The 65822-nt window shown below is 55.4% G+C and overlaps 9 protein-coding genes across 10 annotated transcripts in view; 4 read left to right on the top strand and 5 right to left on the bottom strand.

Annotated features, from left to right (window-relative positions):
* Positions 1-6604: 6604 nt before the first annotated feature.
* On the bottom strand, positions 6605-7356 carry LOC130596108 (oxysterol-binding protein 2-like). Its single transcript, XM_057403396.1, has 2 exons — positions 7246-7356; positions 6605-6815 (listed from the first exon to the last, which is right to left on the bottom strand). Exons 1-2 carry the CDS (start codon positions 7344-7346, stop codon positions 6620-6622), a joined length of 297 nt encoding a protein of 98 aa, XP_057259379.1. The 5' UTR covers positions 7347-7356; the 3' UTR covers positions 6605-6619.
* A 4578-nt stretch (positions 7357-11934) lies between these two features.
* Positions 11935-13086, bottom strand: TRNP1 (TMF1 regulated nuclear protein 1). The gene is made up of 2 exons (XM_057403404.1): positions 12734-13086; positions 11935-12337 (listed from the first exon to the last, which is right to left on the bottom strand). Exons 1-2 carry the CDS (start codon positions 13084-13086, stop codon positions 11935-11937), a joined length of 756 nt encoding a protein of 251 aa, XP_057259387.1.
* Positions 13087-19679: 6593 nt separating this feature from the next.
* Positions 19680-27060, top strand: KDF1 (keratinocyte differentiation factor 1). The gene is made up of 4 exons (XM_057403578.1): positions 19680-19779; positions 21765-22878; positions 24116-24190; positions 24847-27060. The coding sequence occupies exons 2-4, from the start codon at positions 21783-21785 to the stop codon at positions 24927-24929; spliced, it is 1254 nt and encodes a 417-aa protein (XP_057259561.1). The 5' UTR covers positions 19680-19779; positions 21765-21782; the 3' UTR covers positions 24930-27060.
* Positions 27061-31031: 3971 nt separating this feature from the next.
* On the bottom strand, positions 31032-39827 carry NUDC (nuclear distribution C, dynein complex regulator). The gene is made up of 9 exons (XM_057403577.1): positions 39673-39827; positions 38137-38214; positions 36119-36319; positions 35658-35741; positions 35390-35503; positions 34744-34938; positions 34105-34188; positions 33576-33694; positions 31032-31891 (listed from the first exon to the last, which is right to left on the bottom strand). Exons 1-9 carry the CDS (start codon positions 39766-39768, stop codon positions 31840-31842), a joined length of 1023 nt encoding a protein of 340 aa, XP_057259560.1. The 5' UTR covers positions 39769-39827; the 3' UTR covers positions 31032-31839.
* Positions 39828-41207: 1380 nt separating this feature from the next.
* NR0B2 (nuclear receptor subfamily 0 group B member 2) lies at positions 41208-42801 on the top strand. Its single transcript, XM_057403576.1, has 2 exons — positions 41208-41914; positions 42327-42801. The coding sequence occupies exons 1-2, from the start codon at positions 41386-41388 to the stop codon at positions 42596-42598; spliced, it is 801 nt and encodes a 266-aa protein (XP_057259559.1). The 5' UTR covers positions 41208-41385; the 3' UTR covers positions 42599-42801.
* A 1498-nt stretch (positions 42802-44299) lies between these two features.
* Positions 44300-48844, top strand: GPATCH3 (G-patch domain containing 3). The gene is made up of 7 exons (XM_057403575.1): positions 44300-44659; positions 44924-45342; positions 46632-46806; positions 47172-47231; positions 47512-47633; positions 47804-47931; positions 48499-48844. Exons 1-7 carry the CDS (start codon positions 44320-44322, stop codon positions 48716-48718), a joined length of 1464 nt encoding a protein of 487 aa, XP_057259558.1. The 5' UTR covers positions 44300-44319; the 3' UTR covers positions 48719-48844.
* Positions 48845-50265: 1421 nt separating this feature from the next.
* On the top strand, positions 50266-54583 carry GPN2 (GPN-loop GTPase 2). The gene is made up of 5 exons (XM_057403574.1): positions 50266-50770; positions 52590-52746; positions 52909-53069; positions 53669-53799; positions 54310-54583. The coding sequence occupies exons 1-5, from the start codon at positions 50354-50356 to the stop codon at positions 54380-54382; spliced, it is 939 nt and encodes a 312-aa protein (XP_057259557.1). The 5' UTR covers positions 50266-50353; the 3' UTR covers positions 54383-54583.
* Positions 54584-59752: 5169 nt separating this feature from the next.
* SFN (stratifin) lies at positions 59753-60768 on the bottom strand. Its single transcript, XM_057403395.1, has one exon. It carries the CDS (start codon positions 60544-60546, stop codon positions 59806-59808), a length of 741 nt encoding a protein of 246 aa, XP_057259378.1. The 5' UTR covers positions 60547-60768; the 3' UTR covers positions 59753-59805.
* A 3060-nt stretch (positions 60769-63828) lies between these two features.
* The window catches only part of ZDHHC18 (zinc finger DHHC-type palmitoyltransferase 18), a 13024-nt gene continuing 11030 nt past the window's right edge, over positions 63829-65822 (bottom strand). The window contains exons 9-10 of one of the 2 annotated variants that reach the window (XM_057403571.1): positions 64645-64735; positions 63829-63876 (exon numbers count right to left, since the gene is read on the bottom strand). In XM_057403571.1, coding sequence (XP_057259554.1) covers positions 64694-64735 — 42 coding nt within the window. In that variant the 3' untranslated portion in view covers positions 63829-63876; positions 64645-64693. Of the gene's footprint in view, positions 63877-64644; positions 64736-65688 lie in introns of those variants that run through there. The other variant, XM_057403572.1, reaches the window with a different exon arrangement.

Genomic DNA, 65822 nt, shown 5'->3' with positions numbered 1-65822 from the left:
TCTTATTTCTTATTATTGCTAATTACTGGCTGAAGCTCGGTGCTGGGGAACCTACAGTAATACCTCCATCAGTGCTCCAGATGATGCTGTATACTGGGAGAGGCCTTGTCAGAGCTCATCAGGTTTTGCAGATGACTGCTTCCACAGCAGCCAGCGGTGAGTGGCAATAGCACAGACAGGCAGGGAAATCTTCTTGCAGACTAATCCCCCTCCATCGTTTCGTTTGCATTCGTGACCTCTTTTATTCATGACTCTTGGGTAGCAAAACACTTCCTCCCAAATAAACACTTGTGAAAACCAAACATGGCCTAATTACTCGTGCAAATATTCGCCTCTGAATATGCATGCAAATGGATTTACCCCAACCTCCATGAATATGTATTTTCATGAGAAAACACGGAAAGTGGAAAAACCCGAGTGTGTTTGGTTGGCTTAGTAAGGGAGCAGAAAGGGAGCTGTGCGTTTCCTCTGGCTGCTGCTAAGGCTGGGTTCACAAGTACTCAGTTGAAAGTATTCAATCCAATTACAAACACTGCATCCTACAAACCTTAAATTCAGTCTGACAAAGTGAGTGGGCACATCTGGAGTGAAATCTGTGCGGACTTTTACTTGGGAAAATAGGAGGATGATATTAGTTATTCACAGTGAAATCATCCCAAATCCGTTTTCAGGGCTAGAGGGAGTAGTGCACCCATCCCAGCCATGAGCAGGCAGGTTCTCCAGGAGAATGATGTGGCAAATGGTGCCAAAGTCCAGGTAGAAACCATCCACAGCCCTTCCCTCAGCCAGGTCTTCGCTTTTGTTCAAGTCACCTTTGAAAACCTATTTGAGTTTCTCTCAGTTTTCATTTGGAGATCATGGGTGTGTTTGTCCAAACATCTGTGGGAGCTGGTTAACAGGATCAGGCTAGCATTAGACTAGTCCAGACGAGGAGAGGATAATCTTTTCCAGCCAAACAATAGCAATAAGATTAATGCATAAAGGCATAAATCCTCCTGTTCAACTCCATTAATCACCCAGATGTGCTACTTCCCCAAAGCCAGGCAGTTGCACTGTCACTATTGGCTTTTTCTCTGCTGAAAACAGAGCCCCACAGCGTTAGCTGCGGAAAGCTGATCATCTCATGGAAGGGAATGGTTAAAGTTACTCAGTTCCCGTGCCACTGAGGAAATGCAGGAGTTAGACACATCCAGATTCATTTGCAGTTGCTGTTTGGGGCACAGTAACACAGGAGATCCTGGGTGTGCCATCAAGCTAAGACAGGACAGAGCAGAGCTGAGTTCTGTGACTCTCTGGTTCTAGTCAAACAGTATTCGCCTGCTTCTTCAGCAAAGAAAGGTGTTTGCCATAATCTCTTGTCAGGTACTGAGTTACCATCTCTAACTTGAAAGGCAGAAGAATTGCATATGTTTTGGACCTTCATTTCTCTATGTAAAAAGCCAAAAGCTTCCAATGTTATATGAAGACAAGAGACAGAGACACAATGGGATCTTCTCTTTGGGACATCAGGGTTATTTTTCCAGCGGCAAAAATAAGATAAACCCACAATTTATGTTGCTGAGTCTGTATTTCATCTCTTAAAGTGTCAGCCCTTCACTTTCCCAGCTCAAGAACCAGGACCTGTTGACAATGAAGCCCTCATGAGCAGCACCAAAGGGAGAATTGCCTCTGAGTTCCTGGGGATCATTGAGGTGCTGTATCCAGACTGCAGCTTGCTCAGGCCTTCCTGCCCATTTGAAATTGCTGGTTTGGGCTTTAAAAGGAGGAAACAGGCTGGAATGCTTTGATTTTTCTCCTCTAGGCTGCAAACCACATTGTGCACTAAGTCATTTTCGCAATAGATCAGACTGGGGGGTATTTTCCAAACCCTCTGACAAGGCCAGCTTTAAAAAGCAAGCAAATGACGTCCCCACAGATGGACTGAGGATAAAGTCACCACCAGTCACCACCCCCCGATGATAACACAGCGGTGATCAGAGCTCTCAGAGGCAGCCGTGGGCAAACGGTGACTCTTTAATGACGAGCATCCATTGAATTTGATAGCTGGGAATAATTGAGTGTTCCGGGCTCGGCTCATTGCAGGGGTTTGAGCAGACCTAATTGAAAGGGATATGTGTTCTTTCCTTCGTACTCTGCAGCTCCTGATCAGCCTCCCGGCTCCAGCATTTGAACGTGGGGCTGGCTCTTGGGGAGGACAGACCCCGACCCAAGCGGTGATGGAGCTCAGGCTCAGCGAGAGCCCAAGGGGATGCGGAGCGCAGCGCTCGGCTGCTGATGCGAAGGGGCACAGCGACATCCCGCGTCCTTTGGAGGGAGGAAAGGCTCACGCTGAGCCTCACCCGCCTGCGGGAGGAGGTGTGGATGGCTCCATCCCGGTTTATGCGTGACTTCGTTGTGATCAGATGTTTATCACTGGCTGCTCCGGCTTCACGTCCTCCCGCGACGGGTTCTTGCCGATAGATCCCAACGGGGTTTCTGAGCTCTGCTGCCGACCGTGGTGAGATGCCCCATGCGACCTAGGCATGGTTATAGTCAGCCTGCAGGAGGTTCTATAGAGAACCTATAGCTCGCCAGATAAGACCCATGAAGACAAGAGATGGGGCTGGGCACTGAGGATGGCAGGCTTGAACCCCATTAGTGTCTGTGTTGCTTTTCCGCGGTGCTTTAAGATACTTTGCCCTGTCTGAACACTTCCTTCTCCTCCTGATATCCACACTCCACTATTTCTGTTCATCTGATGGGTGGAATTCAGGCCATCTACAGCAGGACAGTGCACGTTGCAATCTGCATTTCCAAAACCACCTGGGGACTGATGTTTGCCTGGAAATGGGAAGAGCGTGTCTGAAGTGGAACATCCACGAGGAAATGTATATTGCTCCCCCCCAAAATCCCTCCATCATCCTGTTCTGCTGACAGGCAGGGTACACCACAAAACAACCACACACTGGCTGTATAACATGCACAGTTTATTAAACAAGCACACTAAAGCAAATAAGCTCACTGGCACAAATCAGGTGTATATCTCTATGTATATAGTAAATAAGTACAATAAAGCAAATCTGATATATATATATATAAGTACAGAGGAAAATTAGCGATGTATCACATCATTACTGCATAGACAGAACAGAGATTAAGAAGAAATACATCACCAGCCACCACCGAATCATCCTCCAGGCCCACACTTGAGCTGGGAAGCCCCATTGCAGCCAGTGCTGGGAGTCTCAGTTTTGGATTTGGCTGCAAGAGGCTCCTGCTTTTATACCCTTAGAAACACAACGGGCTTTATGCCAGCTCTGTCATTGTTTGCTCATGTGGACGTGCAGTTTCTCATGATCTCAGTGTTGCCCATCCCGAGAGCACTGGCCAGGCGCCCTGGTGCAGCCAAGTAGAAAGGTCATAAAATAGCTGCACCCGTTTTCCTGCCTCATTCCCGTAAACAGGCACCATGACCATACACATGCGTACTCTACCGAATACACTGCGACAAAACCATACTGTGTTATGTGTCTCAGGCATGAGAGGGAATCAGCTCTCAGGCAGGTTCCCATCCATTACCCATCCTCATCTTTGTTACCCTTTAAGAAAGCAAAGCAAGGACTGGGCAAGCCTCAATGAATATAAAGCAATGCTGTTATAATAAGAAAGCTGGTTAAGAGCCTTTCAACATCAGAGACTATCTGCTGTGGACATTTCCATGTGTTAAAGGTTGAAAAATTAGGGAATTAAATAGAATTAAATCTGTAAATATGTAAATCTGTAAAATTAAGTCGTGAAAGGCTTGGTCAGTTAAGAAAAGCAGGTGGAAAATAACATTACAAAGCATTCAGAATCCAGTGGTAACCAGTTTGCATTTTGCCATGCCTATGCATTGTGCGAGCTGAAGCCAATATTCATTCCCATTTATCAGTAATTACCAAATGCAGCTTCTCCAAAGGTAATGCTCGCATCAGCATTGCAAAGAAAGTTGTATTTTCTAAGCTGAAGACTTCCGCTCCTTCTCCTGCATTGCACATCCTCCATTTCCCTACACACCTGATGTCCCCCCGTTTCTATCTTACAAGTAAGCAGCAGGAGATGGGTAAATTTTGCTTCTCAGCTATGCAATAAGAAACCGTTTCAAACATTTGGGCATTTCCATGCTTTGAGGAATCAGCGGTTCTGAGTGAAAACAGCCTTTGGAATGAAAGCCTCACTTTCCCAATGAACAAAGCACTTAGTACACTGCTCAGCGCAAGGATCTGCTCCTCTAGTTGCCAGTCACAGAGACATTTAACTCCGTCAGTCTACCGATGAAGTCCTCCATGTCCTTTATACTGTCTGCCTTGAGGTAGTACGTCACCTTATCGTTAGACAAACACAGCTTCTTCCTTCTGGTTCTCTGTGCTTTGGCATTGAGGAGATTCATGCTGCCCTCTATAAACATGCCAACATCCCCTGCGTCCCTGCAGAGCAAAGGGGAGAGTGAGGAAGCTCCGGAAGCAAAACCATTGCTGCCTAAAGAAGTTCAGGCTGTTGCTGGGTGGGGTTTTGAACACGTTCTTTGCTCTCCTGATGGCCACAGAGAGGTGGGGAGGGTAAAAGGGACCCGAGTGCCCCGTGGCCCCCAGCTTTCCCCACCACCTCCTTCCCTGCTCAGCTCCAACCCCACATTCGTGCAACCGATGGGATCTGTGGGAAGCCTCGTGAGGAGCAGCACCGGAGCTTCCCCACCTCCATCTGCCCCCGGTGCCAGAACCAACCCGTTAAAACCCCTGTTAGCATCCAAGGTGGCTGCTCCGCGGCCTTTGCAATCACAAGAGCCAAGTGACAAACAACGTCCCCTTTGGTGGGACCTGCCTGGCCGGGGACTCACCGGTAACACTGAAGCCACGTGTCCTGGATTTCAAAGCAGCGATACTCATACCAAGATATCCAACTGATCCATTTCTTGAAGTGGAAGATCTGCACGTCCATTGCGAGACAGGGAGGACTGAAAGAAGCCTGAAAGTGACCCGAAGAGGACAGAAAACAAAAGCAGAAACCGAAAGTGAAAGCAGTATTTTCTTAAAGGGCCCTCCCAGAAAGGGATGTGGTGGCACAGATGGGGTTTTAGATGGCAAAGTGAGGGTGGGTTGCCGTGTTGGTGGCACTGTTGCGGAGCTCCCCATGTGTAGGTGATGCCTAGCACCAGCTTTCTGTCCCGGCACCTCAGGCTTAGGAGCAGGGGCTGGATGTCTGCACTTTGGGAGCCGGTTACTGGGGAGCCTGAGAGCACTGTTTGAACATGCAGAACGCGATGAGGTTTTAGGTGTCAAAGGGAGGATGTCAAGGGGGGATCTGTGCAGGCCTGGGGTGACCGAAGAGAAAAGAGGGGATTTATCGGTGTTTCTCAGCACATCCGAACTGGAGCTTGAAGCACAAGGGTGCCCACTCTGGAGCGGGGATGGGGAGGAAGATGAAAACACCCATGGGTGCAAAAGGAGCCAAAACCATGCTCAGGTGAGTTCCCAGACCTGGAGGAGGAAACATCCCTAATGCAGCACATGGTTTTCCCTCAACTACGTATTGCCACTGGGCTAAAATACAATTGAATTAGAACAGGCTTTGATGCATCCCATTAAATGTGTCTTACTGTGATGTTATGTTTCACAACGGCCTTATTCTCCAGCTAATCCATAAAACTCCGCGCTACAGGTGGGTTCATGTCTGATTTCTACCTTGGTGTTAGTGGAACCACCACTGAGCAGGTTCACATGCCTGCTTAGTGAGTGTTATTTCCACTGCTCGCTGAGATAAGAACGGACACAAGAAGGTCCCTGGGTAAATGGAAATGGGGAAACCAGGAGCCTGAAGTGGAACATACACAAGGGGAAGTATGTCGGTGCCCAAAACCTCCTCCATCAACCCGTTCTGCTGTCAGGCAGGCTACACCACACAAGGATCACACACTGGCTGTATAACATGAACAGTTTACTAAACCAAGCACACTAAAGCAAATAAGCTCACTGGCACAAATCAGGTATATATCACTTTATATATAGTAAATAAGTACAATAAAGCAAATCAGTTCTATATATATATAAGTAAAGTGAAGAGAAAAAATAGCAATTTATCACATCATTACTGCATAGAGAGAACAGAGATTGAGAGATACATCACCAATCACCAATATTCGCATAATGTTGTAGTGTGAAAAACTGATATTACAAAGCATTCAGAATCCAGCGGTAACCAGTTTGCATTTTGCCATGCCTATGCATTGTGCGAGCTGAAGCCAATATTCATTCCCATTTATCAGTAATTACCAAATGCAGCTTCTCCAAAGGTAATGCTCGCATCAGCATTGCAAAGAACGTTGTATTTTCTAAGCTGAAGACTTCTGCTCCTTCTCCTGCATTGCACATCCTCCATTTCCCTACACACCTGATGTCCCCCCGTTTCTATCTTACAAGTAAGCAGCAGGAGATGGGTAAATTTTGCTTCTCAGCTATGCAATAAGAAACCGTTTCAAACATTTGGGCATTTCCATGCTTTGAGGAATCAGCGGTTCTGAGTGAAAACAGCCTTTGGAATGAAAGCCTCACTTTCCCAATGAACAAAGCACTTAGTACACTGCTCAGCGCAAGGATCTGCTCCTCTAGTTGCCAGTCACAGAGACATTTAACTCCGTCAGTCTACCGATGAAGTCCTCCATGTCCTTTATACTGTCTGCCTTGAGGTAGTACGTCACCTTATCGTTAAACAAACACAGGGTCTTCGAGTCGATTCTCTGTGCTGTGGCGCTGCTGAGATTGATGCTGCCACGGATAAGCTTGCCGATGTCATCTTTGTCCCTGCAGAGCAAAGGGGAGAGTGAAGAAGCTCCGGAAGCGAAGCCATTGCTGCCTACAGAAGTGCAGGCTGTTGCTGGGTGGGGTTTTGAACACGTTCTTTGCTCTTCTGATGGCCACAGAGAGGTGGGGAGGGTAAAAGGGACCTGAGTGCCCCATGGCCCCCAGCTTTCCCCACCACCTCCTTCCCTGCTCAGCTCCAACCCCACATTCATGCAACCGATGGGATCTGTGGGAAGCGTTGTCAGAGCTTCCCCACCTCCATCTGCCGCCTGGTGTCAAAAGCTATGAACAAAACCAACCTGCAGGTGCCTGTTAAAACCCCTGTTATCATGCAAGATGTCTGCCTGGCTGCTCTGGAGGCTTTGCAACCACAAGACCCAAGCAAGAAGTAACGTCCCCTTTGGTGGGAACTGCCTGGCTGGTCACTTACCAGTAATAGTTAAGCCACGTGTCCTGAAATTCAAAACAGCGATTCTGGTACCAAAAGATCCAATTTGTCCATTTCCTGAAGTGGAAGATCTCCCCGTCCATTGCAAGACACGGTGGGGAGGGGGACGGAAAGCGAACTAAACTGATAGCTAGAACCAAAAGTGAAAGCAGCATTTTCTTAAAGGGCCCGGCCCGGATGGCGTGAGGTCTTGCATGTCTGAGGTGCTGAGTTATGCAGCCAGGACATCAGCATCCCCCAGGTACTCACGGAGGGATGCTGAGCGTGGCCACGGAGCCACAGGCGAGGTTGGATCCGCTCCAGAACGGAGCCATTCAGGGTCGCGGAAGGCAGCGCCCTCTTGCGGCACCGACCAGGAAAGGCCGGCGGTCCCCTCCGGGGAGCCGGCTTGGGACCTTCCTCGGGAGGTAGCGCTGTCCTTGCCATCCCCAGGGCTCTGGCACCACCCCCTTCTGACCCTCTCCGTCACCCCATCCCTTCCTCCCATTCCCCCATCCCGCTCACCCTGTCCCTGTCCTCCCTCCATCACCCTCACCCCAGAATTCTTCCCTGGGAGGGTGCTGAGGCGCTGGCACAGGGTGCCCAGAGAAGCTGTGGCTGCCCCATCCCTGGCAGTGTTCAAGGCCAGGTTGGACACAGGGGCTTGGAGCAAGCTGCTCCAGTGGAAGGTGTCCCTGCCCGTGGCAAGGGGTTGGAGCTGGATAAGCTGGATCATTCTATGCCCCCACTCCATCACTCAGAGGCATTTCAGCTCTGGGGAGTTTCTGTCCCTGCCTGTGCCCCAGGCACCCACCTCACACCAATAGGATTCATCTGGAATAGCCTGAAGGAATTAATGGTGGAAAGGAGAGAAGCTGGGCTTAGGTATTAACGTGCAACATCACTTTTCCCAGAAAGTCTGTAACAAAATAATCCCATAAACCCAACAAGTCTTGGTGCTATTTATGTAATGTCATTGCTGGCTGGAGGGCACAAATGCAAGTGGGTTTACGTAAAGCCCTGTGCTCCTGGGGCAGGGGATGCTCCCGAAGGCACCAAAGGATGAGGCTTTTCCTCTGCAACTTCCCTCTGAGCTTGTGCTGGAATTTGGGGTGGGTTTTCTCCCCCATATCCATGCCTGAAATAGGTCAAGGACCCTCCAGCAGGACTTTGCTGCTGGCCCCGTAGTGTGTGAGCAGCCTGGTGACAGCACTCACTGGAGCTTTCTGGGGGTGACACAGGGCTCCTGTGCTGTGTGGGGCATAGTGGGGCCCACCAAACTAAAGCAGGATGCACAGCTGGTGTTGCAAAGGGTCCTGGCTGGTGGCTGGACCAGCCTTGTCCATCCGGTTTGAATCTGGAAGTGTGGGTACCAGCACTGCCACATCTGCAGCCCGGGGCACGGGGATGGGCTCACTGCACGCGGCAGAGCAGCGCTGGGGAGTGGGAGCATCCTGTAGGAGCTGCCACAGGAGCCACCAGGTGACACGTTCCCTGCAGGGACATTGCCCAAAACCACAGCACAGGGGTTTGTGAGGATGCAGGAGGGGATGGATGGATGGATGGATGGATGGATGGATGGATGGATGGATGGATGGATGGATGGATGGATTCTCACACCCAGCAGAGGCAGCCCCATAAGTGTGTTACCCTGGCCATGAGCAGCCACCATGGCACAGGACTCGGGGACCAGCTTTTATTCTCCTTCTTAATTCTTTCTCCTGAAACAGGCACCACTTCTCATCCCAGCCCAGTCTCAGGAGCTGCTCTTATTCCTCAGGCCTCAGATGCACCCTCCCTTTGCACAGTTTAACTGCTCTCACTGCTCTTCCTGCTCAAGAGGGGGGTGTCTCCCACCCTGGTTGATGGAGGGGACCCCAACTGCCTTTCCCCCATCCAGAGTGTGATGTTCCCTGGGCACAAGGAGTATCCTGATTGCAGCTCAGTGTGCACTCATCTGCAGGGTGGAGCTCTGAGACCTGGGATCTCGCCCTTGCTCTTCCACCAACTGCATCAGCCTTCCCCATCGGGCAGGAAAAAGGGGAACAAGCATGTGAATTGTCACGAATGTTGTGTTCCAGCTAAAGATCCTGCAGGAACACAAAGCGTGATGAGACTGAGACCAAAGGGTGGGGAGGAGCCGTTGCATTGGAGTATCCTGAATCATTTTGGTCTTACCGGTTTAATGGAGTTGATTATGACTTGTTTTAAGGTCTTTCCCTGCAGTTTCTGCTCTAATCAGGTCAAAAGCTGATTTGCAAATAATCACCAGGAAAGGGGGGGGGAAATCGAGGGATTTAAACCCAAGCTGTGCATTTTATACTATTAATTGAAAGCCTGTGAGAGATAATGTGTCCCTTGTCCTGGCTGAGACCTGTAAGCTGCTATTAGCAGCAAACTCCCCACCCGGCTTGGGAATCACCTCCTGGTTGGGATTAGGGCTGTGCACGCATGGGAAAACCCCCAGCAGGCAGCAACTTAGTGAAAGGGCAGAAATTAGGGAGCATCAAGGAGATACAGGGCTGTCCGAGCATCCATGAACTCCACATCGGGTAGCACGAACCCCAGAGTAACTGTTTGAAAGCAGGAATTAATAAGTGAAGTCATGCTGGTAACTGAAATATTTCTCTGCCAGAGAGAAATGTGCAAGTTGGACTTTATTGTGTGTGTCTGGCACACTGCTGCAGGCAGCTCCCAACGCACTTTCCACGTCCCTGGAAAGAGGGAACAGGTTGATAATCAGAGAAATCCACTCCGGTATTAATTACACGATATTACCAGGGCTTATTGGCTAAGCCCCATTCTAATCACCCTCTCTGTTGTATTTCAGGCAGCACCTAAGGACACTGCGTGTAGTGAATAAACCAGCTCTCAAAGTTGACTTGGGCACAGGCAGCGCGGTGCAGGCACAGCAGCAGCACCAGTGGGCACAAGAGGCGAGAAGCGAGGATCAGCACAACAGACCTGCTGTCTCCCACCAAGGTAGTGGCAGAACATTCATGAGTCAGTGAAATCCCCCCAACCCCAGCCCGAATCCAGTGGGGTTTTCCATTATAAATAAATAAGGGGGGGGTGAGTTATGGTTTTGCAGCAGGAGGGAGGGATTCATGCAGCCTCCAGGGAAAAGTCACTGCGGAAGCTCAGCGCAGCAAAGCGAGATCCCGTTCTGGTGGCTCGGCTGAGGGATGCTGCTAGCCCTGGCAGGGTGAACGCTGCGGCTGCGTTCGGTGAGGAGCAGGCTCATAGAGGCCTTTGCCAGCTGAACCACTGCAGTTCCCAGTCAGGAAGATGCTGTCAGGTCTGAGCTCTCCATCCTGAGGCCGGCTCAGGGCTGGTGGGACAGCGATGGGGACAGCAATGCCAGGACCCCACACAAGCCTTCTGCCCGGAGGGGGATGCTTCATCCTGAGTCCACCTCATCATGCCTTCATAGCCCTCTGGAGCCGACAGTGACAGGCTCCGCTGGAGTGTGACATTGAAGGTGCCCAAGGACTCTTGCTGGAAGCACGGGGAGGCTTCAAGCATCACCGGCTGGATCGGTTGTCAAAGCAGCCCCAAAAATCCAGCTTGGTGGGAGGCAGACGGTGCTGGTGCCATCATGAGGACCAGTCCCCTTCTGTTGTCTGCCCCAAGAAGGGTGCAGTCTGGAGCCAGCATCAGTGTCCAGGGACGGTGAAAGCGGGATGACTCCAAGCCTGCGTGATTCCCCCATGGAAGTCTGCACAGGGGCACATGAAGGCTGCACCCAAGTCCCAGCGTGAGGCACAGTCCCACCAGTGTCCTGCTGCCACAGCATCCTGGCGACCCCTCCTGGCAGCGAGGCTTGGACGGGGAAGGGGCCCTGCCCCATGGAGGCTGCCCTGAACCTGCTGCCTTCGGGAGGGAGGTGACCCCAGGCTGGGCTGGGGCTGCTGACAGCAGATTCCCCTACAAACACCCCCAGACCTGGAAAGATCCTCCAGGGACCCCAGACCCTGCTGGGTCCCTCAACCTCAGTGTCCCCCACGACCTCCCAGCTCATTGCACACCCCTGGACCCCTGACCCTGCAGGACCCTTCAAGCACACGAAACCCCCAGCAACAACACCCCCCAGATTCATCAGGGCACCCCAAAGTCCCCAGACCCTGCTGGGTCCCCTGGAGTGCCTCAATCACATGGGGTCCCTTAAGGAACCCCACACCCCCCAGGGTCTCCCCGCATCAGACACCTCAGGACATTGCTGAGGTCCCCTGACCCTGCTGAGACCCCCAAACCCATTGGGTCCCAGCCCGTCAGATTTCCCAGACCCTGCTGGGTCCCCCCGGACCCCCAAAACCCAGAGGTCCCCAACTCATCAGATTCCCCAAGACCCCCTAAAGGACCCCAGACCCTGCTGGGTCCCCCATACCCCTCCATCCTGCAGGATCCCCCTGGGACCCCCAAACCCATTGGGTCCCAGCCCATCAGATTGCCCAGACCCCGCTGGGTTCCCACACCCCCCGGCGTCCCCCAGATCCTGTAGGGTCCCCCTGAGATCCCCCAACCCCAGAGGTCCCTGTGTCATCAGACTGCCCAGGACCCTCTAAAGCAGCCCAGACCCCGCTGGGCTCCCCCTGGGACGCCCCAAACCCGGAGGTCCCCAACTCATCGCACTCCCCACGCCTCTCTAAAGGACCCTCTGGGTGCCCCCCCACCCCAGAGCACCCCTGTCCCCTAGGCGGGGCTGCGGGGCGCGGCGGGCAGGCGGCGGGCGGCAGCGGGCGGAGCGGCGGCCCCGCGGGCGCGGGCGGGGGCCCAGGGCACGCAGCTGCGGAGGGCGCGGGCGGCCGCCAGGAGCGCACCGGGCCGGGGCCGGGGTCGGCGGCGGAGCCCCTTCTGCAGGCGCTGCGTGTGCGCAGCCAGAGCCAGCTGAGCCTGGGCCACGCCGGCTCCGAGCCGGCCCAGAGCCTCCGCGCGGGCGGCCAGGCGCAGCTCCGCGTGCCGCAGGGCGCAGTGCACCTGCAGCACCCGGCCCTCCAGCTCCGCCGCCGCCCGCCGCCGTCCCTCCGCCGCCACCAGCCGCCGCCGCGCCGCCGCCAGCTCCACCGACCCGGGGCTGCTCTTGCTGCTGCTGCTGCTGCCGGTGGTGGTGGTGGTGGTACTGCTGCTGCTGCCGGTGGTGGTACTGCTGCTGCTGCCGGTGGTGCTGCTGCCGGTGGTGGTACTGCTGCCGGTGGTGCTGCTGCTGCCGGTGGTGGTGGTGGTGGTACTGCTGCTGCTGCCGGTGGTGGTACTGCTGCTGCTGCCGGTGGTGCTGCTGCCGGTGGTGGTACTGCTGCCGGTGGTGCTGCTGCTGCCGGTGGTGGTGGTGGTGGTGGTACTGCTGCTGCTGCCGCCGGTACCGCCGCGGTCGGGGCGCTGCTCGCTGCCCGCAGTCGGACTCGCAGCCGGCCCCGGGCTCTGCTCCGCCGCTGCCGCCGCCGCCATGGGAACGGGATGGGGAGAAGGGCAGCGCCGCGGTGATGATATATACCCGGGGGCGGCGCCGGCTACGGGCGGCTCGGCCCCAACGGGGCGGCTCCGGCACCGGCACGGGAAGGGGGGGACGACGGGGACACGACCCCGAGCCGGTGCGGTTCGGTACAGGGGATGCTCGGGATACGCATGGCCTGGCACGGCACCGGACTGGGTATGGCTCGGTACGGTACTGGCACTGTCACGGGCCTGTTCTCGGTACAGCTCGTACAACGGCACGGTACTGGCACCATCACAGCCCTGGGCTCTATATGGCTCAGTACAGAACTGGAGCGCCGTCGGTACGGACTGGCAGTGGCATGGCTGCGGGCTTCTTGCGGCCCAATACAACACCAGAACCAGCACCATCATGGATTCGGGCTCGGTATGACTCAGTACAGCACCGGCCCTGAGCTCGGTATAGCCCGGTATGGCACAGCTCGGGTATTGACACCATCGCAGCACTAGGCTCAGTATAGCCTTGTATAGGACCATCCCGGTGGCCCCAGGAAACTGCCCTCCCTTAGGGGCATCACTGGGAAAGGCTGAGAGGGTTATTGGGGGGTCACTGGGAAAGGCAGGGCTGGGAAGGCTTAAGCTGGAGAGGCTTAGTGGGAAAGGCTGGGCGAGGAAGGGATACTGGAGAGATTTACTGGGAAAGGTTGGGAGAGAGGCTGGACTGGGATGAGTTACTGGTTTCAAGCCTGCAGCCCCTGGGAGAAGCAGCTGAAGAAGCTCCTTGTGCTGGCTGGGGGATGCAAGGGCAGCCCCTGTCCCCTCCCCAGCTGTGGCTGGGATGTCCCAGTGCTTGAGGCTCAGGAGACGTAGCACCAGGACAGCATGTCCTTGGTTGCATGGCTGTCACAGCAACGCCGTTGCCGATGTCTATCATTTAAGACAGGGTTAATAGAGCTGAGAGTGGGAGGGAGGTGCAGCAGGAGAGTGCTGCTGCCACTTTGCTTCCCTGAGGAGCCTGGTTTTCAGGGTTCCTCCTGTGGGGATGTCACGCTCAGTGGCTGCGTATTCACATAGGTGCGTGGGGTAACGTCTGCTTGTACCCGCATCAGAGCGGCAGAGAGGATAAAAGAGATGATGGGAACCAGGTGCCAAAGTCTCATCCCACCCCCAGACAGAAGGAAAAGCAAAAAACCCACCCCAGCCTAAAGCTGTTCCTGGCAGAGCCATGTCCAGGCCTGCGATGGATGAACACCTCCATCCCACGTGGACTGATGGCAGCTTTGTTTCCCTTACCTTATGAGGGGGAAAAAAAAAACATCCCTTGTGCTTTGTGTTGCATTCGTGCTCTTGCCAGCGCTGCCACACGTCTGCCAGACACCAGAGCAGCGTCAGAGGCTGCTGCGTCACTGCTCCCGGCCCCCGCTGCCAGCTTGTCCCTTCCCTGCTTGTCCACCACCTCCCACCGCATCTCCCCTGCTCCACGGCCATGACATTTGCTGTTCAGGCTGCACTTCAGGCTGTAAGAAAGCTGAAGTCCAGGCTGAACCATGTTCATGTATCCAATGCTATAAAGTGAGGTTTGATGCTGCATCATCATAGGTTCAGGATCAAAGCTCTGCTCTTGCTCCCCCTGCCTCCAACCCAAAGAAACTGTGGGGACAGGCAGGTACTAAAGAGAACATTCTCCTCTCTGATTTTCTCCTCTGTTTCAGTAGAACCCGGACCCCCAAGAGCACCCCAAGGGGGGAAAGGGCTGGGGTCTGTCTTGCAGTGAACTTCTCCCACTCCCCCAAAGCGAAATCTGAGAATCGCTGAGCTTGGAGGGACCTCATCACCTTCCCAGCTCCTGTCCCTGGTCCAGAGTGAGAAAAGGAAATGGTGATAGGGAGCAGTTATGCCTGGGAATGAATTTCAGAGATCAGACGAGGCCAGATGGGCTGGGGATGCTGGGCAGGAAGGCTGGGGTGTTGCTGAGGCCCCCACAACGACTGTGTCTCCAGGCTGTCAATAGCACATCCTGCTCCATGAACAGACAAGAAGACAGTAAAGGCAAATCATAGAGAAATGCCCGTGCCCTCCAGAGTAAGTCACAACCCAAGTCCTTCCCGTGCTGCTGCCTGAGCTGACGAGCTATTAATGATTTAGCAACGGAGTCTGAAATTAGCAGTGCTCAGAATAAACCTCTTTGATGCAAAGCTCGGTTGAGAGCATTGTTCTCTCTCCCCTAGCAGCGACCCTGCGCTCCCTGCAGCTGCATGTGGAGGCACTGACAACAGGGATGGGGCACCAAGCTGCACCCCACAGCCAGCCCAGCACCAGTTGCCGTTCCTCTGGGGTCCATGAGGAGAAGGACTTGAAGCCCTGAGGAGAAGCAAATGAATCCAGAGGAGGCCACGAGGATGCTGTGAGGGCTGGAGCAGCTCTGCTCTGGAGCCAGGCTGAGAGAGCTGGGCTGGGGCAGCCTGGAGAAGAGAAGGCTCCTGAAGGGGAGACCTGAGAGCAGCTCCAGTGCCTGAAGGGGCTGCAGGAAAGCTGGAGAGGGGCTTTGGGCAAGGGATGGAGGGACAGGCCAAGGGGAATGGCTTTAACCTGCCCGAGGGGAGACTGAGATGAGCTCTTAGGCAGAAGCTCTTCCCTGGGAGGGTGCTGAGGCGCTGGCACAGGGTGCCCAGAGAAGCTGTGGCTGCCCCATCCCTGGCAGTGTTCAAGGCCAGGTTGGACACAGGGCTTGGAGCAAGCTGCCCTAGTGGAAGGGGTCCCTGCCCGTGGCAAGAGGTTGGAACTGGATGAGCTTTAAGGTCCCTTCCAACCCAAACCATTCTACGAATTCCCCAGGGATGTGGAGCCAGCCCCTCATTGGTTGTGCTCTGCCTCAGGTTAGGGCAGCCCTGCAGGAGGATGTAGTTGAGGGCTGTGCAATAGCATCTGATTTTGGGCCTCTTTAAAACCCTGCATTGGGATCTGCTCCAGAAAAGCAAAGCCTTATTAAAGGCAGTAAATCATTAATGTTAGTGCCATCTCTCCCAGTGTCTCTGCAAGCTTTCCCTCAGGTGTCCCAGTTCCCAGGCAGGGGGGATCCAGGCACTGCTCTCTCATCCTGGCCCAGTTTAAGGGAAGGAATCCTGCATCAGGTTTTCAGGTTTAAGCCCCAGGACTTCTGAGTTGATCCAGCTCCATCCTGGTCCCAGCAGTGCGCTCTGGAACGCAGCAGCAGCTCAGCTGGGAGGTGACACAGGAGCTGAGGGGCATTAAGCAGCATGGTGCTGGGCTCAGGGGGACACGTTGTGTTGCCCAGCTCATCCTGGATGTGCCAAGCACTATGGGGCAGCGCCGGGAGAGGTTTCACGGCTGGGATCTGTGCTCAAGGCACCTGGCAGAGGAGATGATGGATTTCCAAGCAGTGCTTTGAGTTGTACACAGATGAAAGCCTGGCCATGGAAATGACACCAGCTGCATGTAAGTACAGTGCTCCTGTGCCAGAGGCTTAAGTACATAAATGTGGTCTTCCTGCCGTTCAGAGAAGGAACGAGCTGCTTGGCACTGGCACCATCCCTCAAACAGATTTCTCTCTCTCCTCTTTCCTCTTGGAAACTGGCTGATGCTTCTGAGCCCAGCGCCTCTGCTCCGGCTGCAGCCTCCGTGCTGAGCTGCGTTCTTCCAGGCTCCTTCCCTGCCTGCTTCCCCTCCTGGTTTCTTTCCTTTCCTCCAACCCTTCAGGGAAGGATCCGACCCCCTCCAAGAGTGAGTCATCAGCTCTGTGGTGAGAACCACTGAGTCACCAAGCTGCAGCAAACAGGACGGGCTGAGCTCCCGGGGAGCACTGGGCATCACTGCAGCTTGTACATCCCTTATGCCACTGCTGTCCTCAGGGGAACTTCTCCCAGCAGGAGAAGGGATGGTTGATGTTGCTTTGCGGGATGCTGAGCATGGAGGATGAAATCACCCCAGATGAGGGGTGCAGGCCCCTCCATGGCTGTGGCCAGGCTGGAGAGCAAGGCTGGGGGGGGGGCAGGAGGGGTGGCCCAAAGGCTTTAGGGGTGTCAATGCACTTGAGCATGTCCTGGATGAAGCTTCATCTGGGATGGACATGCTCCAGAGAGGCACCCAAACCTGCAGGCAGCACCCAGGGAGGCACAGGTGAGATGCTCTCCATAGGGCAGAGGTCCCATGGGACACTGGGGGAGGGATGTGGCCACCCCATGCCTGTCACTGCGTATCCCTTGGCAGGGATGTGCTGCCTGGTGCAGGCAACACAGGGAGGGAGTTAAAATGCTGAGGAACAATGCAGGGCAGAGTGGGGGGGATCCTGGGGATTGGGACCCTTGGGGACAGGGATCCTTTGGGACAAGATCCTCAGGGACAAGTGTTCTTTGGGATAGGATCCTTGGTGATGACAATCCATTGGGACAGGAATCTTTCCCAGGCATCCTTGGGGAGTGAGACCCTTGGGGATGAAGTCTTTAAGGGTGGAGACCTTGGGAACAGGAATCCTTGGGGAAGGCGATCCAAGGGATCCTGGGGGATGAGGACCCTCGGACAAGGGGACCGTTTGGGACACAGACAGTTGAGGATGAGGATCCTTGGGCAGTGGGATGCTTTGAGACAGAGTCCACGGTGACAGGGCTCCGTGGGGACAGGGCTCCGTGGGGACAGGGCTCTACAGGGACATGGATCTATGGGGACAGGACTTTATGGGGACAGAGCTCTATGGGAACAGGGCTCTATGGGAACAGGGCTCTATGGGGACAGGGCTCTATGGGGACAGGGCTCTATGCGGACAGGACTTTATGGGGACAGGACTCTATGGGGACAGGACTCTATGGGGACAGGGCTTTATGGGGACAGGACTTTATGGGGACAGGACTCTATGGGGACAGGACTTTATGGGGACAGGGCTCCATGGGGACAGGGCTCTATGGGGACAGGGCTCTATGGGGACAGGACTTTATGGGGACAGGACTTTATGGGGACAGGGCTCCATGGGGACAGGGCTCTATGGGGACAGGGCTCTATGGGGACAGGGCTCTATGGGGACAGGACTTTATGGGGACAGGACTCCATGGGGACAGGGCTCCATGGGGACAGGACTTTATGGGGACAGGACTCTATGGGGACAGGACTCTATGGGGACAGGGCTCTATGGGGACAGGACTTTATGGGGACAGGACTCTATGGGGACAGGACTCTATGGGGACAGGGCTCCGTGGGGACAGGGCTCTATGGGGACAGGACTTTATGGGGACAGGACTCTATGGGGACAGGGCTCTATGGGGACAGGGCTCTATGGGGACAGGACTTTATGGGGACAGGACTCCATGGGGACAGGGCTCCATGGGGACAGGACTTTATGGGGACAGGACTCTATGGGGACAGGACTCTATGGGGACAGGGCTCTATGGGGACAGGACTCTATGGGGACAGGACTCTATGGGGACAGGACTCTATGGGGACAGGGCTCTATGGGGACAGGACTTTATGGGGACAGGACTCTATGGGGACAGGACTTTATGGGGACAGGGCTCCATGGGGACAGGGCTCTATGGGGACAGGGCTCTATGGGGACAGGACTTTATGGGGACAGGACTCTATGGGGACAGGACTTTATGGGGACAGGGCTCCATGGGGACAGGGCTCTATGGGGACAGGGCTCTATGGGGACAGGACTTTATGGGGACAGGGCTCCGTGGGGACAGGACTTTATGGGGACAGGGCTCCGTGGGGACCGTGGTCCCACCGCTGGAGCCCCTTGCTGCGCGGACCGGGTCGGCTTCGCCGTCCGCGCTCTGCTGTCCCTCGCGGCGGCCCGTCGGGCCGGGTCACGTGGCTCACCTGGCCCAGGTGAGGCGGGGCCGGGCGCCGTTCGCTCGCTCGCAGGTAACAGCGGGGGGGGGGGGAGCCGGGCCCCGGCCGCGACCCCAACCGGGACCCCAAACCCGGCCCCGGCCCCAACCCCAACCCCAACCCCGGCCCCGCCGCCGCTCGGCGCTTCCCCCGGCGGGGCCGCCCGCCCTGGGCCCGGGGGCAGCAGCAGGAGGCCGCGGCCGGGAGGGGCGAGCACCCCCGTGGCCTCCCCCTCCGCCAAGAGCCGGGTTCTCCGTCTCCGTGCGCCCCGGGCCGGGGAGGCTGGCGGCTGAGGGACAGCCCCCCCAGCGCCCCGGTGCTGTCGTTGTTCCCCCCCCCTCCCGGCTCTGATCCCCTCCCTGCTCTGGGGCCTTCCCGGCCCTCGCCCTGCGAGGCTGGTGTCGGTAGGAGCTCTGCCGGGGGGTGCTGGGTCTCTCTGGTCCCTCCTGGGGTCGGCTTGGCGTTGGAGAGCCGATACCTTGATGGGGAGCGCGGCGGGGACGGGAGGCTCCCCCCCCCCCCCCAGCCGCTGTTCTCTGCTGCCGGCTTCTCCTCTCCCCAAAATCCACCGTCTGGAGGATGTCGGGGACGCAGAGAGGGCAGAGCAGCCTCTGCTTGGGGGCCCAGGCGGGGCTACCCCTCCCCGCAGCGCTCCCTTAGTGAGGAGGAAGGGGCAGCACCGAAGTGGAGTCCTGTAGTCAGCTGGAACAGGAGGTGCTTTGGGCAGGGGGTGCCGGGGAGCGTTTGGCGAGAGGCAGTTCCTTGTCTGGGCTGTTTGTATCCTAGGTAGGCTCAGCTGAGAGGGTGCAGCAGCACAGCGAAGAAGCCAGCTCCGTGTTCCTCGAGGCCAGGGTCTCTATTGCTGCCCCCTGCCAGGGGTCTGAGAGCTTTATGGGGTGGCTTTTGGCATCTGGCAAGGCTGTTTAGAAACCACTTCTTGATGCTTCCATCTACTTATGATAAACTGGGTCGTATATCCTGCATTTAGGTACCTCAGTTACTGTTCTTGCTTCCCTAGTCCCTAACAACAACGGCAGTGTGGCTATTGGCAAACCGATGTGACCTTGTTAAGTAGATTCACTACTTAATTTAGCTTTTTCCAAACTCTCAAAGGAAACCCTGAACAATGAAGATCTTAGACCCCGGCTAACTCATAGATGCACAAACTCCTCGTTCTTCTGAAGCAGATGCTCAAGTTCTTTAGGAGGATCTTCACTCTTCACACCTGGTACCTGCGTGAGACCAGACAAAGCTCCCACCCGTCTTGTGAGTATCAGCTCGGCCGTGGGTTTCAGTCAGAGCTTTTCTTTAGGGCTGTGTTAGGCAGCTGGCTCCAGGTTTCAGACCAGTCCCTTGCCGCTGGATCGAGGTGCTGTGTCTTGTCTGTGCTCCTGGGGAGCTCCTCCAAGGTGTGAGCTGGTGGTCACAGCAGCCTGAGATGAGAAGGGGAGGGAACGGGGCGAGCTCAGTGCTCAGGGCCAGAGGCGTCTCTGATGCCTGATGCCACCGGGGGTTTGTGCAATGGCAGGCAAGAGGTTTAATCTCTGTGCCTGCAGGTGTCTTTCTGCAGAGCTGCGATAATGCTCCTCCCTGTGTCAGAGATGCTCTGAAACGTCAGAATGTTATATATGGTTATATAAATGGTTGTTACTGTGCAGTGCATGCATTAAAATCTGATGAGGCCATGGTATTAAGAGCGTTTTAAACTGCATTACAGTACTGATGAAGCTGAGGTAAAAGCCATGTTCCTAAGTGAAAGCAATCAAAACTCTCCACTGATGCTCAGTCGGGGGAGCTCTGCCTGCTCAGCACTGAAATTGGAGTGTCTGGGGCTTTTATATTTAACATATTGACCAGGAATGTGCAGAAGGAGCTCCTGGGACATGCATTGCTTATGGATTTTTGTAAGATAATGGAGCCAAAGCATTCCTGGAAAGCAGTGGTGTGCTGTAACTGCCCGACTTTCACTCTGGGCCTGCTTCTTTGTGTGGAAAACACGACTATTTGTTTTTAAGAAGGGCAAAGGAGGCAGTACTCTAACAGGATAGGATAGAGGTATATATTCATGCTTAGGATGCCCTAAGAAAGTGCATAGTAGAACAGCAGGGAAAGTCCAAAACTGCTTAAGCTATGGCTGGGCTTTCACTGCTTATTAATTAGCCTAATTAGGATTTAAAAGGATCTCTTGGGGGTGAAAGCAGTGTTAGCCAAGAGGCTTAGAAACCGTGGGCAGTTTAGGGCCCCACCACAGTCTGGGCTAAAAGCAGCTGCAATAGGAGTAGTGGAGGGTGACAGCCTTGATGTGACTTTCCTCTCCACCACCCAGTGCTGAGCTTCCTTCATAAAGGGAGATAAAATGTGCCATGCTCTGCTTGATGGATGTGTGGAGCTCAAGTGTGACAGTGTGCAAACACAGTTTACTCCTGTGTGCAGAGCTGGGGCTGTTGTGTTAGTCAGTGAGAATGGTTGAGCACGTAGGCTGCTGGTAGGGTTTCTGTAGTAGGGCTTTGTGAAGGTTTTGCTCCTGTGAGGCTTGATTTGAGAGTGACTTGATGACAAGATTTTCTCTTTAATCCAGAAGAAGACAGTTTTCATAGGAAAGCCTTTGGCATAACTTGGCCTTAGCATGACTAGCAAAAATCATTAGTGTTAGTAACGCTGCTATTGCTAAACCCTCTAAATAGCATTGAATAATTTGGAGTCTGAATTGGCAGCTTGCATAATAATTGATTGCTTGTCATCTCCTCCTGGGCATGGTGTGTTTTGAAATGGATAGGCACTGTCAGGGCCCAGCTTAATCCTAAAGAATGCAAGACAAAGGGGAAGTTGTTTAAAAGAAGATACTTTCCCTCTGGAGCCTGTCAACTGGCTCCACCTATGGCTGTGATACTCATTTATTGCTTTGGAGCCTGAGTCTTCCAGCTGCGTGGAGGAAACCTCTTCTGAAGGATACAGGGATTTTGATGTCTTAAAAACAGTCCTTTTAAAACAGCTCTTTTGATTGAAGCATCTCCTGAAAGGAAGCAGCAAAGTTGAATGGTTGGAGAACCCTGAAACACAGGCTGGATCCCCTCCCTGTGCAAGTGAGAGCAGTGTGAATCCTAGTGCAAAATGCTTGTGCAAATAATGGGACTATCAAATTGGGAAATCACTGAATCTAAATGTTGGGTTCTTCTCTGTTGATCAGCAGCTTGCTAAGGTGAAACTGGTGATGAATCCTTTGTTTGACTTGAGACCTCCTTGTTCTGCAGGTGCCTGAGCAGTGAGCCATGCTGGGCCGGAAAACAGGACTCCCCCACGAGCTGAACAGCCACCGCCAGCTGAACCAGTCCTACCAGGAGGCTGTGCCCCTGCGGACCAGGGCATCCAAGGAGGCAGATGTCAGTTTGGAGGTGTTCAGTGGCTCTACACCTGAAATCAAACAGGGCCGCAGCAGAGCCCAGCAGATGCGGGATAGGAAAGGTCGCAAAGCTGATCTCAAAGACTCCAATGGGAGAGAGGCAGAAACGATTACCTTTATTTCTGGTACAGCAGAGGCTCCCCCAAACCAGAGCTTTTGCTGTTCCTCTCTGTCTCAGGCCTGGAACACATACAAGGCTGTTTTCTGTTGTATAGTGACCTGTGGGGGCTGCTTTCAGGACTGCAGTGTCTGTATCCCCTATCCAGGGCCCACTGAGACCTCCACTGATGATGGAAAGAATGGAGATTATAATGGGCGATTGCCAAACAGCCCTGCCAACGTCTCTCCCACTGAGAAAAATGGGAACCAGATCAAAAAGTCCAGCATGGGTAGCAGTTTCAGTTACCCAGATGTGAAACTGAAGGGCATTCCTGTCTATCAAAACAGGAGCCCCAGCCACCACCTGGAATCAGATTCGTGCTGTAAAGAGCTGCTGCCAGAGAAGCCCTTCAGGAACAGCATAGAAAAGCCACCCCTCCCCAGCAGCCACCGGAGTTCAGAGGAGTACTATTCCTTCCACGAGTCTGACCTGGACATCAGCGAGCTGAATGGCTCCATGTCCAGCAGGGAGATTGATGTCCTGATCTTCAAGAAGCTGACGGAGCTCTTCAGCGTCCACCAGATCGATGAGCTGGCCAAATGCACATCAGACACTGTCTTCCTGGAGAAGACCAACAAGATCTCAGACCTCATCAATAGCATAACTCAGGACTACAACCTGGATGAGCAGGATGCTGAATGCAGGCTGGTCCGAGGCATCATTCGCATCAGCACCCGGAAAAGCAGAGTCCGGCCCCATATCTCTATCCCAGCCAGCCAGAGCCATGAGGAGAAGTCCAGCAGAGGCAACGCACCAGACAGCGGGAATGAAACCATGCTGGAGTCCATGGTCATCAGCCAGGATGGTATGTGTGGCTTTCCTGGTGCTGCTGCTTCAGAACAAGAGGGTTATTTATATGGAATCACAGAGTAGTTTGGGCTGGAAGGGACCTTAAAGCTCCTCCAGCTCCAACCCCTGCCATGGGCAGGGACACCTTCCACTAGAGCAGCTTGCTCCAAGCCCCTGTGTCCAACCTGGCCTTGAACACTGCCAGGGATGGGGCAGCCACAGCTTCTCTGGGCACCCTGTGCCAGCGCCTCAGCACCCTCCCAGGGAAGAGCTTCTGCCTAAGAGCTCATCTCAATCTCCCCTCTGGCAGGTTAAAGCCATTCCCCTTGTCCTGTCCTTACATTCCCTTGTAAGAAGTTCCTCTCCAGCTTTCTTGTTGGCCCCTGTAGATACTGGAAGGCTTTTCATTTTATCAAAGCCATGGAGATGTGACAATGGAGCAGAAATGAAAGCCGGTGCCTGTCTTCAGGCTGGGCTTTTTTTCCTGGGATGTGTGAATGGAGCTCCTTCTGTATTACTGGAGACCTCTGCTTCTCACCAGTGATTGTGTTGGGGCTTTCTAGATAGTATCTTTCACTGTCAAGGAAGTTTGTGCTGAGCAATAGAAGTTCTGCTGCTACTGCAATGATTCTGCTTTCCTCCTCACCTCTAAGCTGGGCAGAAAGACTGAGTCAAACTTAACTGGTATGACCAGATGAGCTGGCTTGTGCCTGAGGATGTCCAGTTACTCAGCTGCCTCTTTCCCGTGAGCTACCAGTGCTCTTTGCTAATGCCACCCTTAGACTATACTGTGACTGGGAGCCTCCTTGGAGCTGGGACTTCCTCCACACAGTGGGTGAGGAGCTGACAGTAAATATCCCTGCAGAGAGGAGGGAAGGGCTGCTGCCACAGCGTAAGTGCTTCCTGGCTGTTTGAGGGATGCTTTCCTCCTGGTCTGGAGCACTGACCTCCAGAACAGCTTGTAAGAGAGACCTTGGAAAGCTCAGTGTGGGGGGTAAGGAGAGGTCCAGAAATAACGGAGGAGGAAACCCGGGTGGTTTAGCACTAAGGCTGCTGTTGCTTCCTGGTGTTTAAGAACGACAAAGCTCAGATTACCAAGACAATGGTGGAAGCAATCAATGGGACTTTACCTCTCCTATTACCTGAGGGTGGTGCCTTCCAAGCTGAGCCCTGTGTATTCCCTGGCTGGGATCAGTCTTGAGTCACAGCTGCCCATCCTTTCATATCTCAGCCCCTCTTGGCTTTCATTCCAGATCTGGACGTGCAGATATCTGAAGAAACATCAGCAGATGTGATAGCCAGGAACATGAGGCGACACAGCAGTGCAGGTAACATACCTGGCCAGGGTCTTCATTGCAGATATGCATCACAGGAGTGAGAGGAATGCCCTGGATCTCCCATGTTACACCATCCCTCCATTTTCACCCCCGAAGGCTGGGCTGACACCTGTCTCTTTAGGTTACCATAAGGAGAGTAGTTCTCTTGAGCTTTGGGCATGAAGGGAGCTCAGAAGACTGCTTGGGTCGGTGGGTGCTGGAAAAGAATGGAACCCAAGTCTGGAGTGATCTCTGTCCATGCACGATGCTTGGCCTGAGAGCTTTCTGTCTTGGGGTGTCTGTGGGGCTGTATTTGGGGTGTGACTGGCTAAGGTCACAGCTGGGTTACACTGGGAACAAAAGGAACTGTGCAAAAGAGAAGCAGGGCAGGGTGATGGGCTGTCCCCTGAGCTCTGATCCTCCCAGCATTACATGCTCCACTCCAAAGAGCAGCCCAGGGCTAAAAGACAAGTTTTCTCCTGCATAATAACAGATCTGTCCTAGGAGATGGCTACAATACAGGCAGGGTTGTTCCCTGCCTGTGGGCTTTGTGTGGCTTTCTCCTCCCTCATGATACACAAAGCCTTTGTGGCAGATGCTTGCCTAACTGCCAGGCTGCTACAGTTCACGCTCTCTAATGTCACCCTCTCTTCTCTTTCCTCTCCAAGGCTCTCCAACAAGCAGAGATTCCTCTTTCCAAGACACAGAGACTGACTCATCCGGGGCACCTCTGCTTCAGGTGTATTGTTAAGGAAAAGGACCCAAGCAGCAGGCAGGCATTCTGAGGCTCTGCTGCTATCAGTTTTCTCCTCTTTCAATATGGAGTGTGCTATGCCACTTACTTTTTCCCCCCAGTCCACCCTGATCCTTGGTTGAAGCCAAATTTCTCCTGCTCTCTAGATTTCACAGGATTTTTATGTTTTCTTGGACAATATAGAACATCAAGGAAGTGAACTGTGGAGCTAATGAACCTGGGAGGTGAAACGTGCCCAGGGAAGAGATGACAGACAAGGAAGTATCAAATAACTTGTGCCTTTGTGATTTCCATACTTCATGTTTAGCTTCAACAACCTCTGTGGCCCAGCCCTTTTCCTCTGCTTTTGAGGATCTGTTGCCCAATTCTTGCTTTCTGGCATTGCAGAACTCAGTTTGGGTAGGGAAGAACTGGGTGATGACTCTGTGTTTGTGCTGATCCTGAGTTGAGGACCGAGCACTTGCTCTCCAGGGACCCAAATCTCTATTTAAAGTTGCTGGGTGAGTCCCAAAACCTTTTAAGTCCTTTATCCATGGTGCTTGCAGAAGCCAGGTCTGCCTTTTTCTCCACTGACCACCCTTAGTGGTGTCATCATCTGCTGCGCTTATGAGAAGGTTCAGGTAACGTGGTTCATTTAATCTCTGGCCTCTTGGGGTGTCTCCTGAGATAGTGCCAGTCACAGAGGGGTGGGATGCCCGCACAGGCATCCCCTTTCTCAAGGAGACCACGGGGGTCAGCGCTGCAGTCACTGCCAGGTATGGATTGACTTGTCAGCTCTTCCTCACTCATCTGCCCAGCCCTCTGCCTGGCATTCACACTGGCTGCTGGGCCAGCCTTGCACTTGGGAGATGGCAGCAGAGGGAAAGTTGGTTCATTTTGAATGGGTTTTGTAGTTAGGAATAGGGCTGTTTGCCTATTCTTGCTTTGAGAGGAAAGCATCCCCTCAGAGGGTCTCCAGGGGTCCATGAGGACCTGCCCTTCCGTGCCTTCTCCTTCCCTTTGCTCCGCTCCAGCTGCTCAGAAGCAGGAGATGGGGCATTGCCACCCCGAGGGCACAGTGCCAGCTGGCCTTGAGGGCTGCGGCGTTGCAGCAGGAGGAAGCTCTATCTTACTGCTGTTACCACTTGGATGTTTATCAGAAAGCAAACAAGGTGAAGCCATGGGACTTGTTTGTCCGTTCAGGTGCCCTTGGACGTGAGCAGAAAACACTTCAGCTGTGTTTACCAGCCATGGCATAAACGCACCCACTGGTTTCTGGGGGAGAGGGAAACCAAAATAGCCCCCGTGCTTTGGTGTGGACCATGGTTTTGTGCCTGACTTGAACTGAACCGTGCCTTTATTTCCTAGCCTGTGACTACTTTTCAAATGGTTTGCTAGGGAGGGAAAGGATTTAATTCCTCCCATGAGCAGCCAGGCTTATTTAACCAGCCAGATCCCTTTGAAATGGTTCAAGTGCCTGTTGGAGCCTGGTTTTGTGACCTGCTCGTTCCTGAGCATGCCTTCCTAACTCATGGACATGACCAAGCCCACACCTGGGGACGCTGACGGAGAGAGCCTTTGAAAATAAAGGGGAGAGACTGAGACTTGGATTTGACTTCCCCTCCCTGCTTTGTTGGGTTGTGAAGAACCCCATTGATGCAAGCAGGAGCCTTGAAGCCAGGCCAGGACTCCCAGAGGAGCTGTGTTTGGTCGCCTCCTTCCAAATGCTACTGAACGGACCCCTTTTGGCTTCCTGCTTCTGAATGGATTTGTACATCTGTGTTTGGACCAGTTTACTTCAACCTGTGCACTGAGGCATCAAGCATGGGTCACGCTGACATGCAGCTCTGTGCTCTGCGCTGAGCTGTGGAGACGAGGCCTGAGGATGGACTTGCAAAGAGCTGCCAATCACCATTACAGATGCAAGAGCACGTTTTTCATGTTTAGTCTTTGTATGAAGAGTGAATGTGGATGGATTAAGCTTGCAAACACACCCCCACCCCCCCCAAAACCCCACCAAGAGGAAGACTCTCAACTGGATGGTCCCTGAAGCTGGTGCCCCTGTGGTGTCTTATGGGATTCTTTTGCACTCCTTGGCCTTATATGTCTGATTTGGTCATTTTTATAAAGCAGAACGATGTGCTCTTTACCTGTGCTGTGTCTCTTGCATTCCTGCTGGCAGCAGGCCAGGGGAAGCCTGGGCCAGGCCAGGAGCATTGCCCAGAGCATTGCTGGTCCCTGCTTTCCCAGCAGCACATGGACAAAGGTAACTTTGTCCATTGGGCAGTGCGTGCCCAGGGGGATTGATTGTTCAGAGGCTGAACGTTGTGGGCTGGTGCACGCAGGGAAGCTGGGGGCAAATAAAGGAGCTGCTGGGAAGTGCCTGTTTGCACACAGGGAAACTTGGACCTTCCCTGAGAGGTGATGCTGGAACTGAGCTCAGGCATTAATAGAGGCTCTGGAGTGGCTGCTGGGCTGGATGGATCTGCTTGCAGGGGGGAGGTTGGCTCACTCACTGCCCCTGTGACCTGAAGGACCAGTTTTGCACTGATTTCACTGCAGGATCTCAGCTGATGACCTGCAGAGCCCCATTCCCTGGCACTGACCTTCTCTCCCCCTCCGTGGGCAGAGGACACAGGGAGGTGGTTGTGGTGGGTTTTTTCCCCTTGGTGTATAGGACATCTCCAGGCAGAAGAGGGTGGATGGGGTGAAGGATTGGCATTAATCCCTTCTTTTTGTTTTCCTTAAGTGTAGTCTGTTGAGGACTTCTTTGGTCCATGCAGACAGGCAGAAGACTTAACCCCAAACCTGAGTCCTGCACACTGTCCCTTGCCTGTTCTATCCTGCTTCTCCTAAACCAACCCACCCTTAGGCACAACCCACTGCACTTGTGTGAGATGTGTTTCCTGGAAGGATTTCAAAGCCATAACCAGGTAAATGCTGCTTTCTCTCTGAGACAGGTCTCCAGAGGAGATACTGTGCCTGGAGCCCTTGAACCAGCTGCTTGGGGCCCCAGGGACATGGAGCAAAGGCTGCCGGCGGCAGCTTGCTGGTCCACCTCTAGCAGCCTGTGTGGGGATGTGGCCATGTCCCCATCTGCTCCTAAACTTCCCTGCTAGCTCCCTGGACAAGCCTGGGCCACACTTTCCTGCCCTCTGCCTGCCCTTCCTCTCTAACCCCCTCCAGTGCTTTTCCTGGAAGCAGGATGTCTGCCCTCAGCACTCATTGCAGTGACCAAAGTGACTGAGGAGCTGTAGCACACAGCATTGCTTCTGCTTCTCTCAGGCCCATCAAATCCTTGGGAAGAGGCTGTTCCTGAGGAATCCGAGTCCAATCCCTGCTCAGTGCAGCTCTGCTCTCAGCTCATCCCCTGCCCCAGAACACTGCTGCCAAACTGCTGCTATGGGATCGCTGCAGTTCCTGGTAACAGCGGCAAGCTTTGCGTTTCAAACTACAACGCTGTGGCCAGCTCTCCTGCTTCCGAGTTCACTGCGTGGACCGTGGGGTTTCTCGCTCACAGCCACACATGGAATGAACCCACAGGGGGGTTTTGTCTGCTGAAGGTTGTGTTTGTGGTGACCAAGCTGCCTGGGCTGCTGCTGTGGTGGGTTTTGCTCTGTTGAGTGTTCTGCAGGGACCTGGCAGGGGTTGGTTGCCCAAGTGGGGATCTTACAAACACAAGCGGGCTTTACCCAGCTGTGTGCATGTGAACGGGCGCTTTCCACCCCGGTACTTCCTTCTGGGAACCTGACTCAGCACCTTTCTTTTCCTGAAGACGTTGCTTGAGTTTTATTTGGCTTGGTTTTGCCAGCAGACTCTCCAGAGACTCGGTGTCCTCGCCATGCCATGGCTGTGCTGCTCTTTAGTGGCTTCAGTGAGACCCAATGTACTGAGCAGCCCAAGGAACCCCCCGTCAGGATCAGTAACTGCTGGGAACAGTTCTTTGAGTGCTAAAGAAATCAATCCATCTCCCCTTTACACTCTGCACTATTGATTTTAGTGTGTTTAGGAGTTAGAAAGTGGATGGATTGACACTGATTCTTTACAGCCTTGGCGGTAGCAGAGGAGCTGGGGCTTCTCCTCAAAGTGGTGATGCTCAATAGCCAGTGCCTCTGTTTCCCTCACTGGGGCTTTGCTGTTTCGTTGTTCTTTCCAAAGCAGTCTGGGCTGCTCCCCAGTCTGATCTGCAGTGGTCATTAAGAGAAGCTAAGCCAAGAGCTGCTGGAGAGCAAAAGGAAAGACTGGGAGAACCCTTGACCGCATGGAACATCCTCTGCAGAGCCTGCAGCCCTTCAAGGGATTGCTCTTACAGCAGGTGCGAAGGGGCCAGGCCACTGGAGGAGCTCTGGGCTGTGCTCTGCTGCGGCTCCGGCGGGTGGCAGCACCCAAACGGCTTCTCCAGGTGACTTGGGTGTAGGAAGGCAAAGGGACCTTCCCCACTCTGCTGGGCCTTAGGCAGGGAAGATGCCAGCAGAGATGAGGATGGATTTGCAGGGGTGCTCAGTGTTTCCCTGCTGTGGTCTCCAGTAACTCAGATTGAGATGGGGCTTGCCGTGCTTTAAACCACTTCTGCAGCTTCTCAGACCAGAGCTGTCCTGCCTGGCATGATTTATTCCAGGGAAAACTGTCCTTCGGAAGCAAAAGGGTGCTTTGGATTCCCCTTGGCCTGGGGGAAGGTCAGTGGCAGCTGGATGTTTGCAGACCACAAGGCCATCAGGAGAAACACCTTCTGTTCCGCTGGCTGGAAGGGTTGAAGTCCAGGGGTAGTGCTGGGATCAACCTGGGATCACAAACACAGCGCCGGGCATTCACCTGCAGCAGGTCTGGAGCCACAGTGAGGGCCCTGTTTGCCTTTCCCTTGGCCTGCCTGGAAGGCCAAATGACATTCCTTTACCCCCAAACCCTCCCTCTCTGCTTCCTCTGGGGCTCCTGCCACTGCTTCTTCCTTGTCTTCACTCTGTCTGCTCTCAGGTGCTTCCCAGCCTGCAGCCTGAAGGGGCAGATGTGGATTGTCACAGATCCATTACCCTGACCCCTGCTGAACACACCATGAGCCACGACCCTGCAGGGGCTGAGGACCTGAGGTTTTGGGTTTGGTGACACGGAATGAGCTCCACAAGCAGCACAGGCACCCCAAGGCCATGTACCTGCCACCCGCTGATTCATGCCAGCGAGCAGATCAGGTCAGGCTCAGGGTTTCTGGTGCTGGTTACAGGGCTGAGGTGGTGAAGAGGAAGTAACAAAGCTCAGGCTGGGCTCGGGGTGCTGCCATGAACTGGGAGAGTGTAGAACTGGCCCCGTTTAGTCCTGGATCCTGCTGCAGGGACAGAGCCCAGCCGGCTCCCCTGGATCTCCAGCTGCACAAGGGAGCAGCAACAGTGCTTTGACATAGCTGAGAACAGGGTGAAACTCATCACACCCCTGCCAGCCCACCCACACCCCAGTGCAGCCCAGACACTGCCAGGTACCCTCACCCCAGGCCAAAGCACCTCCAAGGCGCTGCTTTATCACGGCCAAAGCACAGGCAGCTGTAAGATGAACAGTCACAAGGATCCCAACGGCAGCCACCCCAGCCTGGGTCCTTCCTCACCCACAAGGTCACTACTCCACTGGGTGGGTGCCGTTTTGATCCCAAGAGGCTATAAAACTGGGAGATTAAACGCAGACAAGGTCCTATTGTGTAGAAAAAAGCCCTAAACCCGAACAGGCAGGTGCAGTGCCAGGCTGGACTTCGCCCAAGCTGGTTTTCCAGCCGTTTGTGCCCACTCCCTCTGGCTGGAGGTGGAAATGTTTCAGGGAGGCAGAGACAAGAACCACAGCAGCAGGGATCTGGGGTAGCCTGCAAAGGACTTTCCTTGTTAGCTCATCATAAAGGAGACCTGGGGCAAGGGTGGCTTCCTCAGCACAGTCATGTGCTGCTACGTGGAGAGTAGGGCTTAGAGCAATGGGCCTTGGTCAGCCTCGTGTTTAAGTGGAGCCTGGAGTTCATCAGCACTCAGGAGCAAGACACGAGGTTCCAACTGTCTCTCCTTGGCCAGGCAGGCACCACGGTCCAGAGCAGGGAGCCTGGAGACATTGCCCCCTCCCTGCTCACACCCCTGCAGGAGAAACCACAGGCTCTACTTGGAAATAAGCCACGTTTTTTCCTTTATGTTGCACTGCGGTTGAACACGGTAAGAACATGCAGAGAAATGCCACTCGGCAGCAGGAGCTCAGGGAACAGCAGTGCCTGTCAGCAGTCAGCAAGGGAAGAGGCTCTTAGGAAAGAGGAAGGAGACAGAGTCCCAGCAAGAACAGGCCCCCATCCTCTCCCCTGCCCACAGCCACAGGCTCCCCAGCCTTCCCTTACCATAAGGCAGCAGATCAACCCCTCCAGCCTAGAAGCAGCAGGAAAGGAGGAGCAGAGTGTGTCTCCACTGCAATAGCTGGTGGTTTTAGACCAGTGTTTTCCCTTCCCAAGGAGGCAGAAGGAGAATTTACAAACTAAACTGGCCCTTGTTTTCACAGAAAAGCAGGAAGCTGATGAGAAGGGAGTAAAAACTCAGGAGTACCTACTGCCAAACTGCAATGGCAAAGAGTGCATGAGCAGCTCGGAAGAGCCAGGAGACAAAGCTAAGTGATACATCAAGGGTATGTCCCAGAACCTCTCGACTCTGGCTCCTGTTGCTCTAACTCCCTTTTTGCTCTATCCCCTCCTTCTCTCTTAACTGCCCTTTGGGAAGTGTCTCAGATGGTTTCAGTTGGAGCTGCTGCAGCCTTGTGTTCTGCTCAACACAGGACAACTGAGGATGACTTTGTGAAGCTGCCTCCACTGCAAGCTCGGGTGGGGATGCTCAAGTGTCTACTCGCCCAAGGTAAGGGATGTCCAGCAATACAGATCCTGCCCCATTCAACGGGATGACTGAAAGAGGGGGGAGAAGGGGAGGGCTCAGTTGAATTTAGCTTTTGAAAAGTCCATTTCTGGATGCTGTTCCATGAACCTGCAAGGAAAACAAAGACAAGAGCATGAGTCAGCAGGAACCACAGAACAGTTTGGCTGCCGGGAGGACAAAAGGCATCCCTACTTCCTGCACTGTCAAGTTTGCTTTGTCCCCACACCCTGCAGGGCAGGGACTGTTCTGCTGAGCTCCTTAGGGGACAGTCCCACACTACAACCTTTTTCCTCAGGTCAATGGTATCACAAATCCTACCAGCCATTAAGGTCAGCAAGTCCAGACACAGGGAAGCTATTAATTATCAAACACATACTCTTTAGCTGTTACCTCTCAGACAGACACGTAGCAGGAACGAGAGATTGCAGGGCAGAGGGGAGATTGTGAGAGCAGACTATGATTTAAGATCAAACTTGTTAACTTAAGCATTCCTGGGGACACGGGGAGTATCTCCAGTGCTGTGACAGTGAAAACTCATGAAGGAAGAAACCAGAGAAACCTGGTTTCCAGCTAGGTGCAACCTGATTTCACATGTACTGCAATGCCAGCAGGCAGATAGGAGTATTTGGACTCAGGTTGCCACATTAGAAGGTTCTGAGAACAATTCACTGTGCCTCTGAGTGATCAGGAGTAAAGAGTGCACGGAGAAGCTCCTGGCTTTCTCCTCTGCTCTGCAGTTCACCAAGGGACACAACACAGGACCAGATGGAGATGCATAAAGTAAGGGCAGGCCTCTGTCTTCCTCCGTGCTCTCATCTCATGGTTTCCCCTGAAACACCACCACAGCATTTCCACCTTCCACTTCCATGGAAACAGGTGCTGCGAGAACAGTGTGTTTTTAGCAGCCAGATGGGCTTCACAGGCAGAGATTAGGACCCACCTGAGTGTCACTGAGTCTGCTTTGGCCTGAACAACGTCTAAATGTCCTCTCTGCTCTTTGCCAGCCAACCTGCCCAGCTCCAGAGCACTGAACGAGTGACCTTGCCAGCAAGGCATCCTGCATGTGGACTTCCCAGCAGGACAGGGCTACCTCCCACTCCACTAACAACACACAGGCACTAAGGAAGTGTGGCCTCTGCTCCAAAGCAGCTTCACCCTATGCTGTACTCAGGGCACTGATCAGAGCAAAGCTTCTGCCACTACAGATAAGCTAAGGAAGGAGAGGAGTCAGGCCTGCGACACCGATCCTCCTTCCAACCTAAGCTGTGGGTCTGTACTTGCTGAAGAAGTTGCTTGACCCAGAATTGCCTCCACACCTCCCCACACGGCCTTGGGAGCTCTGTAAGTAACCTCCCTGCCAAGGTGCATTTATGCCAAACAGGGCAATAAAGACATAAAAGTGCTATTGGCTTGGAGACAGCATTCTGGTGGCAAGTCTGCAGGGAGGGGAGATTATCTGGGCTATGGAGAAGAGGGAGATTAGAAAACAATCAAGATCATGTTAAAGTTCAGTAGAGATGGGACCTCCAGTCCCTAACATGCTTTCTGGACTTGAAAGCAGATTAGGGTAATTCCAGAGCTAGGCTATTCCCAGAATTTCCCGTTATGCTTTCTACCCCCAGGGGCTTTTATAGACACTGGTGGCTGGCCAATTCAATGCCTGTGTAACTGCAGATGTAAACACAGGTAGGATTGAAAGCCAACCTGCTTTCTGCTCATGTATTTGTGTCAAAGAGGAAGAGGAGAGGAGCTTGGGGAAGGGAAACCCCACAAATGAATGAGGTCTACTCACTTTTTCAAGATGTCTTGCTTCTTCTGTTCATCAGATGTGGGGAGGCCCATGGATTTCTGTCGCTGATCATACATCATTTTCTCCACCATACTGCGAGTTTCGCTGTCCAGGTCTGACAACTACAAGCAAGGGCTTTAATTAAAAGTGGAATAACTTTTCTCAACCTAAACATACACCCTGCTTGCAGAGAACCTGAATACACTGAGGTTACAAATACGGGTTGCCCAGAGAAGCTGTGGCTGCCCCATCCCTGGCAATGTTCAAGGCCAGATTGGACAGGGCTTGGAGCAAGCTACTCTAGTGGAAGGTGTCCATGCCTGTGGCACAGGGTTGGAACTTGATGATCTTAAGGTCCTTGAAAATCCTAATGATCCTACACACTGACGTTGTGCTTTGCTGTGAGCACAGGCTGCAGAAATACTTATACAGACACTAATTTATAAACTCAGCTTCATTCACTTGGAGTTTTGGAAGCACTTAAGTTCATGTAAGAGAAGGCTCCATTCAGTAGAACAAAGGGAGTTCTTACCTTTGAGTTCTCTGGATTAATCTTCTTGGTGTTGATTTCTGGGTCTGTGGACACGAGTTTGTTCCACCATTCCATCTTGTTGATCTGAAGGATGAAGTAGCAAAAGTATTTTATTTCTCCTGGGCTTGCTCTAGGAATTTTATGCCTCAGTCACAGGGAAAATCTGAACATGGATAAAGGGTACAGCTTTCATTCCGAACCACTTTAGGTAGCCTGAATTTCCACAACTGGGAAACTTGAGAGCATGTCAGATGTCACCTTTGGCATGACATAAATGGGATTACAACCAAATTGCCTGGAGAGGCCCAGAAGGGACACAATAATAATAGTGTCTGTCCTTGGGTTTTCATGTCACTAACAGATGTCAAAACATGGCATTATTCCATTAAGGCACAACTTTAAAATGACTGATCTCCTTCCAGCTGAGCAATGTGATATCCTGGACTAGCATGATGTCAGGCTGAAGACAGGGGGAACCTGCAAAACCCCACTTCCAGCAGTAGCCCTGACCAGGTACCAAGGATAAGCATGGCTCTTGTTTCAGCTGACAAAGCCCAGGGCTTTCACAGGGTTTGTCAGACTCTAATTTCAGGGAAGAGGCAGACAAGTCTGAATCCTCCCCAATTCATTCTGCTTTACCTTCTCCAGGTGCACAGTGACTGTTTTGCCATCTTCAATCAGCCAAGAGCTCTCCTCCACCTTCACTTCATTGAAAAGCTCTCCATCAATGACAGGCGAATGGCCCTTCAGGCCAACTTTGAGGCGCCGTCTCTGGATATCCACCACCATGTCCTTCCCCTTCAACCTGAAGTTCACCTTGAAAGGGATGGCCAGCTGGAAGAGACAAAGAGCACATTTCAGGAGCTGAGCAGTAAAGTCTCTCCTCACCCTCTCATGCTACTGTTCTAAGACTTTCTGCCTTGGTTTCATCAGAGTAAGACAGAACATGGAATATTTTCCTCGGGGTACTGAGTGAGTGGGAGGTAAAAGAATGCAAGAGTAAGTTTGGCAACAAGATGGCCAATAATTCAAAGGAACCATAAAAGGGAAGCAGATTTTAATGTCTTGCTAAAACAATACCATGGTTTGGTAAAGTTAACTGCAGCTTCTGGGGAATCTGGTTTAGTTGCCAAGCTCTCTCCCAGCTACTGAAATGCTGCTAAGTACAACTAAGAGTGTCCCACAGATAGCTGAGATCCAGGGCATTGACTCCACTGTTCTTAGAGCACCTGCTCTTAGTCCCTATCTCAGATTCCTCAAATCCTGGGACTAAGGCAACACTTACATCGAGTTCTGAAAGGGTCTGTGTCCATCTGTAATTTGGAAGGTCAGCTCCATTGCCAGAATTGGGTTTAAGTTTTCCTTTGTCCTTCTCATCTTCCTCTTCATCATCTGTTTCCTAAGCAACAATTTAAGGTGTAAAGTGTGGAATTAAGTGTGTGATTCTTAAAGAATGCCAGACTGGGCACACCCCTCCCATTCAAAGAGGTTTCCAGGGTTGTCCAGAAACTTATTTCTCTCAGCCTAAAATAAAGCCCCTAAATGAGCTTTACCTGTTTGTTAGAATCTGAAGAGTCACCTTCTTCCTCCGAGGGTTTCACTGGGACACTGTTAACCTGTCCTTGTGCCTCTTTCTTCTGCTTAAAAAGAGAACAAACACCCTCAGCCAAACGTTGGCACCTTGTGTTACTTGCTGATCTGACACTAGGTGGCCTCAACCTCTTCAGCTGAAACCACAGAGCAGGACTCAAGACCTGCACTGAAGAAATTTTAGCCCTTAGAACAGTGTTACAGGAAAGCAGTGCTGCTAAGGGGAAGATTCCCTTGGTCCTCACAGCTTTGGATGACTGTAGCAGATGTTGTTGCTACAATGCAACAGTTGAGCCCAGGCTGACAGCTGACACTGCAACGGAACAAGTCTGAGCCATTTCAAGCCTTCACTGCTACCAGAACTACACGCAGGCCAGTGAAAATGACCCAAATGGTACCTGCAGGCACCAGACCTTGCTTTTACCTGGTTGATTTCCAGCTGCAGCCTTTCTGCTTCCTCATCTGTAAGTTCCTTAATCCTTGGCTCGTTTGCTTCTTGCTTTTCCTTAGCAAGCTTTGCAGCTCGCTCTGACTTTTCACGCCGCTCTGCCTCCTGACGAGCCTTCTTCTCCTTCCGTTCCTTCTGGGCCAGTTTGTTGTGATGGTTGAAGGTGTCTGTGATCAGCTGAAAGACAGGAACAGCACCAAAGGGGGTTAACCAACCGCTACTCTTTCAAACCTAAATGAAGCCAATTCACTGTTTACTGAGAACATCCGTAGATGTTGTGGCTTTTCCCTTCCTTTTCGCTCCAGTCTTTTGACTGAAAATCTAAAGTGGCAGAAAAAGTATTTCTGTGTAGCCCTTCCTAGTTCTTCCTTACACAGGGATTCTCATGGAGGTAAGAGGGAAATAACAGTTCTCCATTTCTCCTGCCCTTTGTGCAGTTCCAGGATGAGCAGATGCCTAAGCCAGCCATTTGACAGCTACTCCATCTAGGACAGCACAGCTGGAAGAACAGAGACACCAGATCCAAGTTTTTTACCTACTTCTCACCTTACCCATGACTGGGCTTTTCCAGATGGAGACTTGGTGCCATGTTTTAGAGGAGAAACATTTGAAAAGCTCAATGATTTACACTCAGGGGCAAGTTCCTACATAAATCCAGTCCCAATTCTCATGTTGTTGTGACTATGAAAAGCAAAATGTCAAGGTCTCTGATGCAAAAGGCTCTACTGCTCAGCAGGGAGGCTGAGTACATAGGCAGGAAGCCAGAGCAACTGCCCCATGGCTGATAACACCAGGGGCACTGTGCAAAGAAGCACGTATGAGAACTGAAGTTTGCTCCGGAAAACAATGTAGATAGAACCCAAGAAAAGGAACTGGAGAGATTTCTCAGCCGGGGCGGGGGGGTCAGGTGCTGGTTTATATATACCCTAGAAACTTTCAGGAGGGTTCACTTCTTTCCCAAATCAACTCGAAGTATCCACACCTTGGAGTTTTGTAACCAACACAAACTATTTCTGCTTCAGAGGAGCAATTTGTTCAATTCTTGGTGCAGTTCCTGTGGTGTCAGAGATACTGCATTGAGCACCTTTGCAGAAGACCACACAGCATTTTAACAGACACCAGCCAAGGCACAGACAGAGATTTCTATGGAGTTGGCAGCAACAGTAGCCAGGACCTCCAGAATCATGGGCCAGTGTCATCTCTCAAATGCTACTCTGGTTTCACCCCCTGGGAGCATGCCCAGGAATTCAGGGAAAATTGTTCTTTAGGCAAAGAAAAATGACAGCAGGCTTCATCTTTCTTACTTTACAACCATCCTCTTTTCCTTCCTTTTCCTGCTTTCATTTTGTCCCTTTAAATACGAGATACAGTAAGTTACACACTGTCTTAGCAACTAACATCTACCCGGACACCTTCAGCACAGCAGCAGCACCCCATTTGCTGGAGTTCCAGCAGTCCAGGGAGAACAACTGCTATATTGCTAAGTATAAGCAAGAAAGTTTGGCCAGTTCATGTCTGAATACTCTGAATCTTATTTCCCTGCAGGGAAACAATTGAGTTTTTCAGCTCTGGAGCTGGGTGAGGAGCTCAGGCTGCCAGTGCACGGACCCCCAGGCTTGCTCCCCAGCTCCATACAGACAAAGGTGCAGGCGCCTGTGCAGAGATGTGGACTTTGTGCTTTTTCTGAGATGAACAAACAACGTAACGTGGGGTTATCAACACCACGGTGTGTGTCACCGTTAAGTCAGTGTGTCTGGCAGATTTGCTTTCCAAACAAGCCTTTGGCCAGAGCGTGGCAAAAGAACCTGCCACACCATTGGTACCATTTGAAGGAGCAATCAGATAGAGGCAACTGGTTTTAGCTTGCTTCAGCAATGTGTTTCATCAGCATCACAGTGTCCCCAAGCACACCGCAATGCTCTGGGCTGTTCAGGCAGGGAAGGCTCAGTACGGCACAGACAGAAGTGGCATAAAGGATTTGGGGTTTTTTTTACCTTCTCTGCTACTCCGTCTTCTCCCCCGGTGAAGAAATCCGTTTTACGCCTCAGGAAACTAAAGAACGTGTTCACAAGCTGGGAGAAGAAACAGGGATGGGGGGTGGGAGAAGGGGAGGAGACAAAGAAAGAGCAATGAGACCAGATCACACCAAGCCACCTCTTGTCCCTTGAGCAGCCTCTGCTCTTCATCCTCCCTATCCATGTACCAGGATCGTACTTAAATCAGCCCTGCGGCTGTTTCCCAATCCAACAGCTTTTGTGGAAATCCAGCTCCGGGATTCCCAGTGTCCAGAAGAGGTATTTGTGTGGTTGACATGAGGAAAGGGCAAGCAGTTTATTGTCAGGTCACCTTGGAGACACAGCTACTCCAACACCCCAAGCTGTTATGTGAGGCAGGAATTCGGGTGGGTATGTGTATGTATGTGCATCTATACACGTACATAGACTGAAATACTCGGTAGTTTTCTGCTACTTTAGATTTTCAGTCAAAAGACTGGAGTGAAAAGGAAGGCACTGGAATGGGCTGCCCAGGGAAGTTGTGAATGCTCCATCCCTGGCCGTATTCAAGGTCAGGCTGGACAGAGCCTTGGGTGGCATGGTTTAGTGGGAGATGTCCCTGCCCATGGCAGGGGGGGTGGAACTGGATGATCTTAAGGTCCTTTCCAACCCAAACTATTCTACGATTCTATATACACATGTACTGTACTTTGCTTCTTTGCACACTTAAACCTTTAAATTGTGCAAACTCACCCTTCCCCAAGACCTCTTTATTTTTACACCTACCTGGCTGCCAGATACCTCATGGACTTGGCAGTTTTAAACTGGCACCCCCGAACACCCCTATGGACATCCATACTCTTGATGGACTTGGCTTATCTTTATTTCCAAAGCATTCCGTCCTCTCCATATTTCAACCAGAGGTTTCCTTGCAGCACAAGGAGCTGCTCTAAGGAGCTGCGTCCCTAAACGATTCTCATGCGTCCCAGACCTCCAGCAAAGCAGGCTCTGAACGCTGCAGGGGCACACTGGGAAGCATGAGGTGCTTCCCCAGAGCCCTGTCCCAGAGGAGGGCACCACATTCACGTTCAAGTGCACTTCATGGTCGAGTCCAACCCCTCATCGGTTATCGGGGGGGGGGGGGCGCTAGGGACTGGGCACGTGGGGGGGCGGCAGGAACCGAGCCTCCTCTCGGGTGTTCTGCTTTGTTGTCGCCCTGCTTGCACTGTACCTCCGTTGGGGTGCGAGGGCGTAGGCCGAAGCTCCTCACCCCACTTATTAACCCCGTTAATTAACGGCCGGCTCTTCCGCGCTCCCCGGAGCTGGCGCTAGGCCCGGGCCGCTCTCGTAGGAGGAAGAGAGAGAAGCACACTTGCCTCCTGTGCACCGCTTGCACCTAGGAAAACCGGGCCCTCCACCCTCCCGCCCCTTCCCACTCTCTCCTCCCGGTCCGTCCTTCCCCCCCCCCCCGTCCCCGTTCCCCTTCGGGAACACGGGGAAGCTCCCGCCGCTGCCTCCCGGTGCCGGCGGCGCTACCTCGCGCACGCCGCCCTGGTGCTGCTGCGCCATGGCGAGCAGCATGCCGTCAAAGCGGTCCTCCTGCTCCGCCGCATCCTCCGCGCTCAGCCCCATGGCGCCCGCCTCAGCCCCTCACACCGGCGACCGGAACCGGAAGCGGCGCCAACGGAAGAGCAAACGCAACCGCGCGCTTCTTACGTCCACCAATCCCAAAGCGTCTCTCTGCTGATTGACAACAGCACGAACCAATCAGTGGGAGGAAGGGTGGGACGCGAGGCGCGGGGTTCGGTTGCTATAGCAACCGCCTGTCCAGGCCTTTCCAGAAAGCTCGGTGCAGGCCCCTGAGCCTGCCTTGGGCCTTGCGCTGCCCTCCCGGGGACGCCGGCTCTGCACCTTGGCCCCCGTCACCCGCGAGCCTGGGTCTGGCCTCACAACCAGCGTGGGGTGGTGGAGAATGATCCTGGCACACGGATAGGGTGAAGAGCAGAGGTTGCTCGAGGGACGGGAGGTGCCTTGGAGTGGTCTGATCCCATCGCTCTGGTTTCTCATCTCCCCGCGGGAGGAGATGGGGTAGCAGAGAAGGTAAAACCCCCAAATCCTCATGCTTTTATGTCTCCTGTTGCCCATGTGCTGGTGTGCCCTCATTGTCACGGGTTAGGCGCGGTCCTGGGGTAATGGCTGGACTCGATGGTCTTAAAGGTCTTTTCCAGGCTCATTGGTTCTATAGCTGTGCCATACTGAGCCTTCCCTGCCCAAACAACCCAGTTCTGGTGTGCTTGGGGGCTGGCAGCCCGTGGTGCCGATGAAACACATCTGAAAGCAAGGTAAAACGAGTTGCCCCTATCTGATTGAACCTTCAGATGGGGTATTTTTTGCCATCCCTCTGTGTGTGTGTTAGGATTGAGGGGGGGGTGTCTCCCTCTGTGCCCTCCTCTCTTCACACACACACACACCCCCTCTGGAAACCCATGATTAGAAGCTGCTGCTTCCCTGCTTCAATTCCTGCTGCTCAATGACTAAAACCACTCAATAATTCCAGGTGAAAATCCAAGAATTTGCCCTTCTCCTGCCCTGCGCTTCCCCCGAGAGACCCGAACAGATCCCTGTGCCTCGCCTGGGGCTGACCGCCGCAGCCCATGGCTCGCCGCCTCTCTCTTCCTCCTCTCTAACAACCAGAGTCTCCTGAGCAAGGTCAGGCAAACAGGTGCTGCTAAAACAACTTCCAGGTTGGTTGTTCCAAGGCCGGAGCACGCAGGTCATGGAAGGGAGGCCCCAGACGAGTGCGTGTGACCCTGCCGGCAGCGACACCGCCGGCAGCGCGGGAGCCTTGGTGCCATGGTACAGGCTGGGTTAATGACTTTGTTTATACTGTTTGGGGAATGGTGATAAGGTCGCCCAACCCACTGGCCCCTTCCCTTGCTGCTTCATTGAGAAAACGGCCGTTGACACGGTGCACAAACTCCTTTGCCCCGGCCAATCAGCCCGGGTGACAGTGGGTGGTTGGGCTTTTATAATGACTGCTTAATCACAGCGCGGTCAAGGCTGTGGAGGGGTGTTTCACTCCTGGCCTGGCCTTATAAGAGCTGGTTTGAGCGGCTATGGGCTGGCAGAGCTGGGAAGACAGGGAGAATCCAGCCTGCAGCGGAGGGTTCCGGAGGGATTTTATGTCTCTCTCCCATCTGCTGTAGCAGGAGCTGAGTTTTGCTGAGGATCCAGCCCCTCGGCTCGGCTATGACCAGCAGCAGCATGGCCATGGACTGTGAGAGGTGCCAGTGCCACAGCGAGGACAAGCACACCGCCATCCTCTACACCCTCCTCAGCCAGAACCTCAGCCACAGCCCAGTGCAGCAGCGCTGCCTCTGCCACCAGCGCCGCACCGTCTGCCTCCGCACGCCCCACATCACCTGCCAGGCAGCCTCCAACGTGCTGGTAAAGACCATCAGCTTCATGAAAAACCTCCCTTCCTTCAACCTGCTGCCCCGAGAGGACCAGCTCCTGCTGCTGGACAGCTGCTGGGTCCCCCTTTTCCTCCTGGGGCTGGTCCAGGAGATGGTGACCTTTGAGGTGATGGAGACCCCAGCCCCCAGCATGCTCAAGAAGATCCTCCTCAATGGGCAAAGCAAACGGCAGGAGCCTGAGTGGGCACAGCCCACGCTGGCGGCTGTGCAGCGGCTGCAGTGCTGCCTCAACACCTTCTGGAGCCTGGACCTGAGCCCCAAGGAGTATGCCTACCTGAAAGGAGCCATTCTCTTCAATCCTGGTGAGTGCTCAGTGCTCATGGCTCTGCCTGCTGGTGGGAGAGCTCACCCTGCTCCCATCAGCATCTCCATGTGTGCCCCTTGGCTTGGGGACCCTCAGATCATCCCATTACCTCATTCTTAACACTCCCTGCTACCGAAAGTGCCAGGAAGCGGGGAGGAGGGATGTCAGAGAGCTTTGCCAGCCCTGCATGCACTAAAGCACTTCAGGATTGATGTACAGCAGTAGTTTGCCCAGCTAATTACTTTTCCTCCTTCAAACGGCAGCCCTGGCACAACTCGGTAGTGCTGCATACACCTCATTAGTATGGCCTTGGAGATCCCTTCTGAGAAATAGGGAAGGGTGGGATGGACAAAAGCTGGCGTGTTTTTCCAGCCTCCTTCATCCCCATCTTTTCCCCTGTCCCTCGGCAGACGTCCCTGGGCTGAGGGCCTCCCTGTACATCGAGAGCCTCCAGCAGGAAGCCCAGCGAGCGCTTCAGGAGGTGCTGCAGCCCCTGCACCCCGAGGACCAGGGCCGCTTCGCCCGCATTTTGCTCATCACCTCCACCTTGAAATCCATCCCTCCTGCCCTCATCACGGATCTCTTCTTCCGACCCATCATCGGCAACGCGGACATCGTGGAGCTCCTTGCCGAAATGCTCTATGAGATAACGGGCAGGCAGCTGGCTCCTGCGGCGTGCTGAGGAGCCATGCTCAGCCCCCAGCCCCATGGGTGCTCCCCACACCTTGCCAGGCAAGGAAAGTGCATCTGGGAGCAGGGATTTAGCCTTGGACTCTGCAGGGATTGCAGTAAGGATGAGGCAGGAGGATTCTGCTAGGCTGCAGCAGAGCAGGCAGAGAAACAACTCCAGTTCAGCTGGTGTTTACAGCAGCTCCTGGTCTCCGTTTCAGGAGAACAGAGCATGGAGCAGGGCAGGTTAGAGCCCAGCCTGGTTTTTCCTCAGTGAATCCTTGATCCCATTGAAATCAATGTGCATTTTGCTGTTAACTCCAAGAGACGAGGTGTGTCCTCAGCTAACAGCTTGACTGTGGTTTTGAGGCATGTCCTCAGCATCGCTTCCCGATCATAAACATGGTGGGATTAGGTCTGGGTGAAGTCTTGCTCTGTTTATTGTGCTTGAAATCTTAGAACTATTCATGAAAGATCTTCCTAAGGCACCAAAAGGGGAAAAAACAGTATCAGATCTTGCAGAGTGTGCAGATTTCCCTCTCTGTCTGACTCCATCTTTTCTCTTTAACACCATGAAATGCCACAGTGGGTTACTAAGAGCATTTGGGCCAGTGAGCAAACCCCGAGCTGCAAACACTGTGGAGCTGAACTGAGCTACTTTAGCAGTTGAGCCAAAGATTCCTTGTTGAAGATAGAGCCTGGAAAGCTCATTCCTCCTGCCTGCAGCTTCTGCCACAAGTTAGATGTCAGTATTTTATAAGGAAACAGTCTGGAGTTTGTATATAAGTTGTAATAAATTATTTTTTTAATAAAATGTTTTATGTTTTGGAACGTGGTGGTGATTTGTTAGAGCTGGGGTGCCATTTCTGAGGGGGGCTAGCATGGAAAGGGTGCTCCAAAGGACAGGGCCTTTCCATAGAAATCCATCTGCCTTGCCATGGGGAGGGAGCGTTGTGATGGGACACAAGGAATTGACCGTTCTCCAGGCGCTGAGCCTCACCCAAGGCTCCCGGCCCACTGGTGGTGTCAGAAGTGGATGCTCTGACTCACCTGGATGCACATGCAGCTGCCAAGAGGCTCAAACGCCCGGCCCAGATGAGGGTTGGGTGAAGCCACACGAAGCCTCCCCACGCCCCGTCCTCCTCCTGCTCATGAAAACACCTCGAGCCCTCTCGCCGGTGCCGCTCAGCAGGGACAGAGGCTTCCAAGGTGATCTCAGCCCCATGACGGCCGTTTTCCATGGGGCAGGGAGGGCGTGAGTCACCGGATGAGGCCCACGCCAACCACGGGCAGCCCCGCGCCCGGTGACACGTGCGTGAGTCATGGCACGTGGGTGCCAGAGCTACCCCGAAGCCAGGCGCAGGGCAGAGCCCCCGGTGCCTCCATCCTGCCCCCGGGGCAGGGATCGCTGTGCGCTGCCCCCTCTGCTGTGACACCCCCCCGGTGTCACTGCCCATGGAGCAGGTCTGATGCTATGGGGCACCCCTCCATGGGGGGACACATGGCACTGGAGCTTCAGCAAGAGAGAGAACCCCTTGTATGGGGCCACACTGCATGGCATGTGGGGCTTGGAGACCCCCAGCACCCTCACACCCCCATGGCTTGTGACCCCCACTGCGGCTTGGCCACCCCCAGAGCTTGTGATCCCCCCAGATCCCTCCTGGCCACCAGGCGGCGCCCACTCCGCGCTTCGGTGACCTACGTCATCAGAGCGCGCCGTGCCGGCCGGGCAAGATGGCGGCGCCGGGGAGTAATGGCGGCGCCGCTCGGTACTGCCTGGTGAGCGGCATCCCGGCCGCGCTGCGCTCCGCACAGCTCCGCGCCTACTTCAGCCAGTTCATAGAGGCCGGCGGCTTCCTCTGCTTCCACTACCGGCACCGCCCCGAGCGCCCGCCGGCGGGGAGCGGTGAGGAGGCCGCGGCGCCGCGCACTTGCTCCTGCCTGGTGGCCGTGCGGCCCGGCCGCGCCCGCCGCTTCGTCCGCATGTACTCGGGCAAGCGGTGGGTCGGGCCCGGCGGTGCCTCGCTGCCCGGCCGCTGCCTCATCCGTAGGGTCCGCTTCAGCCCCGGCACAGGTACGAGCAACGGGAGGGGAGGTCGGGTCGGGTTGGGTCGGGTCGGGTCTCCTCTGATGGGCCTGGAGGACCTGTTGGGCTCCCTGCGGGCGCCAGCCTGAGTGTTGAAAGCCCTCATAGGGCTTCCTTAAGACATTAAATCCTTTCTGAGGCAAAAAGAGTCATTTTGGAGCCTGCTTATCCCTCTCCTGCCTGGGAGGGACGTGATTTACCCCTCTGTGGTGGAGTGTTTTCCCTCACAAAGCCGTTCCTTCCCTCCTGCAGGCACAGAGACGTCTCCCTGCTGCGGGCATGGACCGGCTGTAGGTGACTCTATTGCCGAAGCAGACTTGAAGCGGCTGCCTGAGTTCAACCCTCCTTCCTTCATGCCTTATGGGAACGTGGGCACCCCCCTGAAGGTTTTCCTGGAGCTGATCCGGGCCTGCAGGCTGCCTCCCTGGATTATCAAGAAGTTGCAGCTGAATTTCCCAAAGACTGGCTCATGCCATCGGTATGGGAACGTGCCTTTTGAATACCGGAACACTGAGACAGTTATAGAAGAAGAAAGAGTTTACACTGCTACAGGGGATGAGATCACAGAGGATGAGGGGCCTGTGGCAACATCTGAGGTGATTCACCCAGCCCGTGCTGAGGAAGATGAGGAGGGGCAGGAGAAGGAGGAAGAGGAATCGCACTCAGATGATGTAAGTGGATGTTTCTAGCACCATCCAGAGCTGCCCACTGCAGCTGCACAGCTGGGAAGGCCAGTACAGCTCTCAGAGCTTGCTTTTTATCTTTGTTATATAAATTGCTTGTCTAAAAACAGTGTTAACATGAGGGTGTTCACATCTTGGCACGTGGACAATGTAGGCATTAACACCTCCAAAATTGCCTGTCCAAAGCAGGGTGGTTGTAGGGGTTGAGCCCAAAGGGTTTGGTCAGGGTTGAGCCCAAAGGGTTCAGTCCAGAGGAGCAGGCACAGGAGGAGGCTGGTGCTACAGGAGCAGATCCCTGCCCTGCTGTTTGGCAGGTTGGCCCAGCTCTGCTGTTGCTTGTAAATGAGATTTGGGAGCACATTCATGTGCTGGAAACGATGCATGGAGCTGCACAAATGGCTGACCTTGATTGCTCCTGCACTGAAGGTAGTCATTCGGAGAAAAATGGCTTTCATGACAAAGACTCCTAGAAAACTGGGCTGGACAGGCTCTCCGGAGACTTTCTCCCTTCTCTCCACCTGACAGACGCCTGTCTAGCCTGTTCTCACAGCCCTCTATTATTACGGAGCCAGCACAATCCTGAGGCAAGCCATTCCCGTTCTTTGCTACACCGGAATTAACTTAGATGCTGAATCCTTGCTGCAGTTTTATGCCATTAGGTTCTCCTAGCAACAGCGGACACAAGGAATGCTTTGTTCCTTGCTTTACAAACTTTGTATTCAGTGTTTTCTTCTCCAGGCTAAACAGACTCCTGTAGCTGTTTCTCACAGGCTGTTTCCTGGATCTCCAGCCATTCTTTTGGCTCTTCCTCAGCTGGTTAATGTCTTCATTAGAGGACTCTACCCAGAAGTGGGCAGGCAGCAGTAAAGCTGTCAGTCTGCTCTGTGGCCGTGCCAGTGAGCTGCTTCCCTGGAACCAGCACAATCTCTTTAGGGATCAACATGAGTGGAATTAATTTGTTGCTAGTGCTGACTTTCTGTCCAACACACCTGCTCCTTACATGGGCATCTTTGTGTTCCAGAGGGAGTACACCGCTGAAAGCATGCTCTGAAGTGGGTGTGATGTGGTATTTTTCACCACTTCTCTCTGCTGACTCTGAAGATGGCATTAGTCAGGGGAATGAAGTCATCAGTGCTGGTCGTGTTAGTGCCTGAAAGCAGCAGGCTGAGACGAGCTCTGTCGACAAAGCTGTTTCATAGGGAAGGTGCTGTGAGGGTGAGGGAAACGGGGGAGGCCGGGTGCTGTCTGGCACCCACCTTTCTCCACCTCCTTTGCAGGACAATGATACCTGTGAGGAATGGGAGCGCCACGAGGCTCTGTACGAGGACGTGACCAAGCAGGACCGTGTGGAGGAGAGGCTCTTTGAAGAGGAGATTGAGCTGAAGTGGGAGAAGGGCGGCTCTGGCCTTGTCTTCTACACAGATGCTCAGTACTGGCAGGAGCAGGATGGAGGTAATGTTGGTGTTTGTGTCACTGAGCCACAAACTAACCACCACGAGCTGGGGGGGGGCAGGCCTGCAGGTAAATCACGTCACCCCATAGGAACACTCCACATCAGCTGCAGATGTGGGTATCTTGCCATTGCTTTTTAAACCTTCCCTCAAGCACAAAACCTGCAGTGGTTCAATCCAGTCACCAGAGACCCCAGTGGTCATGCTGGCAGCCCCTTGTGTAAGCACTGTGGTGTGCAGAGCTTCTAATACCGTTTCCTTCCCATTTTGTTAGAGAGAATAGGGATCTGGGCCACCATCAAACAGCTCTTCTGTGTCAGGCTTCCACAACTGTCCCCAAAACTGGTGTTTCCTTTCTCTTGGCAGACTTCGATGAGCAGACTGCAGATGACTGGGATGTGGACATGAGCATCTACTATGACAAAGGTATCTTGAGCTGAACCCCCACACACACTCAGGAAACCAGGGAGGTTGGGAAACTCTGACCCTGCAGAATTTCTGCAGTGAGGAATTCTTTGGCTTTGTCATCCTTTGAAAGCGTCCAAGACGTCAGGGTACATCAAACAGCGTTTCTTCTTGTCTGGCAGTGAGAGCTGCCAAGAAGAACAGGTTCTGCTTCCTTGTTGCGTGCTGCTCTGGGGGAAATGATGGGAGTGAGCAGCTTTCCTAAGCTGTGCTGCTCTGACTCTTGCTTCTTTCTCCCTAGATGGAGGTGATAAGGATGCTCGGGACTCGGTCCAGATGCGTCTGGAGCAGCGACTCCGGGACGGTTTGGAGGATGGGTCTGTTTCAAGGCAGCAGATTGGTGCCTTTGAGAGATACACCAAGGTGAGCCTTGGATACATGCTCAGGAGCTGATGGGGCAGGGCAGGAGGTGGCAGCACTTGTGAGTTAGGGGGAGGAGAGGTCTTAGATGTGAGGAAGGGGCAGAGCATTCTGCAGAAGATATGGGGGGCTTTGTCCAGCAGCTCTGTGATGGTTTTTTTCCTCTCTCCCAGGGCTTTGGCAGGAAGGTGCTGGAGCAGCAGGGCTGGACGGAGGGGCTGGGGCTGGGGAGCAGCAACTCCGGAATGGCTGAAGCTCTGGACAATGAGGGTCAGAACCCCAGATGTAAGAGGGGGCTGGGGTAAGTACCCAACCATCACTTGCTGGGTGGTGTTCAGAGCTTCTGCCTGAGCAATCTGGGCTGACACAGCAGCTAACTGGCTGCAGAAGGAACAGGGATCTGCCTTTGTGCAGCTGGTGGCAGGGCCTGCCACAGCACCCCAGAGCCAACTATGCTGCTGTTCCTGATGGGTTCAGTGCTCCTTACAGGGGTGTATGGTGTTAAGAGTAGAACTGGAAATCGTTTGTAGGTTTCTACAGCACACAAACACAAAGGGAGAGCTGTGCTTGAGGACTGAGAGTCACCTCTGCTATGGTACTCTAGCAGGGAGAGCCCCAGCTACCTGAGCTGTAGCCATGCACCTCAGCCCTGCCTTCTCAGGAGAAGGCGCTGGAGGCTTTGTGTGGTGGTGTGCTTCACTGTGAGGGCTGGCTCTTGTTCTACAGTTCTCACAGCCAGGAATAGGATAAGAATGCTTATTACAAGGACACCTCTCCTGTGCAGGAGGTGAAGGAAAGGAGCTGGGTTTCACAGGGGTGCCTGTCTGCCTCAGCAATGTGGGACCAAACATTTCCTGCTTCCTTCTAGGTACCACGGGGAGAAACTGTCAACTTTCATCAGGGTGAAAAAGCCCCGGCAGGACTCTCCCATCCTCATCTCAACCATCTACGATGACCCTGACCCAAAGGACAGTGGTGACCACCTGCTCAGGCGCCAGCCACCCACTGCCATGAAGTACAGGCAGCACATGGCATTTGTCCGGGCATCCCATGGCGCTCTGCAGAGCTTCAGTGCCCAGTCCCACTGAGCAGAGACTGTCACAGAGCCTTTGGGATGGTTCCACTCCTGCTGAGCACAGGCTGGCTCCTGGTCTCAGGTTTGAAGCAGGGTGTTTTTATATTTATTTTTGGAAGAAATACACACTTGTAACAAATTGTGTCGGTGGGGTTTTTTTCCCCTAATTGAACCCTCCAATGAGGGAAAATAGCACTGATCCTGTCCAGTGGGAACTGGGAAGGGTGTTGCACTTCTGACTGGTGGTTTAAAGTCGCTACTAATGCCTGAATCAACCAAGCCTGTGTGCTAGGTGAGCCTAACAACCCAGAACTCATAGTTCATGGTTGCCTGAGACCCAGGGAAGGACAAGTACAGACAGGGTGAGCCGTGGCACGGTAACTGTCCTGCTGAAAGCTCCCTGCTGGCCTGCAGCTTCGCGTTGCTTGGGTGTGGTGATCCCACACTCCTGGGAGAAACTCATCGGGATGAAAGACTTGTCCTGGCAGCCTCCAGAGGAATTCTGCGGGAGGCGTTGCCCTGCGGTCGGGCGTAGCGGGTGCTTCCTTCCACAGCTCTCTGAACATGCTCTGCCCCGTTTTCCTGACGCAGGCACTCTTCTTGGATGCCGAGGGGGATGGGAAGCCTTCGTCCTAGTGACCCAGTACTGGAGGGTTGAATGGGGATTGGTGGGCACTCCGCAGGCGGGCTCCCCTTGACCTTCCTTAAGGCTCTCGCCGTGTCGGGTGGGATGCAGGGAGTGATTTCCCCTTCTCTTGGAGGCAGACGGAGGGTTTGGGTTGTGCTGGAGGGACAAGGGCCGGCGGCGGGACTCGAACCCGCGACCCCACCCCCTGATGCCGGGATTCAGATCCGGGGTCGAGTCCCGGCGCTGGAGGAGCTACGCGTCCCTCCGGCCGCTAGAGGGTGCTGTGTTGGCAGCCGCCGTTCCTACCCCGGAACGCAGCGCTCGGGGCCCGCGGACACCCGGACCCAGTGCCCGGAGCACCGGCGGCGGCGAGCGGCCTACGGGCGGCTGTGGGGGCCATGGGCCGTGAAGGGAGCTGGGCAGGGGGTATGGAGGAGAACGGGGGTTACTGGGGAGAAGGGGGAACGTGGTGGGGGATAAAGGGACGTGGGGAGAAGAGGATGCGGCTCATGGGACGAGGGGGAATGGCTTTAACGTGCCGGGGGGGGGGGATTGGGGTGAGCTCTGAGGCGGAAGAGCTTCCCTGTGAGGGTGCGGGAAGGAGCATGCAGGAGAGGGGATGTGGAACGCTATGGGGAGGAGGGAGGGCGTGGAGCAATGGAGGGGAGGGAACCGGTGCCCCTGCCACATCAGGAAGGACCCCGTTAGGGTAAACCTCACCCCACAGCGGGCAGCAGGGAGGGATCTGCCCCCTCAGGCACAGCCCTGTGGGTCTGGTTGGGGGGGGGGGGTGTTTGTGCTTGTTTCCAGCCACAGCATCGCCAGCTGGGGGGTGACAGGGTAACGTCCCCCCCGGCGTGGGGCTCAGCAGTGCAAGCAGGGACACAATGGCCCCTTCCCCTTCCTTTCCACATGCTCCCTTCGGTGTGAATTCCAGCAGCTCTCCCGTTCGTATCAATGCAAATAAAACGGTAAACGGTGGATTTTCCTTCTGCAGCCGAGGGAAGGAGATGAGCCAACATGTCTGAGGGCAGCAAGGGGAGCTCGCTGGCCTTTGGCCAGGTGGTAATCGGCCCTCCGGGCTCTGGCAAGACAACGTACTGCCATGGCATGCAGGAGTTCATGGGCAGGCTTGGGCGCAAGGTGACGGTGGTGAACCTGGACCCTGCCAACGAGACCATGCCCTACCAATGCTCCGTGGACATCGCCGAGCTCATCACCCTGCCCGACGTCATGGAGAGCCTGAAGCTGGGGCCCAACGGGGGGTTGATCTACTGCATGGAGTACCTGGAGGCCAACTTTGACTGGCTGCAGGAGAAGCTGGCTGCGTTCAGGGGTCACTACTACTTGTTTGACTGCCCCGGGCAGGTGGAGCTCTACACCCACCACGATGCCCTGAAGAACATCTTCGCACAGTTGGTCAAGTGGAATTTCAGGGTAAGTTTGAGGCTCCACAGGGCCCCGTGAGCTTGTGCAAAGGGCTCAGAAGCTGCACACTTCATAGGAAGAGCTTTTGATGGTGGGGACTAACAAACTGTGTTCTTTACTGACCTGTTTGGCATCTCAAGTGAAATGGCTTTATCAGGGCAGGAGGGGGATTTCACCCCATTTTACGCTCAGAGGATTTGCAAAAGAGTGGCTTGTTCAGGGCATTTAATCATAGAATCCCAGACTGGTTTCTGTTGGAAGAGACCTTAAAGCTCATCCAGTCCCAACCCCCTGCCACGGGCAGGGACCCCTTCCACTGGAGCAGCTTGCTCCAAGCCCCTGTGTCCAACCTGGCCTTGAACACTGCCAGGGATGGGGCAGCCACAGCTTCTCTGGGCACCCTGTGCCAGCGCCTCAGCACCCTCACAGAGAAGAGCTTCTGCCTAAGAGCTCATCTCAGTCTCCCCTCGGGCAGCTTAAAGCCATTCCCCATGGCCTGTCCCTACAGGCCTTTGTCCAAAGCCCCTCTCTATATTTCTTGGGGGCTCCCTTTAGGTATTGGAAGACTGTTACGAGGCCTCCCTGGAGCCTTCTCTTCTCCGGGCAAGACTGCAGTAGGATTATCATGACCAAAGGCATAGGTTCCTTCCTCACACGCTCACACTGTGCTCCAGGGTCCTCTCCACAGACCTTGTGTGTTATATCAGAGCGGGTGCTGTATTTCAGAGGTCGATGGGTGCACTGGGCAAGGAGGGATCCTTTACCCTGCACTGCTCACTGTGTCCTGTGCAGGAGCCCACCCTGGCTCTGCTGCAGCCCAGCCCCAGTGCTCTGCACGTTGTAGTACGTGCTCTGTGCTTTCTTGCACAATGGACGATGCAAATGAGGAAGCACAGGTGAGAAGAGTCCCACAAGCAAGCGAACTTGCTTACGTTGCATTTGCTTTGCATTTGGGCCAAAGCATGAATGTGCAAACCATGTGTGGTGTGAGCAAGAAGGGCAAGTTCATTTGCTTGAGAATGTCACTGGGAATCGGCGCATTAGAGATGATTTTGATTTAAATAAATGTGCATGCAATTGGGGTTGCTAAAAAAAGAGAGTTGCATTGCTGTGGTGATGCTGGCCCGAGTGCCTGTCAGCTTGAAACTGGCTCTTTTCTGCTGCAGAAGCATAGCTGTGACTCAGCCACACTCAACTACAGAGCCCTGGCTTTGAGTAACGTTGTGTAAGAGGCAGTAACTTAACAGAGATCTCAGACCACATTGTTACAGCTCCACAAAACGCCAGGAATCAACCTGCTCATTAGTGTAATTATTAATTATTATTGCAAACCACAGGGCAATTGGTTCTCCCAGCAGAACGTGGTGTGCTGCAGTCACTGCTCCTGAGCATTCCTGAGGGGAAGGTGGACATCTGGAAGCAGTCGTGGTGTTCAGGAGAGTTAACCCCAGCTCCCAGTACCCAAAACCCTGCTGAGTCCAGACAGGCATGGAAACTTCAGCTGCAAAGGAAGTAAAGGGCAGCAGTTGCAGATTTGTGTTTTTCAGTAGTGCTGGTGAGGCTCAGCACCCCTCTAACCATCCCTACAGCCCTTTCTGAGCAGCAGCACCCTGAGTTCTCAATCCCCAAGGTGGGATGGGAGTGTGGTGGGATAGACTTGCTATATGCATGCACTTGTATGTGAGGATGTTTTCTATTCAGGAGGTAGGTGATAACTTTCCCTGTATGGGGGTCTATGTGGTTATAGTCAGGTCTTGAACAGGTTGTCCTATAGCCACTCCATCATGGGTCTGACCTGGTGCTGTCCTTCTGTGCCTTTGCTGTCCAGTTGGCTGCAGTGCACTTGGTGGATTCTCACTACTGCACAGACCCTGGCAAGTTCATCTCTGTTCTCTGCACCTCCCTGTCCACCATGCTGCACGTGGAGCTGCCCCATGTCAATGTCCTCTCCAAGATGGACCTGATTGAGCAATATGGCAAACTGGGTAAGAGCCTGGGAGAGAGACACACATGGAATTGGGCTGGGACGGGTACAAAGGAGGTGTTGAGGGATGCATCGCTGGGAGATGGATGGGGAACTGGTGTAAATCTCACTGGGTTCTTCAATTTACAAGCTGCCTTCAGAGCTTCTTGGTGTTTCCATGCAGCTTTCAACCTGGATTATTACACAGAGGTCCTGGACCTCTCCTATCTGGTTGACCATTTAGCTTCTGACCCCTTCTTCAGAAACTACCGCCGCCTCAATGAGAAGCTGGTGGAGGTGATTGAGGACTACAGCCTGGTGTCCTTCGTTCCACTCAACGTCCAGGTGAGGAGGCAGGAGTGGGGCAGAGAGAACAGGGAGCACTGAGTGTTTGGCCAGCAGTTTGGTAGCAGCCAGGTTGTGTCTGCTTAGAGCCATGAGAGCTGAAAGAGATTTGGGGAGGGAGGAGGAGCTGTGGAAAGACTTGGGAATGGAGGAGGAGAGTGAAACGCTTGTGAGTGATCTGTGGCAGCCAAGGGAAAAGAAAAGGCTGATGAGCTCAGGGCTGTGTGGGCCTTGTGTGTGTCCTGGGGTCCCGCTGCATTCAGCTCTTCTGTGCCTGTGCTTCAAATCTGGACAAAGTATTAACCTAAAACGTTAAATTAGGGAGCCTAAAATAATTAGAAGACTGGGAGGAATACATTTGGAAGGAAGGGCTGCAAATGTTCATCTGGTAGTTTGCAGCGCTGCCAACAAGGGCAAATGGGCTGAGACAAGAGGTGATGAAAGGGAGGGAGAAGGTGGAGGGTGTCAGCCCATCACGTATTCGGGCTCAGCAGTGGGTGCCCCTGTTTGTCCTGTGTCCCTTTGCGCCCCTGGGGAAGGAGCTGTCTTGCCCCAGGGGAAGGACCAGATTCCCTGTGTGTCATCTCCCTCCCTTCCAGGACAAGCAGAGCATGCAGCAGGTGATGCAGGCAGTGGACAAAGCCAATGGCTATTCCTTTGGAGACCAGGAGCACAGGAGCCTTGAAGCATTGATGTCGGCAGCAGTGGGAGCTGATTTCCACTTCACTTCGTATCCTTCACCACTGACCCTCTGTCTGTTGAGTTTTAGTTTGTCCTTCCTTGGGGAAGGACAAACTGGAGGTGTGGCTGGCAGTTTGCAGGCCCTGGTTGTTCCCAGCATCATCTGATGCTGTTTGGGTGAGACCTATGCAGCGAGTTGGTAGGGCTCAGCCCTGACCTTACAGACAGTTGTCCATGCCAAAGCCACCACAGTCGTTGCTAATTGATACTGTGAATGTGGGAAGACTCTTTTGACAACTTCCCTGTCTCTCACACCAACCTGGAGTGGTTCATTCCATCTCATCCAAACCATACAATTGATTCTCCTGTACTTGTCAGGTCTGGGATCAGCCAGAGCCAGAAATAACTCAGGTGCTGTGTGCTGCTGCCAGTACTGCCGTCTTCCTGCCAGCCTTGAGGCTAATATGGGGCTGGTTCCTCACTGAGAACGTTAAGAGCTCCTTGCAGAAGGGAGTGTTTGAACCCAGCCCCTTGTTTTCCTTAATTACTGCCTTATCAGCACACTTGCAGTACAGGAGAGGTATGTGCAATCTCAGGACAAAGCTGTGGAAGAAGAAGTGATGGATCTGTAACACACCCACCCCTTCCACGGCTGCTCCCTGTTTTGACACCTCTCCTTTTCCTACCAGGAGCTTAAGGGATCTCCGGGCCGTGTGACTCAGATGAAGTGAAAGCTTTTCCAGGCAGAGGTCTGGCTGCTGGACTCCCTCTCTGTAAGGGTTTGACCTCTCGTGCTTCAGCCCTGCTGCACGGAGCAGTGTTTTTGCAGGAAGGTGATGGAAAGCCAAGTCTTTCCTTAGGAGCACGAGAGATTTAGGCAGGTGAAGGCATGGGCAGCAGGAGAAGAGAAGCAAGATAAGGAGACTGACCTCAGCTATGTCTTCTCCTACCCATCATGACCAAGAGAGATCCAAAGGAGGAAAAAATCAGATTGAGATGTCGCTTCTGCAGTGAGACTTGAGGCAGAAGTCTGGGGTTTACTGCGTAGGAGGAGCATGCACAGGCCTCGTGCTCAGAGTAACCAGGCTGAGAAGCCTCCAACCTGTCCCAAGGAGGACAGAGAAAGGGTTTTTTTTCTTTTCTTTTTAAGTAATGATGGACTCTTTCTTAATAAAACACTCCTTCATCTCGCTTTCATCCCCGGAGTTGGCTGAACCTGACTAAATAAAACCAAGAGTGCTCCAAAGCCCGAGGCTAGAAAGCCTCTGGTGGGAATGTCCAGTTCTCAGGTAGATCATCAAGTGTTTGCTGGAGGGAGGGAGGGTGACTGTGGGATGTGAAAGCAGGTCACTCCTGTGCTCTGCCCGGGCGCTGATGGTGCCACACAAACTGCAAGCTCTGCTCTTGGAGGCTTTCGATTAAGACAGACCCTGTGTGATTCAGCAGGAGGTTGGAGCACGTGCTCTGCATGTAGGGCCTTTCCCAGCAGCTGCCTTGTCAGCCCTCAGCCACCTCCTGCGCTTGCTTCACGTCCCAAACCCTGGTGCTTCGCCTCCTTCCCGTGTCATTCCTCCTTGCTGGCCTGCTGCAGCTCTCGGCCTCCTGCGCCACCTGCTCTGCATCTGCAGCAGCTTGGGTCCATCAGGACAGGGAATTGCAAAGGTTGGGTGATGCAAAGTGAAGCGTCCGCACTGGGCAGTGCTCCCAGTGCCTCCCGGATGGGAGCGAGCGAGACTCCCGGCTCCCAGCTCATGTGCAGACTCAGCATCACCTCTTGCCCAAGACCTTGCATAAAATAAGCCAGCTCTTCCTCACAGGACAATTCGGTCCTTAGCAGGGTGGTTGCAGACTCAAGCTAAATGTGAGCAGCGTCTGGCTTAGGGACTGCAGCCAGGCAGGGAATTAAACCCAGGTTTTGCTGCAGCTCACAGCTTTGGGGTCAGGATTTGGAGACAAGGAGGAGCTGAGGGAGGAGAAGGAGGGCAAAGACATTTGCTTGCATGTGCACACACACAGTTCATAATGAAAGACTCCACTGACATTTCCAATATAGAAGTCCAATTCCTCTTGGCTGGCAGCACCTGAGCTCTTTTCCCAAGAGCCCAGGGGCTTCCCTGGGTATTCCTGGTTGCAATCCAGCAGCTGCATTTCAGTGCTCTGTGGGGCTGACGTTCTGGAAGCCGATCCAACCCTAACCAGAGCTCAGATTCCACCCTTGCCTCGTGGCCCTGCCTCAGCTTTGAGCCCAGTAAAGGGGTGAGAGATGCGATCATAAAAATGTGAGGTTTTATGGCTGCTTTTTCAGGGCTTGCGGAGATTTGGTGGCTTAAAAGGGGATTCTCAGGTCAAGCTGGAGTTATGCCAGAGCCATCAAAGCCTGGGTGGCTGTTCGGCTGCTTTATGTTAATACCCAGGCAGCATCTGCAGCCCCAGCCTCGGAGAGCATGGCAATCAGAGGTGGCAGAAACCTCTCAGCTCAGGAAAGCTTTGCCGTGTCCAAGCCAAGAAACGCTGAGGTCTTAAAGAGCCTGAGAAGGGCCGGGTTTCAGCACCAGGGGGCTCTTTGCAGCCTGGGGTTGGAAAGCAGGGGCTGAAGCAGGGCTGATTCTCCCTGGTCGGGGTGAAGCAGAAAAGGGCTCTGCAGCGGGCGGGGATGCACGGAGGTCCCGGGCGCAGGATCCTGCACCCACGTCCCCACGCTGGGAGGGGAAGGGCCTCGCCGAGGCTCCCAGGGCTGAGGGAGGTGACACTTTGGCTCCTGTCGTTCCCGTTGAGCAACGAGCTGGGGCGAAGGGCCAGGATTAGTCACCCCATTGAGGCACATCCCTGGGGGGGGCAGGCTTTCTGCAGAGCTGGTCCTACCTGTGCCAGCCCCTCCAAGCCCAGCACCAGGGGAGGCTGAGCCCACCCTGACCACGTGTGGGACCTCCTGGGTGAGCCTGAAGGCTGAGGTCCCGTTTGATCAGGATGGAGGGGTTTGGGCTTTGGTTGCAGCCCCAGAGACGGGGTTTTCCATGCCCCCATCACCTTCCAGCCCCAATTCCTGCCTTGTGGCCAGGCAGCCACGCTGGAGCCCTGGTTGTACATCCAGAGCTGGGTCACCCCATGGCAGCCACAAGGTCCCTCTCCACAGCCCAAAACGCAGCGTGTGCATCAGGACAAGTGAGCCACCAGCCGGGTGTGACCGTGGGTACCAGGATGCGTGCTTTCGGCAGCCTCGCAGTGTGGGTTAGGGCTCGGCCCCTTGCTGGGGGCTGTGGGATGGATGAGATGGGCTAAAATCCAGAGGCTGAGCCCAGTGTGACCCCACACCCCAGCCCCAGGGAAGGTTGGGGCGCTGCTGGCTCCATTACAGCATTCAGGAGGCCAGCGCTGTCAGCACCCAGCACCGGCTCCCTTGGGTGCTGCCACACCAGGGCGGTGCTGGTGGCGGCTCAGCATCAGCCAGGAGCCGGCCAGCCCTGGCCCTGGGGCACGAAGCCCTGTGGGGAGGTTGTGAGAGCCGGGGACAAGGGACAAACCCAGCCATGGTCCTGCAGCCCTGGACCTGCTCCCAGTGCCTGGCTGCGGGGGGGGGGCTTCAGGGTAGGGGACAGTCCCGTGTCCCTTGTCCCTTTGCTCCACTTGTGTTAAAGTCAATAAAACATGTAAGAGCTTTGCTGTGCACCCGTTCCAGGGATGCTGAAAGCATCCTCCGATGATCCTCAGCCATGGGACAAGGATGGGGATCAGAGTCCCGATACCTGGCAGTGTTCAAGGCCAGGTTGGAGCAAGCTGCTCTAGTGGAAGGGGTCCCTGCCCGTGGCAGGGGTTGGAGCCGGAGGAGCTTTAAGGTCCCTTCAACCCCAAACCACGCCGTGGTTCTGTGATCTACGTGAAACCGGGCCCAGGAGGACCCCGGGGAGCTCCTCGTGCTCCGCAGCAGCACAACCCCCTCACGGGACCTGCCTCGGGGACCTGGGGCCTCCCTCCCAGCCCCACAAAGCTGCCGGACCAGCTGCGGCCGGGGAGCATCGTCCCACACGGCAGCAACCAGGGCGCTGTTGAAATCGGCTCCGTCTCGGGAAGCTGGCGGGAGCCGCGCTGTCCCCCTGCCCCCGGGAGCCCCAGGGGCAGCCGGGGCAAGCGGCCACCCCGTTCCCCCCCCCCCCGTCCCTGGCACTGGGTCCGTGCCCCTCCAGCTCCCCCCCCCCCGCTCCGGTTCAACCAGCCCGGGCTGCCCGTGTCCCCGGCGCCGGGGGTCAGGGGCAGCGGAGCCCTGGGCTCGTTCTTCACGTCGGGTTGGGTAATTACAGGCTGGGGCTGGTTCCCAGGCTGGGAGCGCTCGGGGCCGGGCGGAGGCCAAGCGTGTCCCGTGTCGTCCCCCCCCCGACACCGCCGGGCCGCCCCCCCCCACGCCCCACCGGGACCTGCTGGGGCCGCTGGCCCGGCCCTTGGTGAGGCCGAAGTGATGCAGGGATGGGGATGGGGACAGGACCAGGGCAGGGGGATGGAGGGGGGGGGTTTAATCCCTTTGGCTGGGCTCTGCTCCAGCTGATGACGAGCTCCCATCCAGGGCAAACAGGTTCTGGTTTGTGCAGCTCAACCTCCCACAGCAGCCAGCGCTTTCCCACGGCAGAGCCCCGATGAACCTCATCACACACCAGGCCGGGCCCTGCACCCGATGGGGCTTTGTGCTGGGTCCCCCCCCGCAACCCCTGCACCCATCAAAGTTTGTGTGTGTGGGGGTCACTGGTTGTGCCTCAGCTTCCCCAAAGCCCAGGAGCTCCCAGCACCCCAAGAGCTGGGGTCTGGCCGCGCTGCCATGTCCCTGCCATGTCCCCCATGGGGGACCCCGCTGGACCGGGGCGCCTCATCCTGAGTCACGGCACGTTTCCTCCCGGCATCCCGGCGTTTCCCATCAAAGGCCGGCTCCTGCCCAGCCCTGCTGCGCTGGATCTGATGAGCTCATAGCCCAGGGTGCCGTGCCTGCCTTGCACTGTAATTACTGCTCATGCCGGGACTCGCACCGGCGGCGGGGAGGGGGCAGGATTGCGCCCCATGAGCTGCACCCAGCGCCGTGGCCGGGCGCCAGCGCCACAAGTGCTGAGCTTTCGCTCATCCCAGCGCGTCTGGGCCTTGGTGGGGGCGTCCCCACCTCGGTGACACCCCAGGGCTGTCCCCACGGTGCTGCTTTTGGGGGGCCCCTCCTTGGACAGAGCAAGGGGTGGGGGGGTGACACACGACACACCTGGTGATGGGGTTTGGGGCACCGCGGGTTTCCAAGGGGTGGGACACCTCGCTGTGGGATCAGGGACATCAGTGCACTCCGTGGGGCAAAGTGGGGCTGCTGGAACCCTCACCCAGCCCCCCCCCGGAGCCCTTCCATGGGCTGTGGTGATGCAGCCACCAAGGGATGGGGCTCACTGGGTACACTGAGACCCCATCATGGGGCTGGGGGGGGGGAATCGGGAGCAGCCGAACGGGTGCTGCAGATCCCTTGGGACCCGACTGCTCCCTGGTCCTGGTGGGGCAGGAGGTGAAGCAGGAGCTGCCCGGACGCGTGTGCAGGGGAGAGACGAGGCAGACCAGAGGCAGGGGTGCAGGAGACGGTTTATTGGAGGCTTTGGCAATTCACATCACCACCCCTCCGGGATGGGGGGGGCCTGCCCGGACACCCCCCCCCCCCCCCCCCGGCCCCTCACCTCCTCCCATCACAGCTCCAGCCCTCCAAAAGAGGGGGTTTGGAGCCAGCATAGACCAGGCTGCCCCCCGCAATGTTAAATAGAGGGGGGCTGCGATGGAGGAACCCCCTCTCCCTCCCTTCCCGCACCCCAGAGCAGAGGATAAGGGAGAGGGAAGGGGAGGGGGGGGCCATGCCAAAGCCATCCCCCGATCCCGGCATCCAAGCTGGGGGGGAGCCGAGATTCCTTCCCTCCTCCCCCCCCAAAATAACCACAAAAATAACCAAAAACAAAGAAAACCACGAGGCGACGCCCAAGGGACTGGAGGGGTGGGGAAGGGGTGGGGTGGGGGGGGAAGGTGGGGGCCAGTCCCCGGCTCCATGGGGGCTGGTTCAGTTCTTGGGCTCTTCGCCAGCCTCGCCGCCGTCTTCCCCGGCGCACTCGGCTGTCCATAGCGTGAGGTTGTCCCTGAGCAGCTGCATGATGAGGGTGCTGTCCTTGTAGGAGTCTTCGCTGAGCGTGTGCAGGTCCCCCATGGCCTCGTCGAAGGTGGTCTTGGCCAGGGAGATGGCCTGCTCGGGGGCATTGGCGATCTCGTAGTGGAAGACGGAGAAGTTGAGGGCCAGCCCCAGGCGGATGGGGTTCGTGGGCTGCATCTCCTTTTTGCTGATGTCCATGGCCTCTTGGTAGGCTTCCTGGGCGTTGTCTATCGTCTTCTTGCGGTCGTCCCCGGTGGCCACCTCGGCCAGGTATCGGAAGTAGTCGCCCTTCATCTTCAGGTAGAAGACCTTGCTCTCGGGATCGCTCGCCTTCTTGATGAGATACTTGTCCAGCAGGGCCAGCACGTTCTTGCAGACCCCGTTCAGCTCCCGCTCCACCTTCTCCCGGTACTCGTTCACCAGCTGCGCTTTGTCGTCGCCCTCTTCGGTTTTGTGCTCGATGCTGGAGATGACCCTCCACGCCGAGCGCTGGCAGCCCACCACGTTCTTGTAGGCCACGGACAGGAGGTTGCGCTCCTCGTTGGACAGCTCGTCCCCGTGCTCCACCACCGCCTTCATGAAGTCTGCCATGTCCTCGTAGCGCTCAGCCTGCTCGGCCAGCTTGGCCTTCTGCACCTGGTGGTTTCTTGCCATGGCTGGGACGGGTGCGCAGCGCGGACGCTTGGGCAAGGAGCGGGGCCGGGAGCCGACGGAGCCTCTGCCGAGCCCCGGCGCCGGGATTCGCTTTTGGCTGAGCCCCGGAGCCTCGAGCGAGAGCGGGAGGAGCCAGCGAGGGGGGGGGAGCCGGGAGTGGCCGGGACCGCCTCCTCCTCGGCTTCCTCCCCGCCGAGCTCAGCCTTAAAAGGCGAATGGCGGTGACTCACCCTGGGGAAGGGGCGAGGGGCCCGGCACCGCCCCGCGCGCCCCATGGGTGCAGCACCCATGGGTGCCCCCCTTGCACCCAACACCCCCATCCCCGGGGTTGAGGGAGCACCCAGCTCAGGGCTGTAGGCGCTCGGGAAGGGGTGCGTTATCACTGCGGGGGTACGCAGGGATGGGGTGGGTTCGGCTCCTCCATCCACACCCAAGCAGAAGTGGGCCACGAGGTGTGCCAGGTCGTAAAGGCGGTGTCCTCCTCTTCTCCCCCCCCCCGCTGTAAAACTCCTGTCGCTGCCGGTGATTAACGCGCCAGTAATTGCGAGGGCTGGACCGGCAGCTCCGTATCCCCACAGCTGGGGAAAGTGGGGCAGAAAACCTCAGCAACGCACCCAAGGGACAGCCCCAAAGCAGTGGGGACCAGCCCGACCCCTTTCCCCCCCAGAACACCCCATGGTGCTGTGAGCCCGGCTCCATCCTCCACCATGGAGCACCCCAGCCCCACCGGCCGCTCCCCTGCACCCCAGGGCTGCATTCTCCAGCTCAGCCTCTCCCCGAGGCCTCTTCCCGTGTCCCCTGCTGTAAATGAGGGGTTCGGGTCGGGGGTTTTGGGTCAATTTGCCGGGGTTTTGGGCCCAGCCTGGCCGTGGGGCCGCGGGAAGCGCCGCCCCGGTTGGGATCCGCGCTCCGCGTTGCGCTGCAGCTTCACCCCGCTCCTGTCCCGGCTTGTCGGCGCTCGCCGGGCGCTGCCGGGGCTCCGGCCTTATCGGCGTGCGGGAGCCGTGCGGGGAGCGCGGGGTGGGGTGGGGTGGGGCGGGCGCCGGCGGCAGCAGCCGCAGGTTGGGGCCTTGGTTGGGTTTTGCCATCACCGAGACTCGGGGCTTTACTGACCCCAGCAAACACCCCCCGGCGCCACCATCGCTCCCCCGCCCGGCTCCCGCAGGGTGGGTGATGGAGGAGGATGCTGGTGATGGAGGACGCTGCGGATGGAGGGTGCGAGAAGAGCCAGAGATGTTTTCTAACCACACACGGGGAGCTCCCACCCACCCCAAGGGGGATCTGGGGCTTCTCCCCCCCAGCCAAGCCTCGGGGCACACGGTGGGGCTGGGGTGCCCCTGCCTATTGAGGGGCTCATGTGGAGCATTACGAGGGTGCTCGGTTCCTCCAGACCCCCACAGCCCCTTTGTGCGCCCCCCTCGGCTCTGCACCATGTGCAGCACCTCACCGGCAATTACCGCTCCTTCCCCAGCTGAGCAGGATCCACCCTGGGAGCGGGTTACGCCCCAGAACTGGGGAAAGGCGTTTGCCAAAGGAATGGGCACACAGGAGACCATTGCCCCTCTTCCCCCTGAGCAGACCCATCTGTCCCGGGTGGCAGAGGCACCGAGAGCTTCAACCGAGCACAACAGTGCCCATAGAGGGGCTGGGGGGCAGCCGGATGGACCCAGCCCTCTAACACCTCCCCCCCGCAGTAACAAGAGTCAGGAGCCTCCCTCTGAGCCCACAACCCCTTGAGCAGCAAAGCCAAACGTGGTCGGGGTCTGCAGCGCCCAGACCCGGCTCCAGAACCTGCCCCTGCATCAGCCCGGTTGCCCTGGGGCTGCTTAATCCCGGGGTGGCTCTGCTCGAGAGGTCCCCAGGGGGGAGACCCCCGACAGGACCCCCCTGGATGGGGCGTGCGATGGCTCAGGCTTGGCTCAGGCAGCCCCCGCCGAAGGGGCTGAGCCGCTGCCAGGTTTTGGCTGCAATGGGCTGAGAGGAGGCTGGAAGCGCAGTTCTGCTCTACCGGTTTTGTGCGAGTCCCTGGGCGGGTGAAGGGAAGAGCCTGGGATCGCTGTGGGAGGCTGCAGCATCACCCCGCGGAGCAGCCATGGTGAGGAGCAGCACCAGGAGGTGAATCGCCCCGCACCGAGGGGTACCCAGGGGAGCCCAGCCCAGCGCAGGCCCCCGGTGCCCTGAGCAGAGCCGGTGGCGCTGCCGCAGGGTGCCCGAGGGGCTCCGCGATGGAGGCAGGAGGCAGAGGATGCTCAGAGCCCCCCCGGGCACCTCCACCCCTCCAGTTGGACGCTGCCAGCTCCCAACGCTTCATCGTGGGGTGCATTTTGGCAACGGGTGCTCCTTGCGCCCCCAGGCCCTGCTCCTTCCCCCAGGCCCTCAGTGGGGCTCCTGCCCTCCCCACTGCACAGGAGGGTGCAGAGCTCTGGGAGGCTGAGACTTGCCCCAAGGCCATGCTTAGTGCCACAGCTGAGTTCAGGGAGCTCCCAGCTCACGGTGCTGTGGCACCGGGGTGCCAGCGCTTCGTGGCTCTGCTCAGCTCCCCACCCCATGCAGCAAGTCCAGGCAGGAGCTGCAGGCTCCGTTCCCTCTGCCCGCGGAGCAGCAGCGACACCAGCGTACAGGAAAGAGGAGAAACCTTTATTTTGGTACAAAAGTCAAAGGCAGAGATAGATGGTGAATCCGACCGGGCTCTACGGTGGGCTGGGGCAGGCAGCTCCCAGCCTGGCCTGGGCTGCAGCCCCCATCAGGGTGCTGCGGAGCTTGGATCCCTTCTCCTAGAGCCGGAGCCGTGGTCAGATGAAAGGGGCAGGGGGGGATCCTCCACCCATGGACACGGCTCGGAATGGGGCTGCTGGGGGTAGGAGGGGGGCGATGCCACTGACTCGGCTGTAAACGCTCTGGCACGAAGCCTGCCCGGTTCAGAAGCCCGCTGGGATGGTAACCGCTGCCTTCCAGCATCTACAGGAGGGGAGACACCGTCACTGGGGGGAAAGCTGGCGGTCAGCGGGAGCCGCTGGCCATGCAGCAGCAGGAGACGGCAGGACCCCGTTATTGCACTCGGCTGTTATGGCTTTGAGCTGCGGGCCCGCGGCACGGCCTTGGGAAAGCTTCGTTCCCCCGGGCACGGCCCCGTTCCCCCCTCGCTTGCGGCGGGAGGGGGGGAAGGCGCAGCCCTGGCGAGCAGAGGCACTCGTGGTGGTCATGGCTGTAGTGTCGGGGGCTGCCCGCAGTGTTCTGGCTCCCCACGGGAGGTGGAGGGCTCTGGGCTGCCCGCAGTGTCCTGGCTCCCCACGGGAGGTGGAGGGCTCTGGGCTGCCAGGGCTCTTGATACTGGGTCAATGAGAGGAAGAGGAGAAGGGAGGAAGAGAAAGAGAGGGTTAGTGCTAGAGATACACGTGTGAGGAGCAGCAGGGAGCGGAGCAGAGCAGGCGCAGAGGCAGAAACGGGGGGCAGTCAGGATGGAGAACACTGGTGGCCACAGGCAGGGAGAAGGGACTGCAGGGGCTCGTGGGGTGCTGTAGGAAGGGAGAGGGGCAGCGCTGCTGCCCACAAGTGAAGCAGGGCTTCATTCCAATGTGCTTTGAAGGAACTTCCCATGGCACGGTAAAGGAAAGCAGAGGGGAAGGTTGGGATTGCCTGAACCCCAGCACAGGTCAGAGCTGGGACTAGAAATGTGCTCCAGGCTCCTAACACTAAATCTGCACCAAGTGGGGGCTTCCTCCAGCCCATCACGGCTCCACCGAGCACAAACCACCTCCCATGTGCCTTCCAGCAAGCACTGGGCCTCATCAACGCTCAGCCCCAGCATTCCCCAAGCCCCACCATGCACACGCCTCGTACCAAACCCAACCCAAGGCTGGCTGGAGCCATCCCTCCCCTCCGGCCGAGGCTGAGGGCAGCCCCTCTGCACCAAGACAGCACTGCCCAGGGCTCGGGGTCCCTCCCGCCGGTGGGATGCCCATGGAGGGGTGGTGGGATGGACACGGCTCATGGATGTCTACACAAGCGGAGGGTGATGGGCTCCTGGAGAGAGCTGCTCATGCAGTGATGAGATGGGTGGCTCGAGTGGATGGCAGGGAGATGAAAGCGCTTTCTTACCAGCCAACCCTCAAGGCAGGGCTAACGTCCGGGGAGGGGGCACGTCCCGTCAGGCTGTGCAGGAAATGGCAAAGTCCTGGCAGGCGTCCTCCTGGGGAAGACACCAGAGATCATGAACCTCAGCATCCCCTGGTCCGGCCTGGGTGAGACACAGGGATCTTGGACCACAGATCCCGAGCGAGGTGGGGTGGGAAAAGGAGATGGCTCCTGCAGGAATGGGAGCAGGAGTGGGTGAGACCCTGCCCGGAGACACGGGCCAGAATAAAACCCCTCACTCCAGCAAGAGGCACGGCAGCACCACTGCTGCTGAGCATCGCTGAGCATCCCTCCCAGCCCCGTCCTGCAGGATGGGCCTGGGCCTAATAAAGAGTCCAGCTGCCACCTGATGGCTGTTCGAGGCTCAGACATCTGCCCTCTTCTGTCTTAAAGGAAGAAAATCACCATGCAAGCAATTAACTCTTTAAAAATATACTTTTATTGAGTAACAAAGGAAACTGGTTTAAATTAAACCAGGAAGGAGCCTGGCCCCGGGTCGCACCACCCGCACTGTCCTCACTCCCCAGCACCAGACCAGCCTGGCCCCCCTTGCCCCTCCAAGAGGCTCTTCCAAGGCCCCGCTGGGAACATCCCTGGGGATGGAAGGGCCTCTCTGGATGCAACGAGACGGCAGAGCAGCACCGGGAACCTCCCTGGCCATGCACTGGGATCCAGCAGGAATTCAGCAGCCACCACCTCAGTGGAGGGGAAGGGGGAGCTGGTGGCCACAACGAAGCAGCACCAAGATCTCCTTGCAGCCAGCCAGAAATGTGAGGCCAGGGGAACCTTGTGCCTCTGCCGTGCCCCAAAGCTGCAACACACAAGGCTGGTGAGACTGAGGGGGGGGTCCAGAAATGTGCTGCCTCTGCCTGAGGTTGAAACACCCACACGTGGCCCATGGAAAGCTGAGCAGGCAGCTGGATGCTGCAGCCACTGCCCTGGTGCTAACATGCACAACGCTACCTGCCCCCAGTACAAAATGTTCTACATAGAAAACAACCCTACAAATTGTGCAAAAATATCCAGCAGCTTTTAATCCCATGATTCAAGTATTGCTCACAAGGCCTGCGATTCCCCCCTGCAAGCTCAGAGTCCCACACCTCCCAGCTGTAGCCTTGGCAAGCAGCATCTCACGAGGAGAG

The sequence above is a fragment of the Pezoporus wallicus genome, unplaced genomic scaffold (genome assembly GCF_028554395.1).
Source record: "Pezoporus wallicus isolate ANWC-B61680 ecotype Strahan unplaced genomic scaffold, APGP_CSIRO_Pwel_v1 contig_8232, whole genome shotgun sequence".
Taxonomy (NCBI): Eukaryota; Metazoa; Chordata; class Aves; order Psittaciformes; family Psittacidae; genus Pezoporus; species Pezoporus wallicus.
This window is presented reverse-complemented; position numbering and strand designations above follow the sequence as displayed.

Excerpts from the sequence above, each read along its gene's own strand:
- LOC130596108 (XM_057403396.1), bottom strand. The coding sequence starts at position 7,346 with ATGGACGGGGAGATCTTCCACTTCAGGAAATGGACAAATTGGATCTTT. Across the intron at positions 6,816-7,245 it reads ACGTGGCTTAACTATTACTG|GGACAAAGATGACATCGGCA; the intron begins GTAAGTGACCAG and ends TTTGCTCTGCAG.
- TRNP1 (XM_057403404.1), bottom strand. The coding sequence starts at position 13,086 with ATGATGGTGCTGGTTCTGGTGTTGTATTGGGCCGCAAGAAGCCCGCAG. Across the intron at positions 12,338-12,733 it reads GTAGCCGGCGCCGCCCCCGG|CAGCAGCAGCAGCAAGAGCA; the intron begins GTATATATCATC and ends CACCACCGGCAG.
- KDF1 (XM_057403578.1), top strand. The coding sequence starts at position 21,783 with ATGCTGGGCCGGAAAACAGGACTCCCCCACGAGCTGAACAGCCACCGC. Across the intron at positions 22,879-24,115 it reads CATGGTCATCAGCCAGGATG|ATCTGGACGTGCAGATATCT; the intron begins GTATGTGTGGCT and ends CTTTCATTCCAG. Across the intron at positions 24,191-24,846 it reads GAGGCGACACAGCAGTGCAG|GCTCTCCAACAAGCAGAGAT; the intron begins GTAACATACCTG and ends TTCCTCTCCAAG.
- NUDC (XM_057403577.1), bottom strand. The coding sequence starts at position 39,768 with ATGGGGCTGAGCGCGGAGGATGCGGCGGAGCAGGAGGACCGCTTTGAC. Across the intron at positions 35,742-36,118 it reads TGCAGCTGGAAATCAACCAG|AAGAAAGAGGCACAAGGACA; the intron begins GTAAAAGCAAGG and ends CTTTTTAAGCAG. Across the intron at positions 31,892-33,575 it reads AAGCAAGACATCTTGAAAAA|GTTCATGGAACAGCATCCAG; the intron begins GTGAGTAGACCT and ends TTTTCCTTGCAG.
- NR0B2 (XM_057403576.1), top strand. The coding sequence starts at position 41,386 with ATGACCAGCAGCAGCATGGCCATGGACTGTGAGAGGTGCCAGTGCCAC. Across the intron at positions 41,915-42,326 it reads AGCCATTCTCTTCAATCCTG|ACGTCCCTGGGCTGAGGGCC; the intron begins GTGAGTGCTCAG and ends GTCCCTCGGCAG.
- GPATCH3 (XM_057403575.1), top strand. The coding sequence starts at position 44,320 with ATGGCGGCGCCGGGGAGTAATGGCGGCGCCGCTCGGTACTGCCTGGTG. Across the intron at positions 44,660-44,923 it reads CCGCTTCAGCCCCGGCACAG|GCACAGAGACGTCTCCCTGC; the intron begins GTACGAGCAACG and ends TCCCTCCTGCAG. Across the intron at positions 46,807-47,171 it reads CTGGCAGGAGCAGGATGGAG|ACTTCGATGAGCAGACTGCA; the intron begins GTAATGTTGGTG and ends TTCTCTTGGCAG.
- GPN2 (XM_057403574.1), top strand. The coding sequence starts at position 50,354 with ATGTCTGAGGGCAGCAAGGGGAGCTCGCTGGCCTTTGGCCAGGTGGTA. Across the intron at positions 50,771-52,589 it reads TGGTCAAGTGGAATTTCAGG|TTGGCTGCAGTGCACTTGGT; the intron begins GTAAGTTTGAGG and ends TTTGCTGTCCAG. Across the intron at positions 53,800-54,309 it reads GCTGATTTCCACTTCACTTC|CACACTTGCAGTACAGGAGA; the intron begins GTATCCTTCACC and ends CTGCCTTATCAG.
- SFN (XM_057403395.1), bottom strand. The coding sequence starts at position 60,546 with ATGGCAAGAAACCACCAGGTGCAGAAGGCCAAGCTGGCCGAGCAGGCT.